Source organism: Podarcis bocagei, assembly GCF_964188305.1.
Source record: "Podarcis bocagei genome assembly, chromosome: 12".
Classification (NCBI taxonomy): domain Eukaryota; kingdom Metazoa; phylum Chordata; class Lepidosauria; order Squamata; family Lacertidae; genus Podarcis; species Podarcis bocagei.
The window spans coordinates 9772543-9844420 of NC_138137.1; the positions used below are offsets into that span (position 1 = coordinate 9772543).

General features: G+C 45.4%; 1 protein-coding gene across 2 annotated transcripts; it reads left to right on the plus strand.

Annotated features, from left to right (window-relative positions):
- The first annotated feature begins 11686 nt into the window (after nucleotides 1-11686).
- On the plus strand, nucleotides 11687-43148 carry DCLK3 (doublecortin like kinase 3). Of its 2 annotated transcripts, none has more exons than XM_081164523.1 (5): nucleotides 11687-11789; nucleotides 28405-30284; nucleotides 36498-36630; nucleotides 38384-38551; nucleotides 39557-43148. In XM_081164523.1, the coding sequence occupies exons 1-5, from the start codon at nucleotides 11702-11704 to the stop codon at nucleotides 39751-39753; spliced, it is 2466 nt and encodes an 821-aa protein (XP_081020649.1). In that variant the 5' UTR covers nucleotides 11687-11701; the 3' UTR covers nucleotides 39754-43148. The 2 variants fall into 2 exon arrangements, with proteins under 2 accessions (XP_081020649.1, XP_081020650.1); XM_081164524.1 differs by lacking the exon at nucleotides 11687-11789 and adding an exon at nucleotides 22425-22452.
- The last annotated feature ends 28730 nt before the right edge of the window (nucleotides 43149-71878 follow it).

Below are 71878 nucleotides of genomic sequence, written 5' to 3' on the forward strand. Positions count from 1 at the left end.
AACAGCAGCTGGCTGGGAAAAGGGAGTTGTAAACTGAAGAGGCTTCTCTCTGAAGCTGTTTCCTTTTTACTTTGAAACTGTTCCTTTTCTTCTAAAAATCTATCTATGTTATGTATGAAATTTATTGGCTTAATGTAGTTATGCAAAGGATTTAGAAAGTAAGAAATGTTAGATTCTTCTGTTAGATTATTATTTCATTGATGGTGTGTGAGAAGGTGAACCCAAGATCTCTGTTTAGACAAAATTTAATACCATGAGCCATCTGTTTTAGCCATTTGTTTTGGAGTGAAGGGGCAATACGGCAATAGGGCAAAAGGTTATCTGGTAATTAAGGTGCCTGGTCGAGGCAAATGTAAGATATATGGCTACTTGTCTGCCATTTATGGATAGAAGAAAATATAGCTCTTTGTCTCCCATAAAAGGTAATAGGAAATGGGTGTATCTTTTATGATTGGTTCTAGCAAACAGCCAATAGGAATTTCAAACAGGCTGATTGGACAGAGGCAGCCAAAGGAGGAGCAAGGGGGCTGGGCTGAGGAAATATAAGTGCTGGCCATCAGGGCTGGAGTGGGCAGAGCTTTGGTAACCATATACCACTGTGTCTCTCATTTATTTGTCTGATAAATAAATTATTATTTTAATTTCTCTATTGCTGCGTTGAATATTTCATTCCAGCTAAGCGTTAACCACAAGCAGGGTGCTACAATTTTAGTAGTAGCCCATAAATCTAGACTATAAAGGGAGGAAACATCAGGTATTCACCCGGGCCAGCTATCCATGCTGGTCCTACATGGGCCAGCAAAAAATCCAAGGGAAAATGTATATACCAAATCCCATATAAGGGGTCAGAGTGAGTCTAAGCCGAAGGCCAGGTGGAACAGCTCCGTCTTGCAGGCCCTGCGGAAATATGTCAAATCCCACAAGGCCCTAGTCTCTTGTGACAGAGCGTTCCACCACGTTGGGGCCAGTGCTGATAATTTATCTCACCTGGATGAATATTAAATGTGCAAGAGTCTTGCCCTCTGCTACATCTGGCCAGGTTAGGGTAGATAGCTCAGTTGGTTAAAGCATGGTGCTGATAATGCCAAGGTTGCAGGTTTGATCCCCGTAAAGGACAACTACATATTCCTGCATTTCAGGGGATTGGACTAGAACGATTCTCAGGGTCCCTTCCAACTCTTTGTATCTATAATCTGAGCCAAGGAGTCTTATTTTTCAGAGCTAGCATTCAGTTGAGGAAGACATGCGTTGGTCTTTAAGGTGCTACAGGAAGGAATTTTTTTATTTTGACTATGGCAGACCAACACGGCTACCTATCTGTAACAAGCACAATGGTTTCTGGATAGGTATCTCCTGCTAAGGAAGTACAGTGATACCTCAGATTAAGAACTTAATTCGTTCTGGAGGTCTGTTCTTAACCTGAAACTGTTCTTAACCTGAAGCACCACTTTAGCTAATGGGGCCTCCTGCTGCCGCTGCTGCACGATTTCTGTTCTCATCCTGAAGCAAAGTTCTTAACCCGAGGTAATATTTCTGGGTTAGCAGAGTCTGTAACCTGAAGCATATGTAACCTGAAGCGTATGTAACCCGAGGTGCCACTGTACGAAGACCTGGAACCTGAAGTCACTTGGCCTATACAATACCGCTCCTGTTCCCTCACAGACCACAGGAAATGTTGTTGACTAAACATGCAACCACCCAGTTCACACATTCCATTTGCCAATGTGTGTCCACTCTGGGATTTGATCATGAGAAGAAACACCTTCTATGCATTATCCCTACTGAGTCTGGTGAGTTGGGTCTGAATGCTAGGATGAAGGCAACATATCGATTTCCATAGTTCCTCTCCCCCACACCTGTTGTACAACTGATGCTTCTATTGGGGTGCATCAGTGCATGTTGCACACTTCTGATGAGTGTGTATTTTTTGTTGGTCCATGTGACAGAGATTGTACTCTGAACATACAGTGGTACCTCTGGTTAAGAACTTAATTAATTCTGGAGGTCCGTTCTTAACCTGAAACTCTTCTTAACCTGAGGTACCACTTTAGCTAATGGGGTCTCCCACTGCTGCCACGTGATTTCTGTTCTCATCCTGAGGTAAAGTTCTTAACCCAAGGTACTACTTCCAGGTTAGCGGAGTCTGTAACCTAAAGCGTCTGTAACCTGAGGTACCAGTGTATTGTAACCCACGACTTCTCAGAGTAGTGAGAAGTTCCAGGCATGTTTATTCCTGTTTGGCTTCCTTTGGAAGGAAGCCACTGGAAGCTTCTGGCATTTTAAAGCATTTGTAAAGTGTAACTATTTAGTAATATTTTACAAATATACAGGGTGAACATAAATGGAAGCACACAGCTTAAATATGCCAGCAGAAAATTCTCAGCTCTCCAGAGAGGGTCATCCCCTCCAAAAAAGTGTTGTTGTTTTCCCCAGCATTTGCTTCCTCTTTGCATTTTCTCTCCAAAAACGTAGTCTGCCTCTGAATATGCTGTTATTAATTTTCCCACACATGCCTAGCTTGCCCCTTACTTAGGTGGAAAGGGGAGGGGAAAAGAAGAACGACTTACTTTCTTTTCCAATTTTCTAGCCTTTTTGGACCCTAACTTACAATCTGGCTGACAGTTTTCCCAGTGATTATCAAGGAAAATTTGCAGTCATTCTGGCACCATTACCCCCCCCCCCCCGATCCCCAACTCTTACAACACAGTTATTTGGGAGCCGTGCTGTTGCTGTGCAACTGTTCTTGCTTTTATGAAGTGTGCTATTGTTGCAATGTATATCAGTGCTGGAAGCATAACATTACTGTACGTATGATATCATTTGAGTGTTCTTCTGGCATTGTTTCTGATGCTAGGGCAATTATTTTGTCACACCCTCTCTTTTATGCAAGCAGAGTAAAGAACCATTGCCCTTTTCAAACCACCCAACAGCTGCTGTCTCCCTTAGGCCATTGCTCTGGAACTGTATATCTGGAATAAGTACAGTCGTGCCCCGCAAGACGAATGCCTCGCAAGATGGAAAACTCGCTAGACGAAAGAGTTTTCCGTTTTGGAGGTGCTTCGCAAAATGAATTTCCTATGGGCTTGCTTCGCAAGACGACAATGTCTTGCGAGTTCCTGCTGGTTTTTTTTCCTCCCCCCCTTTTTCTAAGCCACTAAGCCGCTTATCAGCTGATCCGATCAGCAGATAAGCCGCTAAAAGCCGCTAATAGCGCTAATACGCTAATCCGTCAATGGGCTTGCTTTGCAAGCCGGAAAAAACCGCTAGACGAAGAGAATCACAGAACGGATTCTTTTCGTCTTGCGAGGCACCACTGTAGTTAACTTCCATCACACTCCACGTTTGACTGATGGCAAACTGGGAGACGTAGCCATGGGGGCTGATAGGAGCAGTGGCGTAGCGTGGGGGGTGCAGGGGGGGGCCGTCCGCACCGGGCGCAACATGGGGGGGGGACGCGCTCGTACTTGCAGCTCTCTGCCCCCTGCTAAAATCCATGGGTTAGGGGGCGCAAATTACTTGCCTTGCCCCGGGTGCTGACAACCCACGCTACGCCACTGGATAGGAGAACACAGCCTCCACATACTGCCCCCTGCCAAACGCCTATCTTGTTGCAGAGGCGCCGGTCCTGTTTCACCACAGAATATTGTTTCATGGTTAGGTCTTTTGAAACCAGGGGCAGGGAACCTCCAGGCCACAAACCAGCTGTTTAGTCCTTTGGCCAAGTGGCAAAGCATGGGGGGGGGCACAGGGGCGGTTGCCCCAAGAGCAAAATTGTTAGAGGCACAAAATTTCAACACCCGGTGCTCCCCCCGTACAGCTGCATGCTTCTATTCCTGGGCTCCATTCAAAACGGCTTCTCCATGCGCACCAGGAAGTGCTCTCTCCAGACAACAGAACGACTCTTCTTTCCTTATCTCTGTGGCTACAATCTTTTGAGTGATACAGATTTTCCAGGGACACTCCCAGATTTACGAAAGCTGTCCTGGTTTCTGATTTGATCCCAGAATGTCCTGCTTTTCCTTAAAGTAAAGGTAAAGGGACCTCTGACCATTAGGTCCAGTCGTGATCGACTCTGGGGTTGCGGCACTCATCTCACTTTATTGGCTGAGGGAGCCAGCATACAGCTTCCGGGTCATGTGGCCAGCAAGACTAAGCCGCTTCTGGCGAACCAGAGCAGCGCATGTTAACACTGTTTACCTTCCTGCCGGAGCAGTACCTATTTATCTACTTGCACTTTGGCGTGCTTTTGAACTGCTAGGTTGGCAGGAGCAGGGACCGAGCAACGGAAGCTCACCCCATCACGGGGATTCGAACCGCCAACCTTCTGATTAGCAAGTCCTAGGCTCTGTGGTTTAACCCACAGCACCACCTGCGTCCCTTTTCCTTAGGACGTCCCTATTTTCATTGGAGAAGTGTTGGAGGGTATGGAGTTATGTGACACCCCCCCCCCCGAGCCAAGGAGATAAGTAACTGTACAACCTTTAGGGGGCAGCTCTGTACAGGGATGGTTTTTAAAAATGTTTTATTATGTTTTTATATATGTCGGAGGACGCGGGTGGCGCTGTGGGTAAAACCTCAGTGCCTAGGACCTGCCGATCGTATGGTTGGCGGTTCGAATCCCCGCGGCGGGGTGAGCTCCCGTCTTCGGTCCCAGCTCCTGCCCACCTAGCAGTTCGAAAGCACAATTAAGTGCAAGTAGATAAATAGGTACCGCTTTATAGCGGGAAGGTAAACGGCGTTTCCGTGTGCTGCGCTGGTGCCGGCTCGCCAGAGCAGCTTCGTCACGCTGGCCACGTGACCCGGAAGTGTCTCTGGACAGCGCTGGCCCCCGGCCTCTTAAGTGAGATGGGCGCACAACCCTAGAGTCGGACACGACTGGCCCGTACGGGCAGGGGTACCTTTACCTTTACCTTTATATATGTTGGAAGCTGCCCTGGGTGGCTGGGGCAACCCAGTCAGATGATGATGATGATTATTATTATTATTGAAGAGGATGTCCCTATTTACACTGGAGAAATGTTGGAGGGTATGCTTTGCCCTTAAGCTCTCCTCTGGCAGGAGGCTGCCAGCTGCACAATATGCACTTTCAAAGCTCTCATTTACCCAGTGGGAAATTTATCAGGCCAGGTCAGGCCAGCTAACAGCCTACTTGATCCATGTTTTCAAAAACATCCCCCAGGCCACTCACTCACAAAAAGAAAACAGTTGGTGCTTTGCACCACCAGTGGCCCGTCAGATAAGAAATAAGATCCCCCATTCTTGTTAACATTTTATATAAATGTCCCTTTGCCCCTATGGTATAATGTATATATGTTTGGGTATATATCTGGGGTCCCTTTAGGTAACAAGCGGCGACGACAACATTGGATGTGTCACGCTGCATTCCTAGACGCTCTCACTTAAGAGTACACCTCACTGAACACAGTGGGACTTAATTCTGAGCAAACGTGACGCAGATTGTATTATAAGAGATTTCGTTTTGCCAGAGAATGTCTGGTTTTGGTCTGGTTCTTAATTTGTCACCAGGCAAGGGCTGCACAACGCGGCAACTGAATTGTACTCCGTCAGCCAGGAGGAAGAGGCGGCTTAACCCTTCTCACGAACACAACCTCTCACTGGAAAATGCCCTCCCTGGGCCATGTTTAATAAGCCTTTTCAGCACCCAGGCTCTAAAATGAGAAGAAGGTTGGCAGAGAAGCAGCAGCCTAGGTGGAGGAGGGTGTATTTACAGAGCAGGACTGGTGGGTACCAGAGGGATCCTTTTTCCCTATTCTTCCGTATAAAGGTTCCTTTTGCCTCCTCACCTGTGTTTACCTTTACAAACATGAGCTTGGGAATACATGTTTGCTCAGGTAATGTGTGCTTCCACTCTAATTATCAGATCAAGCTGCTAGTCCCTTGTGAGTTTCCGATTGTTGGCTGCAGTTTAATTAAAAAGCTTTCCCATGCACTACTTCAAAATTACATGTACGACTTACCAAACAGTCAACGCAGGGGAATTTAGGACCCCACCCCTCATGCTATGAACGCATCGAAATTGGTTTCTGCCATATATGGTACTTGTTGGTATCCATCTGTCTCGGGAAACAACGGAGGAGTGCGCCTTTGGGAGTGAATCACACTGTTGGAAGGTCGCAGCGTCTGCTGTGGCTGTAGATATGGAAGAGACATGTTTTGTTGCAGCTGGGGCAGATGAAGGCATCCAGTCGTGCTGCTTCAGATGAACCAGGGTGTTTCTTCTCTCCATGCTTCTCCCAGGGGTCGTCGTTCCTCCCCTGGTCCCTGTTGTGGATGCACAACGCGACTGTCTGTCTCTGCAAGGGATTCTCTCATGGCAGGGTTTTGCTGCTGCCTAGTCTGCAAACACCCACAACTCTATTCAAGCATTATTTTATCTTTAAAGGACAAAGGAATGTCATGAGCCAGCCCTGGCTGCTCTACTGCTGACTCCTATGTTTAATGCCATTATTGTTGTTGTTGTTGTTGTTGTTGTTGTTGTTTGGTCGTTTAGTTGTGTCCGACTCTTCGTGACCCCATGGACCAGAGCACGCCAGGCACTCCTGTCTACCACTGCCTCCCACAGTTTGGTCAAACTCATGCTGGCAGCTTCGAGAACACTGTCCAACCATCTCGTCCTCTGTCGTCCCCTTCTCCTTGTGCCCTCCATCTTTCCCAATATCAGGGTCTTTTCCAGGGAGTCTTCCCATGAGGTGGCCAAAGTATTAGAGCCTCAGCTTCAGGATCTGTCCTTCCAGTGAGCACTCAGGGCTGATTTCCTTAAGAATGGATAGGTTTGATCTTCTTGCTGTCCATGGGACTCTCAAGAGTCTCCTCCAGCATCGTAATTCAAAAGCATCAATTCTTCAGCCATCAGCCTTCTTTTTGGTCCAGCTCTCACCCTTCATCTTTAGATCCCAGGGTCATTCACCTGCTGTAGAGCAGGTGCCGATGGGGCAGACTGAGGTGGGGGAGGGCAACATTTTTCAAGTTGTTTAAACAGTATAATATCTGAATAGGTGTTAGATTGATCCTTTTCAGCTGGTGGTATTTCAGGACCTGTGAGGTGATTGAAGTACAGGACAGCTTGTTGAAAAGCAGCAGAGTCAATGCACTCTGAACAAGATTATATGATTCATAAAATGTCTATAGTGCCCAGTGTGTCATCGCTGCCAGGCACCTTGCTATTGGTAGGATCAATATCATAGTACCAAGGTGGATTAGAGCTGGCAGGCACTGATATCACATTGCACCTCTGGTGCAAAAATATTGCACCAGAAGAATTTGTATAGCAATGAAATTCCCTTCTGTGTTTTTTTTAATGCCATAACTGCGTATAAATTGGTTTACTACTGAAGCTAATATAACAGACAAAACAACCACTTTTATTTTTATATTGTATTATGTGTCAGGTGTCTGCTGATCAGCAGGGCAGATGGTAGCTCCCAGGAGCTGCAAAAATTAAATGGGCTAGCTTTAAAGTCGCATCTTGCACACATAGACAGCGGTATTGTATTTTGTAAACAAATCAAACAAACCAAACCATTTGGCCCGTGCTGAGTCTGTAGGCTTGATCTCTGCAAGCTGCTTTCCCCGCTCTGTTTTGGAACAACTATTTGCAATAGGCAAGCTGAAAACAGAGTGGAGGAGGGATTACGGTGGCTCTCCAGAGCACAGGTTCATTTGTTCAGCTCAGTTCTGTTGCCACATTTCGGTCTTCCTGGGTGAGCCTCTTCAGCATTGAGGTTATGGCTCAGTAACAGCATTGACAAAGGGCTTGCCCTATCCTGTGCCATTCTGTCTGAACCCTTCAACTTTTTGTGGCCATTCTACAGCAGGGCTGGGGAACTTGTGGTTGCTCAGATGTTGCGGGTCTCCAACTTCCATCACCCCAAGCCGGCACAGCCTAAGCTCAGGAATGATGGGAGCTGAGCTCTAGCAACATCTGCAGGCCACATGTTCCCTGTTATGTACTAAGTTGAATAGCATCCAAAATGCAGCAGTCTGATTGGTCCTAGAACAATAGGATCCAGAATGCAGCAGTTTTATTGTTCCTAGAACAATAGGATTCAGAATGCAGCAGTCTGATTGGTCGTAGAACAATAGGATCCAGAATGCAGCAGTCTGATTGGTCCTAGAACAATAGGATCCAGAATGCAGCAGTCTGATTGGTCCTAGAACAATAGGATCCAGAATGCAGCAGTCTGATTGGTCTGCAGGAGCCACCCAATCCAGCTCCAAGTGGAAGTGAATCCGCAACCTGATTCGCCTACAGGAGAATCCTGGAATTAGCCAATCACGTGGGGCCCACTGTGTAAATAATGTATATAAGGCAGACATTCTGGGGGAACTTCCATTCCTCCTCACCACTATGAGCTGAATACAGAGCATGAAATCCATGCTCGATTCCGAGTATATTTCATTCCCCATCTCCATCTTAGTGGGAGATGAAATTACTGCCTTCCCCGCATCCCTGTCCCCTCCAAAAGTAGCCAGACCAACAAAAATACCGGGTACAGTATTTTCATTCTGGTGGCAATTTCATTCTGCATGGCAATACAGTGCAACACTCCTTGTTTGACTGTATTGTACAGAATGGGGGGGGGGGGAGTAACAGTGTTATCATTAGTCATCCTTAGAAGGAGAGCAATGAAGTGACCGTGAGATGCTGCATAGAGAAACAGAGGCAGACGATTGCTATAGTAACTATGTAGGTCAAACAACACCAGGGCCAGCCTTGCCATTAGGCAGGAGGGGCAACCCACCACAGGGAGCAGATTCTTTTTGAAGTATCAAATAGAAACAGTTTAATCTATTTACCACTATGGATTGTGCAATTTAGCTACCCTAGAAACCCTTTTGTGGTTGCAGAAGAGTGTTTATAATATTCCTTTAAAGCACATTCAAAACACATTCTTACCCTCAAAGAATCCTGGGCACTGTAGTTTGTTAAGGGTTGCTGGGAATCGTAATTCGGTGAGAGGTAAAAGACAGATAATTCTCCAAGGAGCAGAATTTCAAATGCTTTAAAGGTATATCATGTACACAGGCTAAATAAAAGCTGGATTTTCTACTTCAGTCTCCAAAATGTCTCCGGCTGCCTCTTGATAGCAACATGAAACAGGGCCTTTATGTACACAGATGGGTATTTATTAAAGTTCTAATTAACTGCTGGGTAAATTACAAAGTAAATTTTAAAAAAATGTTAATGCATGGCCTTCATTGCTAACCAGCCTCAGCTTATTAGAAAATGGACAGGTCTCTCAGTGCTGCAGGAAAATGCCCACATTTTACAAGTGGCAATTGAAAATGCTTTTAAAAAAATTAAAAAAACTTTTCTCCATTTAAAATTGTGAAGAAGTGAACAGTTTTGAAAACGTGGAACTTTGGAAACGTGGACAGACTCAGTCCCTGAGTCTGTTATTTATGGAGCTCCACCTTCCTCCAGTTATGTTCCCCAGTCCTGGATTGTGGCTTCAGAAAGGGGTGAGATCTAAGTGGGGGAGAAACAGCAGGGTGATGGCGAACAGGAAAGGCTTGAACTCCCCTTCCCATCGTCTGCCACTCAGGCTGTACAATCTCACAGATTTTTCGCCAGATTAAACTGATGGACGGGCGAAGTTTAAGGTCCTTTCATCACCCAAGCCGGGTCAAGCCATTTTGCCGCTTCTTGAGACGGAACAGCACAACACCCATGCGAGACCCTGGGCCTAGTACTTGTCAGCAGTGGCGTAGCGTGGGTTGTCAGCACCCGGGGCAAGGCAAGTAATTTGCGCCCCCTAACCCGTGGATTTGCGCCCCCTAACCCTAACCCCCAGATGTTGCGCCCGGTGCGGCCGGCCCCCCCTGCGCCCCCCACGCTACGCCACTGCTTGTCAGTCCAGTCATTTTGATATTTGAGGGGAGGAAACAACAACCTTACACATAGTAGTCAAAACAAAGCAACAGGAAATTAAATAACTAACCATTTGCTGCCCATTCGTGACACCCAAAATCCAGTACCTGAGGCAGCTGCTTGACTCTGCCTACTAGGAGGTCCGGCCCTGAAGTGCTTGCCCATAGGTCAAATGCAAGCAACTACTTTTCATCAGCAAAATGATTATTTTATTCACTCATATTCACCATAGAGGATTCATGAGGTGTTCTGTGAGTCTTTGAGTCTGGCATTTCAAAATAGCAGGGCAGCAACAGAAAAATAAGAGGGCAAGGGGGAAGAAAGAGCACTGGGTCTTCCCTCTCTGCTGTGTCTGCCATGTTGGCAACACGACAGGCAGACAACCAAGAAGTTAAGTTCGCAGCATCTTAATAGTAAGTTGCACAATGGTGGGGACACTGGACTGACCTGCCCATGTCTGAAGCTATGCCACTGAAGTCCTGCTGCTTCAAGCGCCGCTCAACTGAGACGTGTGTCATGATGCGATCATAAAGGAGTGGACTTTTCGGTGGTGGCACCCCAGCTTTGGAATGCTTTCCTCCAAGGAGTAACGTACATCTGGCATTTATATCACACTCATTTCAGTACCAGGATCTTTTGTTGGCATCCGCCTGTCTCAGTCGACTGTGCAGTTTTTACCAGCTGCCTTTTATTATGTTGCTAATGTTAAGTGTTTTATTGTTAACTGTTAGTTAATGCATCATCTATATTATTACACACTGCCCTGAAGTATGTTTTGTTGAAGGGCAGGTGAGAGATGTTTCAAATTAAGTATTGGCCGGTCGCACAATGAAAAGGTGGAAATGCTGTAAGGTGAACTGTGTCCCAGGAGCTAGGTGGTTTTGAGTCTTGGCATTAAAATAAGACTGCATGGCTGAGCAGTGGCTCAAAACACAGGGTTGTCATAGCGCTACTCCCATGAAAGGGAATAAGGGAAACAGGAACAGTTGCTCGTGAAAGCAAACAGCTCAGTTGCTCAGGCACTGGGAAAAGCTGTGCTTCAGACCTGTTGAATTTCTGCCTGCCACACAAGCTGTTGAGGACCCAAACGACAGGAACGGGAAGGAAACGGCAGCAACCCGACTGCTCGAAATTATTCATCACTGGTTACATTCACAGTCTAACTTGGGCACATTCATAGAATTGTAGAGTTGGAAGGAACCACCCGAGTCATCAGGGCTTCCCAAACTTGGGTCTCCTGCTGTCAATTCCCATCATGCTTCTGCTAGCTGGGGATGATGGGAGTTGTAGTCCCCAAGCAGCCGGAGACCCAAGTTTGGGAAACACCGACCTCCTGCGTCGGAATTTATTGTCCAGCGTGGGACTCGAACCCACGACCTGGAGATTAAGAGTCTCCTGCTCTGCCGACGGGGCTATGCTGAGTGCCTTGGAGCGCTGCCGCAATCTGTGTGTGTAGGCAGGCAGACATTCAACAGGTTCAGAAGGGCAGCTTTTCCTGGCAATGCCGGAGGAGGAAAGCTTCACCTGTTGGAATTCCGGCAGGGTGGCGCCGGCAGCCTGCGCAAAGAACCCCAGCGAGAGGCTGGGTGAGATTTCGGAGCCGGGCGTCGAAGGCAGAGCGGCAGGAGGCAGCCAGGCAGCCTCCCGGGAAACCGACGCCGCCGGGCGGGGCGCCGCCTCCGCGGGGAACGGCGCAGCCCTCTGGGCGGAAGAGGCGCCGCCTCGCCATCTCGTGCCCGCGTCTGCCGCCAGAGCGCGAGGAGACGGAGGAGGAGGAGAGCGACGGAGGGACCCAGCGCAGCGGGGACCATGCCTGCCGCCGCGCCGCCGCCCCCCTTGCGCCCCGCCGCCGGGCCGGCGCCCTCCTGCGGCTGCCCCTGCGCCCGACACCATCCCGGTGAGTGGTGCCCGCCTCGCGCCGCGGGGAAAAAAGCCCCGCGCCCCGTTTCCTCAGCAGGGCAGCGGGGGCGACCCCTTTGCCTCCCCGCCCCTATGGGACCCCCCCCCCCGCGCCCCGTTTCCTCTGCCAGCCTCCCCCTCTCCCGGTTTTATATCTGCTGCGTGAGTTTTTCGCGCGCTCCCCTCGGCGGGAGTTTGGCTGTCCCAACTTGAGACGGGAGAGGGAAACGTGACGAGGGGAAACGTGTGAAAGCCTCGCCCGCCCGCGCAGGATCCCTTGGAGACCCCACTCTGCCCCCCCCCTACTCTCTACCCAGACTACCCCCCGCTTCTTCCCTCTACCCGCACCCTATCCCTTACCCCACCCCTCTTCCTACCCCCATCCTACCCTCTACCCCCATTCTACCCCCACCCCCTATCCTACCCCTCCACCCCTACCTACCTCCACCCTCTCTTACCTTCTACCCTCACCCTACTCCACCCCTCCGCCTACCCCCCTACCCACCCCTCCTCCTAACCCTACCCCACCCTCCTCCTCCCCTCTACCCAGTGGCGTAGCGTGGGGGGTGCAGGGGGGGCTGGCCGCACCGGGTGCAACATCTGGGGGTTAGGGTTAGGGGGCGCAAATCCACGGGTTAGGGGCGCAAATCCACGGGTTAGGGGGCACAAATTACTTGCCTTGCCCCGGGTGCTGACAACCCACGCTATGCCACTGCCTCTACCCCCTCCCCTCCTCCTCGTCCCCTCTTCTCCCTACCCCACCGCACCCCTCCTCCTACTCCCACCTCCTACCCTTTACCCCCTACCCCCCCTTATCAGCCTCCTTATTGACACCCCCACATTTATCTGCCCTCATTCTGTGTTACCTCAGGTGGTTAACCTGGGGGGGGAGGTGCGTGGTGGAGGATTTTTTTTTTTAAAAAAAGAGGATCCTTGGCTTCAGCAGGTGGGGGAATACCCGGTAGATCCCTTGTTGAGAAAAGATCCAGTATGTAAGGCTGTCTTCTGAGTCACTGGGAGAATCTTCTCCTGAAAAGGCAATGCCTTAGCTGGGTATCGACTGATCTCTATCCTGGGCAGAGCTTGTTTCAATGCAGGAGGTACCACAATACAGTGGTACCTCGGGTTAAGAACTTAATTCGTTCCGGAGGTCCATTCTTAACCTGAAACTGTTCTTAACCTGAGGTAACACTTTAGCTAATGGGGCCTCCCGCTTCCGCTGTGCCGCTGCTGCGTGATTTCTGTTCTCATCCTGAAGCAAAGTTCTTAACCCGAGGTACTATTTCTAGGTTAGTGGAGTCTGTAACCTGAAGTGTCTGCAACCCGAGGTACCACTGTAGTTAACAGAATCAGAGAATTGTAGAGTTGGAAGGACCCACGAGGGTCATCTAGTCCAACCCCCTCCAGTGGACGAATATTTTTGCCCAACGTGGGATAGCTAGCTAGCAGGAGTGTCAGCTTGAATAGAGTATTGGGGGTTGGGGCATAATCGATTGCAGCACACACACACTATTTGAATGGCAATGCCTATCAACTTGGGGGGGGGTAGCCCCCTCCTGTGCTAGCAAGAAGTGAGCACGCTGTCCTGCTGTCATTTCTCCATTTATTGCCCGTGAAAAGTATGGTGCAGTTGCAAAACAGCAGCAACAACAGCAAACTAAATGTCCGCTTCCTTTCATTGGCTGGGATGGGTGTTGGAAAAAAGTTTTGTATCTTTTTGGTCTTGGGATCTCTAGTATCCTGGGATAGGAGGAACAAAAGAACCCTCCCAGTGTTCCCTGCTTCTTGAAAGCATGTCGGTTCATAACTCTGACTTTCTTCCCCAGGTGGCTGTGAGTGGTGATGAGATACAGTAGTTGTCAAAATTAGGAGAGTAAGTAAGCATGGGCAGAAGATGGACTTAATGGCCGATAGGGGTAGCGCCACCTGTTGGGATTTTTGCAAAAGGATGCCAGACCAGATGAGTCTTGGCCAGTTCCAGAAAGCCACATTTCTTGTTGTGCCAGATTCCACTCTCAGGAGTCGCTTTACACAAATTAAGTGTTATGGAGATCCTTTATATGTTTTCCTGCTTTATAAAAATTTAAAACGCATCAGTAGACTATGTGGCTGCTTTTTTTTGGGGTCACTGTTTCTCTACCTGCTGCTTATTCTGCTTCCAGGTGATAGGCACAGGATAAGGTAAAATTTCTAAGACTTGTTGAAGCCAGGAAGCTCTTCCCCTCCAAACTATGCTACTTGCCCAATCTTGATAAGAAGCTGCCTTGATCTACCTAGCGACACTGGCAGGCCCTTTCTACAATGACTGACCTTCTACATGCCAAGCAGATGCTCTGTTACTAAGCGATGGCCCTTCTGCAAAGTGTGAATCAATGAGGACCCTTTGCTTGGGAATATTCAACCTTACTAACTACCGGTAGGTGTAGGCTGGGAGAGGCACGAATCAGAGCTTGCTGCAGGATCCTGCTCTGTCCTAGAGTTTATTTCTCATTAGAGGGTCATTGCCTGAAAGCCATCGCCTTGGTGGCAAAGTTGTTCTCATGTTGTGAAGGGGACTGTTTCTGTCAGAAATGCAGGCCTAGGTCTCCATCGTGGCAGGATAGTGAATGTAGTTTGTGTGTGTGGGATGGATATATCTCATGGATCTATCAGCAAAGTGGTCCTTTTTATGTTGCCTCCAGCTGCTTGCATGTTAAAATGGATATTAATGATGGTGGTTGTGTTCAGCTTTGTGCTTCTTAATGAGTTACTTTTTCCAAACGTTTGTATATCATCCTTTTCAAAACTTGGAAAATATTTAATTAGAGAATCTTTAAGTTGGCTATAGCTGTGGAGGGTGAAATAATTGTGGTAGGAGAATGAGGTGAATATTATTTCAGAGACTTTTTTTTTAGTTAAGTTTGCATTCAATGAAAAGCATCACAGTATTCTCATTTGCCTAGTTTTGAATTCAACAGCTGTATTAAAACTCCTTTTTGTGTGTGGCAAATCTGAGCCAGGGACGCTTGGCCCAGTTCACATGTCACATTAAACTACAGTTTAAAATTATTATTTTAATATGAATGTGCCTAGTGCTAGTAAATGCTGCTCAGAAGCTCTCACTCTAGTCCTCCCTTCTTGCTGTGTCACCAAGAAACAGCCACTCTGACTTCTTGTGATATCTAAACCTTGACTCATGGTTTGTTTCTCTATAAGCAAACCAGGACTGGTAACCAGCAGTTTGTTCTTGGTTTACTGCTTGTAGCTTGAAGAGAAACAAACCATGAGCCAGGGTTCAGACATCACAAGCCAGGTTTTGGGAGAAGAGCAGAGTGAGAACTTTTTAGCAGGGTGGGCGAACACATAGTTTTTAAATACCTTTTAATGTGAATTTGCAAACGACTGTATGTTTTATTGTGATGTGAGAATTGGACCACTGTATTGATGTGTTCTACAAAAAAAACACTTATGAAAAACAACTTTTTTAAAAAGTTGTTTTGGCTTGTCTTCATGGTACACATTCCCATGGCCTGTGATGGGAATTCATTGGAGTTCATGTTAACAACCCTTTCAGTAAATGAGCAAATAATTTATTGCAGGAAAAATAGAATCTGGTTTGTGTATACTGCTATCCATCCTTTTTTGTTAAGAAAGAACAAAGCGAAGACTTTTGATAAAACTCAGACAGGTGTCATTCAATTTGCAGGAATTTGGTGGATTGGAAAAATAACCAAACCTTTCAAAAATCCAAGTTGTTTTAGCGTTATAGGGAAAATCAAGGCTATGTTGATGTTTCAATCAGTGTTTGAAACTCCCATTGTTCTAGGTGCATTTTGCGACAGAGAATTAGCACAAGCAGTTTCTGAGTTCTGGGCGCAGCACTGCGGCTAAGATTTCAGATTAAAACTGCAGAGTGGAAGGAAAGGAGGAACTTTTTCTGCCTCCCCACTTCTAGCTACTCTCTGAAGACTGGAGAAGAGACCCTCTTAAGAATATTAAGGGCGTGGGCAGGGGAAGGACTAGACTACGTGGAAAATGAACATAATATTTTAGCTGCAGTTCATTCATTTTCAGATTTATATTTTTGATATTAAAAAGTGTGCCTAGACATTCCCTTGTTATGCCTATAACCTAGGTTTAAGGTGCCATTTAGCTCCTAGCTTTCATATTTCTAACACTGGTTTCAATTCTGCTGAAAATAATCATTTTTATGTTTTTAAAGCATGACTTCTAAAATTCAGTAGTTTCAAAGGAGAACAGAAAATGCCATAGTGTACTTAAATGAGAACAGGTTTGGGACTCTACAGTCATTTTTGGAGGGGAAGGAGGGGGCATATTTCCACTCTGCATAAAATGAATGTGTTCTAGTTGCTTGAGAAACAAGCAAACAGCAGACTTTGTGAAGGTGCTAGGGCTCCAGCTGTGTATTTTGTCAGTCATGCATATCTGCCTTTGGAAGAAGCTTAGGTTGTTAGTTTTGGCTTTTGCTTTCAGGTTGCCTAGGTTTTAAATGTTGAATGACTGGAAAGGAGTACACAGGGACCAACGGGAAATCATTCCACGAAGAAGGGAAGGCGGCTACGATGTGCAGTCTGGGAGCGAGCAGCCTTAGCCTGCAGAACTTCTGCCTGGATCTCTCAACACTGACAGCGTTGTGTTTTAGTTTCTGCCATAGTCCTCCAAAAGTCGAAAAGGAATCTCTCTTTTGGAGCCAGTTGCCCCTTAGCAACTTGTGCGTATGATGTATACATGCTAAGCTCGATACTGTGACGTAGGGAGAGGGTGGAAGCTTAAAATATTATAAATAGATGCCTGAACATTAAAGAATCAAGCTGCATGGATTGTGTTAGTGCAGTGGGCGGATAGTTAACATGAGTCTTTTATTTCTGTCGAACACTTCATAAAGAAATGCATAACTTTTTCATTATTCGATAGATGTCACCATGAAAGAACCAATGTGAACAGTTAATGTGCTTCCTTTTAATATGGTGTTTATGCTGTGCGAATATTTTTGCTCTTGACTTCAGAGCTATGAGTTAAAGGGGGAAAATGCTCCCTTTTTAGAAAGATATCTCCTTTCTAAAAGCTATCCACTTCTCTTTCAGTTCATTACAAGAAATGTGTACTTAATAATAAGAGGCACTATGGAAATTTACTTTGGTATCATGTTAAAATTTAAGTATAGTGCCAATTAGCAAGGGATGGGTTCCTCACCACAAGACAGAGATGTGGCTGTATTCAGGGTCTATGTTATGATCCATCAAGCTAATAATGGTTTGGTGCTTTCCCCTTCTGAGTTTTCTTTTAACAATGCCATAATAGCTGAATTGGGCAAACAGTAATTAGTGTTAGTCTTCAAAATGCAATTTGAAACCATGGTTTGAAATAGCATTGTAAACCAAGGCTTGGACTTGGGAGCTCACCATAGCTGCCTTATCAATCACCACTTGAAACTATGGTTAGAACAAATGGAAGAAGAAATTGGCATGTGGGACAGGAAGAAGGATTCTGGTTCAGTCAGATGGAGTCTATGTAGACTCCTTTCTCTTGAGACAGTTCAATTAACAACAAAGAAGAACTGTTGTATGGCATAAGTTTTTTTGTGGATTAGAGTCCACAAACTTATCAGAATCTTAGAATGATCCACTTTTGCGAATGTATAATGAGCTTCAGTTGTAGCTTGAAGGGGTGGAAAGCTTTGGGGTTTCACCCCTAGACTCCAAGCTTAGAGGTGGTCCAGGCCTCTTCCTTTTGATTTCAGGGGGGGGGGGGGAGTGTCTTGTTCTTATGTTTCTGGAAGAACAAATGACCGGACACTCAAGGCAGTTGGCCACCCCATTGTTCCTGGCGGTTTCTGATGCATGTGAAAAGACTGGGATGATTAGCAGTGGTTTAAAGTGGTTTTGAATTAAAATGTTTTATTACCTTAAAATATAAAAAAAATACCCTTGCTGTTTTGCACTGAAGTAAGATGACCCAGTCAACTCAATTTCTAGCTACAAGCCTGAATATTTACTTTGTGTCCTGCTTTTGTTGGTGGAAGTTGCCACTATTTTCACCTCTCTCTCTCTCTCTCTCTCTCTCTCTCTCTCTCTCTCTCTCAGCAAGGTACTTGCCTTTTCAAATATACCAACACATTCCTTTTTTTGTTCTCGGAAAAAGCTATGCAAGGAATGGCAATTCACTCATAATGGATTGAGTAGGAGGGTGCTTGAGATTTGTTGAGGCAGACAGGGAAATCTGAAGAAAAAGAAGTTGTAGTAGATCAGTTTGCAGATGGTTTTTTACATGATCTGTTATTCCAAAATTTGTTGGTGGCATCTGTCTGTGTTGGGACGCGGGTGGCGCTGTGGGTTAAATCACAGAGCCTAGGACTTGCTGATCAGAAGGTTGGCAGTTTGAATCCCCGTGATGGGGTGAGCTCCCATTGCTCGGTCCCTTCTCCTGCCAACCTAGCAGTTTGAAAGCACGTCAAAGTGCAAGTAGATAAATAGGTATCGCTCCGGCAGGAAGGTAAACGGTGTTTCTATGTGCTGCTCTGGTTTTGCCTGAAGTGGCTTAGTCATGCTGGCCACATGACCCGGAAGCTGTACACCGGCTCCCTCGGCCAATAAAGCGAGATGAGCACCGCAACCCCAGAGTCGGTCACGACTGGACCTAATGGTCAGGGGTCCCTTTACTTTCACCTTAGCCTCTTCTTCTCCTCCCAAATATATCCCACAAGGCAGCGGAGGCTTAGGATCAGAGTTTTCCTTCTCCTAGATGGACTCCCTTCCCAGGTTGATGAGCCCCACCTGCCCCTCACTTCCCTCTACAACATGCAGAAACCACCTTCTTGACCATTGAACCCACTTGGTCTATTCATTCTCCAGAGCCTGTCTTTGCATGCAGGGAAAGTCCCTGACTCACCAAGGGTTTGAGACCCATCGGCTACGCTCACCTGGTTTAGCTGGCCAGTGGAAGCCGTTCCCAGGATGTGACCATTGTTGCATGCTGACAGCTTCTAAGAGCCACAGGTGAGAGCTGAGTGCAGATTGAATGACCAAAATAATTGTGCCTTAACTAGCATCTGACCTTGTTTACAAGGGGTGATAAAAAAGTGGAGGAAAGCTTTCAGAATAAATAGTGGTGGCTTGGCCATTACCTTAGATGTGCAGAGATAAGCCAAACAGGTGCTAGGTTTTTAGAATGATGCCTAGTACCGACTCCAGCATCTTGTCTTTCTCCACCCTACCTGGAGATGACAGAAACCAAATGTATTGCATGTACAATAAGTTCTCTGTTATGGGGTCTTTCCCCACACCTTATGATTAAAGGTATAAATAAATATGAAGAAAGGGCTTGTGCCTTTCTGCATATGCATATGTAGCCATATTCTGCAAACACCAAAGAATGAATGTGATTGCTAGAATGTGCTGTTGGCACAGCAATTGGGGTCTGTTGGTTCTCTGCATTTTGCTTAACCTGGGCATTTTAACTCAACAGACTTTGTGCTTGTTTCTTGCTAACTGCCACCAACGTAATAGAAAATTATGGAAGTCAGTAAAATAAAATAAAAATAAAATTACAACCTGACTGCCTCTGGCGTCACAAGAGCAAGATTATGCCACTTAGCGCCCCCCCCCCCATCTCTCACTTAACATTTGTGATCTCTGAATAATTTTTGTATCCCTTGAGGGGTGGTCTATATCAGTGTTTCCCAACCTTTTTTGGGCAAAGGCACACTTGTTTCATGAAAAAAATCTCGAGGCAAGCCACGCCCCCTCCAGCCAGCCGATTGGCTGGCCAGGAGGCGTGGCCGGATGGGATTCCCCTGCTCTCGCGGGGGCTGAGATGGGATTCCCCGCTCACGTGGGGAAGGGCGTGATGCCCGCAACCCCACCTCCTGGGGCAGGCCCAGTAGCGAGCGGATGCGCAGGCCAAGTAGCGAGCGGCGATGGGATGTGGGAGCTCGCTCGCTCACCGCCTCGCGTGTGCTCGCCGCCGCCGCCCCGCCTCTCACCGCCCGACTCGCCCGCCTCCACGGAACACAAGGCAAAGTTCCACGGCACACTACTGTGCCGCGGAACACCGGTTGGGAAACACTGGTCTATATCACCCTTTAAATGTAATTAGCCATAGAACAATGCAGGGTGTTGAACAGACTCACTTAGAACCTGCTCCTGTTTTAACAAAAAAAACCCAAAGCCCCAAAGCCAGAGAGGCAGTCTGACTCAAGGCAGGCTTCCTGTGTTCCCTTTACATCAATAGTTTATTGAATTATATACAGTCTATGGTGTCTGAAAGTTGTTTATCTTACCTAGGAATAATTTGCTTCACTGTAAATTAAAATAGAACATTTCCTGACTTCCTTCTGTTCCTAGTATAATTTTATTTAGTCCAATTATGGCGCTAATGTGAGCAATTACCTATACGCATAAAGGAGGCTTTCAGTAATCCTTGTGAAAATGATCTGTCACTCAAGCAGCTTATTTGCAGAATTCTGAGGTCTAGCAACGATAAAACCACAAAGTTAAGAGAGAGATACAAACGCAGCACAATAAAACAAGCTCAGTATTATACTGTGCACAGCACAGAACTGAAAACACCTGCAGGGACAGACTTTGGTAATATGGCGTCCTGAGAAGACAAAAATTTGGCGTGTCCTGCCTCCCCTACCAATATTTCTTATTTTCACAATAATTCCTTTGGGTTCAGTTGCTTTTAAAAAGGATCATATTAATAGGTACCCAGATAAATATAGGTGTTGTTTATTTTATTTTATTTTATTTTGCTTTGCTTTGCTTTGCTTTGCACCCCCTTGACTGTGTGCGAACCACTTTCACTATCCTAAATCTGGTGAAGAACAACCATGAAATGTGTACATCAAAACTGCCAGCTGTATCATGGGGACATCAGAATCCAGTTCTTAAAAGACCCTGGAGAACAGAAGAGTCTTAGCTTAGTGCTAAGAAGGCAACAGTTGGGGAACTTTGCTGTGGGACGCATTCCATCGTTGAGGGGCTGCCACTGAAAAGGCCTTAAAACTGGGAAACGTCATCTGTTTGGGTAGAAGGCACAATCTATAGTTTTCTTATAATATGAATATTCCTGTTTTAACAAATGCGTTCTTTTTGTGTACAAATATGTTAACGTTAAAGCCTGTTTTCAATATTGGCAGATGTTTTTATTCAGGCTGTCCCTTGAGATAAAATCTGTTCCCCCTGCAGAAATGATCAATTACTTGCCCTGTCGTATAAAATTAAGTCGGTCTTGTTCAGTGCATAAGGAGCTGATAGATCTGGGGGAGTATTAAGACCGCTTTGCAAGTTAATGCATAACATTGATTTCCCTTTGTAATCTGCCTTGTTAGCAGTGTTTGATCTGTATCTCCTGTATTTAACCACTTAGTCCACTTAGAAACAAAATTATTTTGGGAGTTACACTTCAGTTCTCAGCAGGTATTACAAGAATGCCTTGCTTTGGTCTCTTAAGGGTGATGTAGTTGGGACTCTCTTAACAAGAAATCTTGAATAGGCCGCAGAATCACATGCTCACTACCTGTGCAGATCAAATTTCCATCCTAAGATTCTTAAACAAGGATTTTGAGCTATACTGGTTACGCAGCAAGCTTGTGGCCAAAATACAGTGGTACCTCGGGTTAAGTACTTAATTCGTTCCGGAGGTCCGTACTTAACGTGAAAGCGTTCTTAACCTGAAGCGCCACTTTAGCTAATGGGGCCTCCTGCTGCTGCTACACCGCTGGAGCACGATTTCTGTTCTCATCCTGAAGCAAAGTTCTTAACCTGAAGCACTATTTCTGGGTTAGCGGAGTGTGTAACCTGAAGCGTATGTAACCTGAAGCGTATGTAACCCGAGGTACCACTGTAAGCAGTCTGGCAACCATGGAATTTGCTTGGTCACTTGAATTTTTTCCCTGCCTCACTTGCATTCTGAACAGTGCTCAAGGCTTGGGGGTTAACCACTTGTAAACTGGTCATCTGCATTAGCGATCCAGGACACATGATAAAAGAGCAGAGGAGGTATATTCCCTGAACTATAGAGTCTTGTGAGTAGAGTTGTCTTTAAAGAACCAGGTTTTCAGATTAGAAGTTTAATAATATTTCAGATTAGTGTTGCACATGGTGTGTGTGTGTGTATTGAAAGGTTTAAATATTTGCTTATGTCTAGCATTTGTAATATTCAGTTATGCTTTCCTGTTTCAATAATAACATAAAATGTAAATGTAGTCTAGACTTTATTGCAGACCGAGGAGATGTCTGCTGAAATATACAGGACAGAGAGGAAGGCTAAAGATGGGATTTTGCTCTCCAGCATCAGGCATGTGGCAAATTGGTACATCTGCATTTGCCCTTGGGCAGCCTTAACCACAGTTAGAGCAGATGCGCTTCCACCTTCTGCTTTAATCACAGTTAAGGAAGTGGATGCAACTCTCTGGTCTGCTCCGGTTTCTTAAATTTGATTGACACCCAGCATTAAATTGGTACAGAGCTACAAGAGACAAGACTGAAGAAGTGAATTGAACTGTTTTGGCAGGGTCAGGTTACATTGAACTCTTCTTCAGACAGGAGTTAGTCTCAGGTTATACTAGCAACCTCTCAAGCTCTCAACACAGATGGTTTCCCCCTCCTTCCAGACCCTGGACAAATCTGGATTTATCCATTGCAGAATGGTTAGCTTAGGTAAGTAAATACATGCAGGGAAGTCTCTATCTTAAATTTGATCTTGGAAAACTGTGGGTTAGGTGGGAAGCCCCACATTGCGTGAAATCTTGATGTCTTGGTTGTGTTCACAAGCCACTGCAAAGCCAGCTGTACTAATTCTGTATCTGCATACTAAATAGGGCATTCTAAAAATTTAAAACTTAATTTTTGCCCCTTAAATCCCTCATTGCTGGCTTTTATTTCTGCTTGCTGACCTGGGGTAAGAAGGCAGGATTCCATTTCTAAGTTGCCGGTAAACAATGCCAGTGTGAAATTCACGTGCTGTAAAAGGATGCCTGTGGTCACATTTTGTTTCCACCTGACTAATTCAATACACTTGCTGTGTAGTGTCTTGCCTTCTTAGCTCCCCCTTCCTGTACAGTCTCGTGCACACACAGTGTACATTGGCCTTGCAAGTTGCCGTTGTGAATAATTTACTTTAAGGAACAAGAGATCGAAGTCAGTACCGTTCTAAAAGACTCAAGTTACACCTTACAGATAATGGCTACTTGCGCATTGCAAACCTGTGTACGTTTACGCAAGGGAGCCATGTCGTACAAAGGGCTGTTCTGAACTGTGCTCAGCTGAGGCATACATATGCCAGTGTTTCCTTCCTTTAGCCTGCTTTTACACATACTTGTATGCAGTGATTTGAGGGTCTGTCACAGTGCATACCTTTGTGTACTATAATTTTAGTATCCTTGGGATTAATGCACTGACTTTAGTTGGGGAAGGGGCAAGAATCAAAGGCATTTGCAATTGAGTCACCAGCCTCGTAAATTAGCCAATGAAAGGTCTTTTGCATGATAATGAAATAAATAATGGACCACTGGTGATATAAATTCAAACGTCGTTTTTTTGGTAGCTATGCTCTTTCAAAGGCCTTCTGCGTAATAAGAATGTGTTTTGAAGGGTTTTTCTACTTGAGAAACTATTAGTAATAGAAATTCCCCCTCCCCACCTCTAAATCTAACAAAGCCTCTCTTCCCCTGACCCCACCTTCAATGAATTGGAGCAGGAATATAAAGGACTGGCTTCACTGTTTTAAAAACAAAATGGCATGTCTGGCTCAAAATAGTTATCCTTGTGGCCCAGCACACGTGCTGGGTTCCACCCAACTTTTGGGGGGCTTGTTGCACATGTGTGATGTCATGTGTTGGAAGGGGGACCAGCAGGGTCCGTTGTGGCCACAAGGAAGGCCCGATGGGGACCGCTGTGGGAGGGCCCAGCAGAGACTACTGCAGCTATGCGGGACCTGTCCCCCTGCTTGAATTTTTTGGGGTGCCTCGATCTCCCCGGTCCCCCTGATGGCACCCCAGTACCTGGTAGAATTTTTGCATGTATTTGAGCAGGAGTCTCAAGTGATTCAAGAAAGTCATGCAAGCAAGTGTATTCCTGTTTGTAAGGCTTCCTCTGTCTGTTGGGTATGTCTTTCAAACTTTTATACTCTTTGTGAGAAACGTTGGCAAGCCTAGTGAACTGATATATTTGGCCTCAATTTAAGGCCCTCTTTGGGACCTTTTAACATACGTACAATGAACATGCGGGATGAAGAAGTTTCACCCCTAAGACTGTACATTCGGACTTCTCTGCGTAATTGGGAACTTGGTGAAAGTCAAAGCTCCCGATTGTGTATAGAGGTCCCTACTTGCATTTATTTGTGTGCTCACAGGTTCTCTTCAGATTTTTAAATGTACATGCTTAGGTGCGAGGTGGAGTCTTGCCGCCATATTCCTCTTCTCCAACCCATGCACATTGGTCAGACTACACTGAAAATCTGAAGAGGGTTCATGTATTGACTTAGCACATATTAAAGTTGGGGTATGTAATTCAAATATGGGCGTTATGCCTAGGCTGTGAGGGATAAAGTATTTCTCTTTTGAGAACCATGTTTATGAATTCTTATTACAGATAGGTAGCCGTGTTGGTCTGCCATAGTCAAAATAAAAAAATTCCTTCCAGTAGCACCTTAAAGACCAACTAAGTTAGTTCTTGGTATGATTCATGCACACGAAAGCCCATACCAAGAACTAACTTAGTTGGTCTTTAAGGTGCTACTGGAAGGAATTTTTTAATTTTGACTATGAATTCTTAGTTTTTTTGCACGTATCCCCCTCAACAAAAATCATATACACTACACTACATTTGAGAAGAGAAGCCAAATTCTGCAGCCAGTATAAAACGTACACATGGATTTGCTTGAATTTTCTGATTTTGCATTGTCTATTCCATAGTTTTTGCTGCTTGGCACCATTTATTCTTTTGGTCATGTGTAGGAGCAATAATTTATAAGAGACAGTAAAACCTCACCCTCCCTGTAGAGAAGTGTGTTCAACAACTTACATTAAATTAATTTATTAAACCAGTCAATGTATCTCTCAAGCAGAGTTACACAGACTTCCCTGGCTTCAAACGTCTCCAGGCATTACAGAAACTCTCTCAGATATAACTTCACAAACAAAGAGGCTACTGGTTTTTGTGTGTGTGCTATTGTGAAAACGTAGCATTACCTACATGGGCAATGTTCTTAAACCTTTGTCATTAGCCCTTTTAAATAGGAGTGTGTTCTGATCAGGACTAATGCTGACATACCAGTGTACAGCTGGGTTCATAATATTTTACATGTGTCCCAGTTCTCCAAATGATGAGAACTCAAGGGGCACAGTGTACGCAGGTCCTATTCCCTTGGAACGAGGTCACTGGAGGAAACTTTCTAGTGTTGTGGCGTTTGTGTTGGTGATTTATATACACATATATACAGGCTGAGCATAGGGGAATATATACCACTTAACACAAGCAAATGCCCTAAATTCACTGCTCCCTCTTCAAATTCCAGGTGAAACCACAAACTCCTGTCGGATCATTGCATAAAGCAGTCCACCTTTTTCTCTCATCTTAATTTAACTAAACTGCTTCTTTCAAACAGACACTGAGTTTGCACATTCTACAGCCAATTTCCAAATTGTTCTCCCTGCCAGAAGGGTCTCCAACAAGTCTCTTGTACTTGGCCACTCTTTTAAAAAAATAATAAAGAAAGACCTGTTTGGCAGGTTTGACCAATTACATAGTCCTTCACAGCATCACTTTTTAGAATTTACATTTTTAATATACTGAAATAAGAGGTTTGGAGATCCTCAGTTGGCAATCACAATTCAACAGAACACCTTTTATACAACCTTATGTAAACATAGCATATATCTAAGAATTTCCCTTCCTGTTTCCATTTTTGAAAAGTTACTTTCTTTTATGGAGCTAGGGTGGTCATATTCTCTGATCACTGCGCAATTGAAGAGGATGATTGATTTTTTACAGTACCGGAATGCTTATCCACCATAATGGCCTTTTGTCCCTCCATCAGGTTCCATAGGGTTGGAATATAATTTCACAAGATATTGATGTCCTTGAACCTCAGATATTTATCTGAGATATATTAAAATGGCTGACAGTCTCTGCCCCAAAGTCTGTAATTTTAGGGCAGGACCACATGTGATCTCTGAGTGGGTAGCACATGGGCAACATTGCCTGTGCTTCATATCTTTTTGGGAAAGCTATTGTGGGGTTTAGTAAGCTCTGAATATGACTCTTCACTGTATAAGGCCCAGCCTGATACCCAGAGAGATCAATCTCATGGATGCCAGCATTGCTTTCCAGGTACCTGATATTCCATTTGACCAATCCTGTCTCTTTTCATTGAGGTCAAGTTGTCTTGTCCATTAAGGTTCAATGTAAAGATGTTATTGACTTAGGACGTTGTCAAAGGTTATTAAAGACTGGGGTTTCAGAGGCACTCGGTGCTTCCAGCTCAAATAATGGGTGTTTCAGTTGTATATGCAGCTAGCCTGTTGACTGTTGGAGGGGAAGAGATTCCACTAGATTAGGAAAGGAGAGAAATGACTGGAAGCAATCAGTTAGTCCAGGTTCAGCTCCTAACTTTACAACTATAGTATCTCTGGAGTTGGAAGAACTACTCTATATGCTTATAGCCGGGGCTTTTTTTCAGCCAGAACTTGCTGAAACTCAGTTCCGGCCCCTCTCAGGTGGGTGCCATTGCCATTATAAAAGAACAAGCGATTTCCAGCACCTCTTTTTCTAGAAAAATAGCACTGCTTATAACTATATAAATCATAGGCCAGAATGACTAAGTTGTATTTTTATTGCAGCACTAAAGTCATGCTGTGGTAGAAAAATGACTTTATCACTTTTCTTTGCATTGTTTCCATAGAGGGGATTGTGATATTTGCAGTGACCTTGCCTCTAAGAACTTCTGAGTTAGAGATGTGCATGACGTTCTTTGAAATCCAAAAACATGCTGGTTTCTATTTTAGAAGAGTTTGAATTCCCTTCCTGCCTTTTATTTTGGGAGCGGATGCTTTGTTTGAATTGACTCCTTTTCTTGGGAGAAATATCTTTTCTATATTGATGTAGGCTGCTGGGGAAAAATCAGCAGGTCTCAAGGGCTGCCTCCCACCAATAGCCTTAAAAGTAGAACAGGGTACTGAAATGTGTGTTTACTTGTTTTGTTTCCCTAAACTTCCAATTGCCGTGTTGTGGCCACTGGGTTTTAACTTACAAGTGTTCCAAAAGTCCTCTGTGGACAACTTTTGTTTGTTCAGATCTATGGTACTTGGTTTTATAGTGTGTTTTTCTCCACCAGAAAATATTCCAATGAAAGTTAGCCAAAAAACCCACCAAGCTCAACATGGCACAAACACTTGGAAACAGACTTTAAATTCACACCATTGGCTTTCTAATACATATTTTGGATCTCTCTGTGCCATTCAAATGCCTCACAGTCTATTTTGGGTGCGAGACAACACATGTCAATATCTCCCTTGAAAATTGGGGTTCCAAACTGGACAAACGTATTCCTGATATAAAGGGACCTGTTAAGTGATATGAATATGCTAATAGGGATCAGTTAACAGCAGCTCTTTGGTCTGAGTGTCTTAGTTTTTGTGTATTAGGCCCACCCAACTTGCAGAAAATGTTCACTAGAAGTTCGTGGAGAACAAAAGTTAGAATCATAGAAACATAGAATCATAGAGTTGGAAGAGACCACAAGGGCCATCGAGTCCAACCCCCTGCCAAGCAGGAAACACCATCAGAGCACTCCTGACATATGGTTGTCAAGCCTCTGCTTAAAGACCTCCAAAGTAGGAGACTCCACCACACTCCTTGGCAGCAAATTCCACTGTCGAACAGCTCTTGCTGTCAGGAAGTTCTTCCTAATGTTTAGGTGGAATCTTCTTTCTTGTAGTTTGGATCCATTGCTCCGTGTCCGCTTCTCTGGAGCAGCAGAAAACAACCTTTCTCCCTCCTCTATGTGACATCCTTTTATATATTTGAACATGGCTATCATATCACCCCTTAACCTCCTCTTCTCCAGGCTAAACATGCCCAGCTCCCTTAGCCATTCCTCATAAGGCATCGTTTCCAGGCCTTTGACCATTTTGGTTGCCCTCCTCTGGACACGTTCCAGTTTGTCAGTGTCCTTCTTGAACTGTGGTGCCCAGAACTGGACACAGTACTCCAGGTGAGGTCTGACCAGAGCAGAATACAGTGGCACTATTACTTCCCTTGATCTAGATGCTATACTCCTATTGATGCAGCCCAGAATTGCATTGGCTTTTTTAGCTGCCGCGTCACACTGTTGGCTCATGTCAAGTTTGTGGTCAACCAAGACTCCTAGATCCTTTTCACATGTACTGCTCTCAAGCCAGGTGTCACCCATCTTGTATTTGTGCCTCTCATTTTTTTGCCCAAGTGCAATACTTTACATTTCTCCCTGTTAAAATTCATCTTGTTTGTTTTTGCCCAGTTCTCTAATCTGTCAAGGTCGTTTTGAAGTGTGATCCTGTCCTCTGGGGTGTTAGCCACCCCTCCCAGTTTGGTGCCATCTGCAAATTTGAATGGCTATCTTTTCTTTTGCAGAACGTCGAGGATTTTTTGACCACTCTTTAAACTGCATAACGGAGAGAAGACTACAAGGCACTTGCCCACCAATTGGCCGTGGAAGTTTTGGGAAGCCGTTCTTTGGTACAAACTGTTTCAGTTCCCCATTTATTAATTCCCGGACTGGTTTCCACACAATTCATTCCGAGAACAGCCCAGTGAAGCCGAGGATTGTCACTGTCGTAAAACCTTGTGGGCACACAGTGAGGAAGATAACGCTGCTCCTAAATCGCCGATCTGTCCAGACATTTGAACAACTGATCGCTGACATCTCAGAAGCCCTTGGGTTTCCACGCTGGAAGAATGACCGCGTGAGAAAACTGTATAATTTGAAGGGAAGGGAAATCCGAAGTGTTTCCGACTTCTTTAGAGAAGGCGATGCCTTTATAGCTATGGGAAAGGAGCAGCTAACCCCGAAGAACCTCGAGGCGGCAATACAAGAGCTTTTCCCTGACAACCCCTATGCACCCCGCACTGGAGCCACACAAAACTGGGAACAAACTCAGAAACCCAAAAACAGGCTGTATGAAAAGTCTTCCAAACTGGAAAAGAGCCTTGAGCCCATAGCTGCCAAGAACTGTCTGGATGCCATATCTCCTAAACTAATTAATAGGCATGAAGTGAAAGTTCAGACCAAGGTCAGGCAAGAGGAGAAGGTGAGGACCAAAAAGAGGTGGGTCAGAGATAACTGGAATGAAGAGCAAGATGCAAAGCCATCTAGAAAAGCGAGAGAATGCGAGAGATATTTTAATCAAGAGAAATGCCTTGAAAGTGAAGCAGAAAAGAGTTCGGACATGATAGTGAGGTGTGAGAAGTGCCAAAGAGAAAGGGAACTCAGGCAAAAATTGCAGAAGGAAAGACAGACTGATCTTCCATTTGAGAGCAGGGACTTGAGTATGAGAACGTGTCAGAGATATCATGTAGAAAGGCCAGTGAAATTGAGAAATTGCAGGAAATTGTCAGAAAGCTCAGCGGAAGAGGGCAAAATTACATGGAACGACGCTGCTTGTCAAAGTACCTGGACAGCCCCTCTCAGCCATGCCAAAAAAGACTCGGAGAAGCAAAAAAGGAGCGTTGACAGAGAGCAAGCTCTGGAAAGCCATAAGAATCATGATGAAGAACTGGGAAAGATGAAGCCCATCGAAAGTCAGCGTACCATAGTAGGAGATGCCTATGAATTGAAGAAGGAGCACCGAAAATGTTCTAGAGTGAACCAAAGCTGTTGGTTGATCAAGGGTTCTCGGACAGATACTGAAAAACCATTGAAAATTCAGGGGAATAAGGAAGAGGTACGGAAACCGAAGGAGGAAGCTAATGGAGGAGAAGAGAAAGTAGGTCATAGTGAGGGTGAACTGATTAGGCATGAAAGGGAGGAAGAACATAAAGTCGTCAAAGAGATTAACAAGACGCGTAGGGCCAGTGACGCGAAGCTGAGACATGATGTCTCAAGCAGAGCAGATGTGGAGAAGAGCTATGAGATTGGCAGAACCATTGGAGACGGGAACTTTGCTGTTGTGATGGAGTGTCATCACCGCAGCACTAATCAGAACTATGCTATGAAAATCATTGATAAGTCCAAGCTGAAAGGGAAGGAAGACATGCTTGAAAATGAAATACTGATCATAAAGAGCCTTTCCCACCCAAACATTGTCAGTTTGATTGAAGTATTTGAAACCGATGCAGAAATATACCTAATCTTGGAGTACGTTCCCGGTGGGGACCTGTTTGATGCCATAATCGAGAGTGTGAAATTCACAGAACGTGATGCTGCTCTCATGATAACTGATCTGTGCGAAGCTCTCGTCTATATTCACGGCAAGAACATTGTCCACAGAGATCTTAAGCCAGAAAATCTTCTGGTAAGTATTGGGAAATGTGCGGGGGGGGGGGGCGGCATTTATAGGGTTTTTTATTTTTATTATATATTTTGTGGTATTATATTCTGATTTAGTTCTGTGAACGGCCCTGAGACCTCTGGGTCTAGGGTGGTATATAAATTCAATCAAGCAATCAATAATAATAATAATAATAATAATAATAATAATAATAATAATAATAATAATAATAATAAATATACAACTGAGGGGTTGTACTTGTTGGGTATGTCTTTTTGGACAAAAATACTAATTTTCAGGAAATGGAAGATACACTGTAGGGTGTGAACGTTGGGATGCTATTTCTGGAATGAGAGCCGCAGAATAACTTCTAATATCCTTGCTTGGGACACAACTGGCACCATTTTGCACTCAGAGTTATACGTTGATGGTACTAAAAATGCAACGTGCAGTGCTTATAAACCACCCTTGCAAATAAGTCCACAAAAACTACTATCCCACAAAACCATTACTGGCTTGCCTATCCATGCTTCTGTTGCTAATTAGTGTCAGCTATAGTGACACCTTGAAAATTAACAATAATCAACCCTCTTTCAGTATACAAAACTTCCTCTGTGCCCTCTCATCGGTAGGTAACTTGTGCCTTTCTCTGTTATTCAGGCAAGTGGCTTTTTACAAGCTTGCTATAAATACAGTGGTACCCCGCAAGACGAATGCCTCGCAAGACGGAAAACCCGCAAGACGAAAGGGTTTTCTGTTTTGGAGGCGCTTCGCAAGATGAATTTCCCTATGGGCTTGCATCGCAAGACGAAAGCCCATAGGGAAATGCTGGCGGTCGGGAGCAAAGACTTTCGCCCACAGCCGGCCTTCAGAAGAGGACCTCTTCTGAAGGCCGGCGGGGGGGCAAAAGTCTTTGCTCCCCCCGCCTGCCTTCCCCCCCCGCCTGCCCCGGGCGATCTTAAAATGCTGGCGGGCGGGAGCGAAGCGTTCGCTGCCGACCCCCAGCATTTTAAAATCTCCAAGGGACAGCAGAGAAGTCTCTGTCCCGGGGAGATTTTAAAATGCTGGGGGTCGGGAGCGAAGCGTTAGCTGCCGACCCCCAGCATTTTAAAATCTCCCCGTGTCCCGGGGAGGTTTTAAAATGCTGGGGGTCGGGAGCGAAGCGTTAGCTGCCGACCCCCAGCATTTTAAAATCTCCCCCTGTCCCGGGGAGATTTTAAAATGCTGGGGGTCGGGAGCGAAGCGCTGCCGACCCCCAGCATTTTAAAATCTCCCCGTGTCCCGGGAAGGTTTTAAAATGCTGGGGGTCGGGAGCGAAGCGCTGCCGACCCCCAGCATTTTAAAATCTCCCCGTGTCCCGGGGAGGTTTTAAAATGCTGGGGGTCGGGAGCGAAGCGCTGCCGACCCCCAGCATTTTAAAATCTCCCCATGTCCTGCCTTCCCCCCCCCCGCCTGCCCCGGGCGATCTTAAAATGCTGGCGGGCGGGAGCGAAGCGTTAGCTGCCGACCCCCAGCATTTTAAAATCTCCCCGTGTCCCGGGGAGGTTTTAAAATGCTGGGGGTCGGGAGCGAAGCGCTGCCGAACCCCAGCATTTTAAAACGCTGTTCCGAAGGGGGGGCGGGGACACCTGCCCCCGCCGCCCCACTTCGGAAAGCTGTTCCGAAGTGGGGAGGGGGGCGGGGACACCTGCCCCAGCCGCCCCACTTCGGAAAGCTGTTCCGAAGTGGGGAGGGGGGGCGGGGACACCTGCCCCAGCCGCCCCACTTCGGAAAGCTGTTCCGAAGTGGGGAGGGGGGCGGGAACACCTTCTGAAGGCGGGCAGGGGGCGAAAGTCTTTGTCCCCCCTGCCTGCCTTCCCAGGGGCTTTTAAATCGCCCCGGACAGCGGAGAAGTCCTCCGCTGTTCCAGGGTTTTTTAAAATGCTGGGGGTGGGAAGAAAAGCCCTTGTCCCCCCCCCCAGCCTTCAGAAGAGGTCCGGGGGCAGACTGTCCCCGGACCTGGTCTGAAGGCGGTTTCCCTAGGAACGCATTAATTGATTTTCAATGCATTCCTATGGGAAACCGTGCATCGCAAGATGAAAAAACCGCAAGACGAAGAGACTTGCGGAACGAATTAATTTCGTCTTGCGAGGCACCACTGTACCTGTTTGATATGGGTATATGCTGCATGGAGCTTCTGACCGGCTGTGGTTCTCTCTAGTTTGTGCACATATGGAGAGATTCTTAAGTCTTCAGGTCCTATAATGTGAAGACTCCCTCAGAGCACATTATTCTAGGTCTTGCCTAGCTATACTAGATGCTGGGGGTACAGTTTTTGTTTGTTACCATATTACATATATTTGTGTTCTTATATTGTAAATCACCCTGCCATCCTCTGATGAAGGGCAACATAGAAATTTAAATAACAACAACATCAACAACAACAACGATTTTATTGTTTGTACCTTGCCCATCTGACTGGGTTGCCCTGGTCACGCTGGGCGGCTTCCAACATACAGTAGAACCTCTACTTACGACTGCCTCTACTTGGGCCCGATCCAAGTCGTGAACTGTGGCAAACCCGGAAGTAAATACCAGGTTTGCCACAATACACGCACACGCAGAAGCAGCTGCCGCCATCTGCTCATGCGCATAACGGCGCTTCTACCAGCGACCCATTTCACCTAAAGGACGGGCCGCTGGTACGGATTATGGTGGTAAGTAGAGGTTCCACTGTATATAGAAACATAAAACATACATTAAAAAGCTTCCCTATACAGGGCTGCCATCAGATGTCTTCTAAAAGTTATGCAGTTATTCATCTCCTTGACATCTGATGGGTGGGCGTTCCACAAGGTGGGTGCCACTACCGAGAAGGCCCTCCCTGTAGTGACACTTCTTGCAGTGAGGGTACCACTAGAAGGCCCTTGGTGGTGTTTAAAGGTTTAACTTAAAGGTAAATAGGCACACTAAACAGCTTTTGTGTGGCTCCCTGGCTTTGCTTTTGTTCTTTAACGAAAAATTCACAGGTTTCATAAGAGAATAACTCGTACTTGCAAGGAAAAATATACCGACTAGAACAGATACCTTATGTACTGGCACCTCATTTGTTTTTGTCTTTCTTTTTAGTCTGTGATACTGAAGTTCAGTGATTACATCTCTTTTCCTCCCACATATCTCCTCTCAAACTCGCAGCCGTACTTCTTCTTCCACCCCCTTTCTCTGAGATTGATTTTCTATACCCAGGGCTTGAAAATTCAAGGAAGCTAAAACAATAAATAGCAGATTTATAGCCTCCCTCGGACAGAAAGCCTTCCTAGAGAACCAGAAACCTGAACGTCCCCCATCCAAAACACATGCTTGATGCATCTGAGAAAGAAGTGTTGATTTAACTGTTTGTTGTGACAGAGGAGGCAGATTCTGGTAGTCTGCAGCTCTCGTCTAGGCTGGCTTCCCCCTCCCCTCTGCTGAAAACAGCCACATAGGTAAATTGAGGTGGTGGGGCCTTTCTAGTGATTAGCAGCGAAGATGGATGTGCGGTTGGGGACCAGGAAGACAGGAGGCAAGGACCACCACCAGCAGCCTGCCTCATCCCAGTAAAAGCACCCTTGGTGTAGAACTGGGAAGGCCAAGGTGTTTGAGGTCCATCCGTGATGGGAGTGGGTATGGATATGTGGGTAGATGGGCAGAGGCTGACAAGTGGAACCAGTTGCTTCTGATGAGGCATTTGCCTGTAGTTCTGCTCTCCATTATATGAATATCTTTGCTAGTTAAAGTCCCTCCTTCCGTCTAGTTTGCCTGATTCTTCCTTTGAATTTGAATCACCCGACACCACCTGCTTAATAAACGTTCTGATAATGCTTTTGCACAGCATTTCAGCCCCTCGCCCAAGCAAAATTGTGCAAAAGAGAATGCAAAGGATGAAACACATTGCCAGTTATAGAATCATAGAAATGTAGAGTTGGAAGGGAACCCTGAGGGTCATCTAGACCAGTGTTTCCCAACCTTTTTTGGGCAAAGGCACACTTGTTTCATGAAAAAAATCTCGAGGCACACCACCATGCCAGATGGGGAAAGGTCACTTTTTACTTATGTAAAAAAAAATAAAAAAAATAGTAACAGCATAGAAGGTAATGGTTAGGCTAGCATCCCTCTTCCAAATATGCTAGGTTTTTATTTGCAGGGACTGTTCTACATGGGAAAGCATTCAGCACTGTCATTCTCCCATCTGCCATCTGAATTGGTACTATTCTGGGTCAACTTACTCTGCTGCATGTGTAGATGAAAATGGCACCAAGTGTGGGGGAGGGGGCAGAACAGGTTTCAGATACAGGATATTAAGCATACACATACTTCAGATTGAACTGGTTGCTTGCTTTGCAAGTTTTCATTTCCCAAATGACTGCCTTGGCAAGCGCAATACCTACCAGGCTCAACGCCGGTCTCGCGCTGCCGCTTCCCGCGCTCTCAAGGACCCGGGAGGAGGAAGGCGTGAAGGGAATCCTGAAGGCGCGAAAACCTCGTGCATGCGCAGGCCTTCCGCCTGCGACAGCCCAGTAGGCCGGCCGAAGCGAGCGGCGATGGGATGTGGGAGGGAGCTCGCTCGCCGCCCCGCGTGTGCCTATGTGGGGCACGTTACAGCCCCGTGACGTCAGCGCCACGCAGGCAGCCAGGCAGGCAGACGGCGAGAGCCCCGCGCTGGGCGGCCTCTCCTCGCCGCCGCCGCCCCGCCTCTCGCCGCCCGACTCGCCCGCCTCCCTCCCACGGCACACCAGGCAACGTCTCGCGGCACACTAGTGTGCCGCGGAACACCGGTTGGGAAACACTGATCTAGACCCACCCCCTGCATTGCAGGAATCTCAACTAAAGCATCCAGGACAGATGGCCACCTCTGCTTAAAATCCTCCAAGGAAGGAGAATCCACCACTTTCCACACTTGATATTAATTTGCATTACACAAGCACACTTCAGTTTCTTTGACAATAGCAAGCTTGGAAATGGAGATTACACCTAGGTGCTAATAGAAGCTTAAGCGGTTATAGAGAAAAGAATACAGTGGTACCTCAAAATAAAAAAATTCCTTCCAGTAGCACCTTAAAGACCAACTAAGTTAGTTCTTGGTATGAGCTTTCGTGTGCATGCACACTTCTTCAGATACACTCAGAAGTGTGCATGCACACGAAAGCTCATACCAAGAACTAACTTAGTTGGTCTTTAAGGTGCTACTGGAAGGATTTTTTTTTATTTTGACTATGGCAGACCAACACGGCTACCTATCTACTAGTGGTACCTCAGGTTAAGAACTTAATTCGTTCTGGAGGTCTGTTCTTAACCTGAAACTCTTCTTAACCTGAAGCACCACTTTAGCTAATGGGGCCTCCCGCTGCTGCCGCGCCGCCAGAGCACGATTTCTGTTCTCATCTTGAAGCAAAGTTCTTAACCCGAGGTACTATTTCTGGGTTAGCGGAGTCTGTAACCTGAAGCGTATGTAACCCGAGGTACTGTATTGACAAGGCTTTGTGCTGTTCCATTGGTTTTATGCAGGCCTGGGAATATAGAGGGAGTCTAGTTCCTGCAAATGTTTTGAAATAATAATGTAGTATTGCCATCTTGTGTTGTAAAGAGATACAGCATAGAGAAATGCAAAGATTTGAAGCGTGCAGCTGTGGGCACTTGTTCTTTCCCTGAAATCACTAGTGACCTGCTAACCAGGTAACTGTAAGGACTCACACATAAATTCATACTGTAATTTGGAATATAATTCTGTCATTTGAGATATAGTTATGATATAAGTTAAAAAAACCTGCTCCTTTTCCCTTATGGGGTACCCAAGAGCCCATATAGAGTCCTTTTTGTAGGTTCTCTATCGGTAGGAAAAAATAACACGAGACCAACCAGAGAATATTGAGAAGCAAAGCAGCAAGTAAGCCTGATCTTTATTAACAGTTGCAACAGGGTGCTTCCCCATGCGCAGGAGAGTCCTTACAGGACTTACAACAACCCCAAGCCATGCGCGCAAGCCCTTATATAGACATTTTTAATTGCCCGGCCTGGAGTCCAACACCACCCCCAGAAACATCATACCTACATCACAGAAAAGGCGGTCTACAACAGAAATCTGAGTGCAATGTTTGTCTACTGTCTGGCAAGTTACCTGATTGCATTATCTGGGTTTTGGCCACTCTTTTGTTACCCAGTTCTGAATTAAAGTCACAGGACCACACCAGCTTGTTCTGAATTTTTTTTGTTCCTGCACAGGTCCAGCGTAATCCAGACAAAACTACCACATTGAAACTAGCAGATTTTGGCCTTGCAAAACAGGTGACCAAACCCATATTCACCGTGTGTGGAACTCCAACTTACGTTGCTCCTGAAATACTGGCTGAGACTGGTGAATATAAAGTTTAACTCTTTTAATATGCTCCAAGTAACCTAGTGCATTGTCCTATTATCCAAATATTTGTTAGATGCAGTATTGAACAAGAAATATAATTGGGCTTCTCATTCTTTTTTCCAACAGTTTGCTGTCTTCTGGATGAGAGCTTGTACAGGGCAGATAAACATACTCTGGGATATTGGGATCACCACTAGCTTATTTTTACCTTCTTATGTATCCCACTTCTCCATATTCAGTTCCTTAATAGTGTTAGAATTGATGGACAGGCCATACTGGGTTTCTTTTGAAAATCTGCTTGAAAACCACTGCTCTGTAAGCTGTAGGGCAATCTTCCCTCTTGGCTTTGTAGCATGAAAGCTTAGGTTGTGATGTTCTAAGAAAGGGTAGATACCTGAAGCAAGTCGTATCTTCCTTGCTTTCTAGCAAAGTCCAGGGTGGATTGCATCTTGGAAGAATGCAGTCACTGAATACCCGCCCCCCCTCCACCGGAAGTGACAGCACCCTCACTGCTCCATCATCCTAATGTGATTTGGAAAAAAGAGAGTTTTAAAAACTGCTGCTTATTCTTATGATGATTCCCTGCACATCCTATTTCTTTGCTAAAGGTGGTGTTGGTATTAGTAAATCTTTCAATATAGCATCAGCAGATTCTTTGCACACAACTTTTGTGTATGTTTACTTATAGAACAGTTTATTGTGTGGTATGGTAGTGTAGTGGTTAAGAGCGGTGGACTCGTAATCTGGTGAACCGGGTTCGCATCCCTGCTCCTCCACGTGCAGCTGCTGGGTGACCTTGAGCTAGTCACACATCTCTGAAGTCTCTCACAGAGTGTTTGTTGTGGGGGATTGCTAGCCGCTTTGAGACTCCTTCGGGTAGTGATAAAGTGGGATATCAAATCCAAACTCCTCCTCTTCTTCTTCTTATTGGTGCTGTCCCGGGAATGGGAGATGAGAGAAAAGCTAGAGAAAGTTTAATGGGGATTCCCAAGTTTAAAAAGATTAAGAAGCACACAGACTGCACTACTATTGTCAGGATGCTGTCATCGGCTCCCGGCTGGTTGCCCAGGAAAGTATAAAGACAAGGAAAAGTTTCTTACTGTCCTTTTTTATTTCAGTCTTTGCAGGGAGAGGCTGTAGAACCCAGCCTCTTGGATAATGGCGTTGTCCCAAGTGAATCTCCACCCCCCTTCTCTTCCATTTCCTCATTCCTCATTATTATTACTATTATTATTCGTCATCATCCTCATCACCTCCTCTACAGGTGCTGCTATATTCCCTCTGTCTTTGAGCTCTTTGCTCTCCTACTTTTAAGGCTTGCCGGGTTCTGGGAGATGGAGGGCCTGGAATGCTTTCTAATGACAACGTGTCAGCTGGGTGTTGCTCTGGCTCTCCCATGATTTCCCAACTTTCCCCCTCATCTGCCTCTGAGCTGCACCCTCCCTCAAACCCCTGTTGAAAATCTATCTGTCTTCCTCTTCCTCCTCCCTGCCCTGCTCCACCACTCCTCCTTTGCCCAGTCCTTGACAACTATGCACCTTTCCATTTGAGTAAGTCCCATTGAAGACCAATGTAGCTTACATCTAACTAGGCATGTATGTGCACTGCATGAGTATAATCTCAGTGCCATTTGAAAGGAGATTTTTCATTTTACTCCAATATTTCATTTACATTTTTAATGAAAGCGGCTGTTCCTTATAAACTGGTTGCATATGTTAAAGATTCTGGATTTATCTTTCTGCTCCCATAGGCTATGGACTAGAGGTGGACATGTGGGCTACTGGCATTATACTCTATATTTTGCTTTGTGGATTCCCCCCCTTCCGGAGTCACGAAAGAGATCAAGAGGAGCTGTTTCGAATCATACAACTTGGGCATTATGAATTTCTCTCACCATACTGGGACAACATTTCGGCTGGTAAGTTTCCTAAAAGCAGACCGGGGAGTTGATAGCCAGGACTGTGTGTGTTGGACAGTTCTGTGATTTATGTTGTTGGCATCCGTCTTTCTTGAGAAGTGCAGAATTTAGTTGCATTGGTCTTTTTGGCACATACCATTAAACTTTAGCGTTATGAGTTTGGTTAGATCTGATAAGAAAATGCTGTATTTAAAATTGCCTTGAGAACTACTCTTAACATTGCCACGGGCAGCAAAAACCTCTCCCATTATCTGCCTACAAGTCTCACTCGGTGTGGTAGAGTTTGCAGCCACCGTATCTGTTGAATGATGAATTAGATCAGCCATCCCCAAACTCGGCCCTCCATCTGTTTTGCGACTACAACTGCCATCATCCCTGACCACTGGTCCTGTTAGCTAGGGGTAATGGGAGTTGTCATGTCATCCCAAAACATCTGGAGGGCCGAGTTTGGGGATGCCTGAATTAGACCTGCTAGTCTCCATCCCCATTGTTCTGCCCGGACACTGAGGTCCAGCGCTGAGGGCCTTCTGGCTGTTCCCTCACTGCGAGAAGCAAAGCTACAGGGAACCAGGCAGAGGGCCTTCTTGGTAGTGGCGCCCGCCTTGTGGAACGCCCTCCCATCAGATGTTAAAGAGATAAACAACTACCTGACATTTAGAAGACATCTGAAGGCAGCCCTGTTCAGGGAAGTTTTTAATGTGTGACATTTTAGTGTATTTTTAATCTTTGTTGGAAGCTGCCCAGAGTAGCTGGGGAGACCCAGCCAGATGGGCGGGGTACAAATAATAAATTATTATTATTTATTATTATTATTATTATATACTGACTGTTAACTGTCACCCCATTTCTCCATAATAAAAAAATTCCTTCCAGTAGCACCTTAAAGACCAACTAAGTTAGTTCTTGGTATGAGCTTTCGTGTGCATGCACACTTCTTCAGATACCCATTTCTCCAGTTTGTTCCAAACAACCTCACGCTCACTGCTTTGTTCTTGCCCCCAACAGCTGCAAAGGACCTGATCAGCAGACTCCTTGTGATTGACCCCCAGAAGCGCTACACCGCCCAGCAAGTTCTTCAGCACCTGTGGATCCACACAGTGGGGAAAAACAGCAGCAGGAACCTCCAGAGGGAGGTGACCATCAATCTTGAGCGCCACTTTCTGAGCCAGCGCAAGGCTGAAGCTAGCAACAAAGACTCGTAAAAGGTGCATCCAGGTGTACTTAATGAGCCCACTGTAAAAGCACACTTATCATATACTCTTAAGGACTGAGCTCAGGGGAAATCCATTATTCCTGTATGAAGACAAAGCCTGCTGTGCCCCCAAACTGATTGGCTAGTTTCCTGTGATGTTATGTGCCCCATTTCCTTCTTTCTACAGTTGTTTTTTTTTAAAAAAAAATACTTGGGGCAGGGGTGGTGGTGAACAGCCTGTTTGAGCAACCTTGGGAACCCAGCCTTGAAATATTTTGGTGGAGGACTGAATTGGCCTTCAGTTTTCTGGTTAGCACGTTTGTCACTGGCTCTCCAGATGCAGAAGGAAGCTGGGCTGGTCATAGCTTCATGGCAGAACATCTACTTTGGACGCAGGAGGTACCAGATTCAACCCAGAGCATCTCCTGGTAGGACTTCAAGCCCCAGAGAGATGTTGCCAGTCATTGTGTTCAGTACTGAAGTAGATCCACTGTGGGTCTGACTTTGGATGAGGCAACTTCTTCGGTTTCTGGCCCATGAAATATGCGATTTTTGTTCTTGTTTTCTTTTTGGTACGTCTGTGTGCACCAAAAGGCTGCCTTAATGTTCATCTAGTTCTCTGAATGCTTCCAACTTTTACACCTGCACCTTTTCTTTGAAGTGAAGACACCACGTCGTGGTGGTGGAGGCATATTTTAAATAGAACTCACTTGGAAAATGCTACCTGCAAAGTCCTTGTTGAACTGTTAACTTAAATGGATAAGATTGATTCTGTTTGTAATCCGTCCACATGTTTTAATAAGTTTACATACTGGTCAGGATCCTAAGAACTACTTTTAAGTGTGCATGAGGACTTTTGAATGTGTGCGCCCAATGGCATTTTTTTTACTTAAAAGAGTAAATGTTCATACAGTTGTGCCCTGGCTGACGAATGCCTTGCAAATTGAACGTTTTGGCTCCCGAACATTGCAAACCCGGAAGTGACTGTTCTGGTTTGCAAACATTCTTTGGAACCCAAATGGCCAATGTGGCTTCTGAAGCTTCTGATTGGCTGCAGGAGCTTTCTGCAGCCAATCATAAGCCCTGCCTTGATTTCTGAACATTTTGGAAGTCGAATGGACTTTGTTCAACTTCCAAGGTACCACTGTATTTCCTTTTGGAAAGTGTCCTCAATTTACAAAGGCAGCTTGCCAAGGGGCAGTGATAGGGAACTTCCGACTTTCTGGTCTAGTTAGATCTGCCAGGCTTCAGAGCTTAACCTACCAGGGTTTTTGGAGCAAAACCACGACCACCTTCCCCTGGTCTGATGTTGTATATGATGTCAGGCAAGGGCAAGTTCAAGCAGCAACTAGAATAATACAATTGTAAGATTTGGAGTTTTTAGGGAGTCCACTCCCCTGCAATGCAGGAAACTCGGCTAAAGCAGAAGCTATGGTGAAAAGGAAGACAAATAAGGGGAGTGTGCTCTCAATTCTTCCTTTGCAGGGACATTGTTCCTTTGTATCTCTGGCCTGAATTCAAACCAGGCTATAAATGAAGCATTGGGAGCTCACGTAGAGAGCACTCTTGGTTCCTATCTTTGAAATTCCCTGCCCACCTGCCAGTGACTTGGTTATTAAGGACCCTGCTCCCCGCTGGATACAGTTTCCCAGGCCTGCCATGGGGCACAATTGGCTGTTTGAGAATCATAAGCAAAAAGCTTCCTTGGAATCTAGAATGAGCTGCGTGTTCTTTGGATCCTGGCTATTGAATTCAGCCTTGGTGTTATATTTTTCTTTGTAGATTTAAAGCATTTTTATCCTTTATTGTTGAAGAAATGGGACAGTTCTCCCTGTACGTGTTGTGTATGGGGGAACCTTGTTTCAGGTGTATTTAGATATATATATATAGATATACACAAATACACATAAAAATATAATATTCTGGACAGGTAATAGGAAATATGAGTAAAGTTAATAGGATATTGTGCTAATAGGATGTGAATTATCTTCATAGCCTAAGAAATTTTATCCCCTTATAAATAGTGAAGAGTTGGAACATATAAGAACCAGATTCCTTTTCTTTTAGATATGGTATCAAACACAGTCAGTCCACAAATCTATGCTGCAACAGATATTTATATTTCCAATATTATGCAAGTCAAATCTTTAATTACTCATACTTTCTTTGGAACATCATATTTAAGTTGTTGCTCTGTACATCCCATGAGAGAAAAAAACAATATGAGTGTTTCTTGCTTCAACATAAACTTTAGCAGTGAGTCTGGCACTTCAACCAGGAAATTTTAAATTCTGAGGTTGCTTATATTCCAGCCCTGGGGGTTTGCAACATCAGCATCTAACGCCACTGGGGTTGCTGGATCCGGTAAAAACGCTTTGCCATCTGCCCTGCCCTGCTCACTCACTTCTGTCTCCTTCAAGTCAGGCTCCAGCTTCTACCTTTAACTGAATTATGACCAGGGCCAGCCCACCTATGAGGCAAGGGGAAGCGACTGCCTCAGATGGCAGTATCTGCAGGGCAGCAGATCCAGCCTCCAAGGAATGCATCGCTTACAGCGATGGCTGCAGCATGGTCTTTGGAGGCCGGATCTGATGAATAGAAGTGGCCTCAGCAAATAGGTCTCTTCCCACCGCTATGGAGGAAATACCAGGGGCTGCCTTCTGGGGTCTCCTGGGGGTGTGTGTGTCTGTACCTGCCTGGTGTGATTAAGAGCAGGCCCCCTTCTCCCCCATTATAGCCTTTGATTCCCACTTTGAGTATGGTTGACTTGATTCCCTCGCTTTTCCCCAATACAGATCTTCCCTCCCCCTTTTGTTCCTGATGTAGATATTTATTCCCCACTTGTTCCCGGTGTAGATCTTTGCTCACCTTTTCCTCCCAGGTGGGCAGGTTGACGCCATTTTGTTTTTCGCCTCAGGTGCCAAAATGTCTTGAGCCGTCCCTGGTTTTGACTGTCTGTATCCCTGATAATGTTGTGAGAAGCTAGTGATATGCAGGGAGAAATAAGACGACTGATCAATCAATCAATCAAATCAATCAATCAAATTGATGTTCACTCTAGAGAAACCAATTTTTCATGTTTCCAGAACAAAGTTCCAATTTCCCCAGCAACTCTGGTTACTACTTACAAAGGAAACAGGTCCACGTGTGTAGATTTAGCTAGAGCATGGAAATGGGTGGTAATTCATATGGAGCATGGAAGTGGCTGATTGCGACACAACTCATCCAGAGCTTCGCCTTTGTTCCTTCTCCATCTTCAGTTTTACGGGGTGGGAGGAATCAAAGCCTGTTGCCAGGTCTCCGCTGCAAATTTGCCAGCACTCTTTTTGTCTCTTTAACTTTTCATCCCTTGTTTTTACTGTTCTAGATTGTAACACTGAAAAATTAAACAAAAACTCAGGAATATCTTCCTTGGTGGTGTCTGTTTGTTAAATAGTCCCCCCCTCCCTCCCTCCCTCCCTCCCTCCCTCCCTCCCTCTCTCTCTTTATGGAATAGCCTCCGGTGGGGAAAGCTTGTTTTGGGAACTTTGCGGAAGGAAGCTGTGTATAGTAAATGCTATGGGCCTTAATCAAGCCAACATGGATTTACATTCCTGATTACTTATAGCAATGGGATTAAAAACACGAATGATAGTTAATAATATAAATACTTTCCACTAGATTTTGATGTTTGAACTTTGAGAATGGGACAGTTCACACTTCTCACAAACAAGCTAGATCAGTGGTTCCCAGGGATTTCTCTCCATGGACCACCTGAAAAATGCTTAGAGTTTTGGCAGACCACTTAATATTTCATTCCTCTCTGTTGTATTTTTAGAGACACACCGTGGACCACCTGAATCGAGTTTATGGACTACTGGTGATGTGCAGACCACAGTTTGGGAAGCCCTGACCTGGAGAGCTAGGCTCGTTCTTCATGTGCCTGACGTAGTCATGTCCAAAATAGAGTACATGGGGAGTTTACTGTAGTGCATTGAAAAGCGTGTGTGGGTGAATATTTACCCCTGCCAGATTTTAGTTACCGTATTTTTCGCCCTATAGGACGCACTTTTCCCCCTCCAAATATGAAGGGGAAATGTGTGTGCGTCCTATGGGGCGAATGCAGGCTTTCGCTGAAGCCTGGAGAGCGAGAGGGGTCGGTGTGCACCGACCCCTCTCGCTCTCCAGGCTTCAGGAAGCTATCTGCAAGTCTTGCAAGCCTGGCGGGATTTCCCGCGGGCTCGCAAGGCTTGCGGGCAGCAGCCTGCAGCCCAAAAGCTGGGGGACAGCGGGGAGGCGCAGCGCCGCCACCCTGCTATTCCCCGACCTGATCTGGAGGCTGGGGGGGGGGGGGGAGAAGCAAGCTTGCTTCTCCCCCTGCCAGCCCCACAAACTCGGGGGACAGCGGGGCAAGCTGTCCCTGAAGGCAGAAGAGGGAGACAGAGCGCTCCATCTCCCTCTTCTAGCTTGGGGATGGCTGCGCAAACCTGGGGGGGAATAAAAATTTTCCCCTTGATTTCCCCCCCAAAAAACTAGGTGCGTCCTATGGGCCGGTGCGTCCTATAGGGCGAAAAATACGGCACCTGCTCCATCTTTCCAGGAACTTTCCAGCCCAGCTCAATGCTTGTACCAGCTCAACCTGGAAGAAATATGAAGTGATAACTTAAAGCAGAGGAGAGATAGCTCCATACACTGAGTGTTCCTTTTGGTGTCAAAATTGAACTCTACCCCTCATCTTAGTTAAGAATGAAAAACAACTGTTTTCCATCGTGAAACAGCCATATTTGCTTAACTTGAAAACATAGAGACAATGATCTATTCGGCCCACAAGTGGCAATCTGTGTCAGTTTATCTAGACTAATCCTGCTTCTAAGCTTTTGTTTCAGAAAGCTATTAATGGGGCTTCACCTGTTTGACTGTTTGGACTGTTTGAAAAGTAACTTTTTTCCATCGAGAAGTGTAAGTTTTGTCCTTCATGCAAAAACTTTTAAGTGTGGCCCCTGAAGTTCTGCACAAAGTATCAGCATTTTGCACAACTATAATGAGCACTCACACTTTACATTGTGGGTGCCCTTTGCGGGATCACACGCGGTGCTACAGTTCCCAGGGAACTTAATGGCAAACGGGCTGGCCTGCCTCTCAGTGTTATTATTTGGAGGTTCACGTGTCTCACAGGGCACCCCCATATCCCATTTACCCTGATGTTCCCCAGTTCCCCCAGCTGTGGGGCTGGGAGGGATACACGCCCAAGGCCTAAGCCAAGGTCTTCCTACATTTGGAAGTTTAATAAAGTTGTGGCCTAATTTTAATTCCATAACACGTTGCCAGAGTCTTTATTCCTTTTTTTATGATCCCTGGGGACTGGGGCTGTCGCTTCCTGGTCACGCAAAGAGAAAGGACTGGGAGGAGTGGGAATTATTCACCCTAGGTTATGAAAGTGGAACAACTAAACGAGATAATTTACTGCTGATAACGGCCCCATCTTCGTACAGCAAGAATATAAAGAACGAGATTTTTGTGATGGTGTATTTTCTAGGCCTGCTCTGTGGGGGAATAAAGCTTTGAAAGCTAGGATGGACCTGAAATGGAAATTCTGCCTCCAGTATTAAGAGAGGATTCCTAGCTGCCTTGCCTTAATTAAGTGTGGATTAGATGTCTGCGGCAGAGTTCAGCTGCTTCTCAACGTTCTCAGACCTGTGAATGATCCAAGGATGTGGGCGGCTTTGTGCCATGGTAATTTTGAAAGGTCATAGTTAGGCAAGACGAAGGCACGTTTTCAAGTCTGCCAGTCTGGAGCTCAGGCGGCATTCTGTTGTCCTTTAAGAAGCACCCTATTGAGATTTTTCATAGCGCAGAGGAGGAAAAGACTTTTCGTATAATCAATTATTGACTAATGTGCCTTGTATCACCGGCAGCCCAGAAAGTACCCGGCCATTCTCTTGGGCTGCTTAACTCCTGGCGGAACTAGGTAGACAAAAGACTTAAGGAACCAGAGCTAAACCTGACACTTGCACAGCTCTTCGTTCTCCTTGCCTACGTGCTCATTCTGTGTCTGATTTGGATGTGATCCTGCCCTCTTTAACAGGTTTGAGACTCTTAATTTAAGGCAGGCAACAGAGATGAGTTTCTGGTAGCTACCTTCATTATTGGCTGTAACAAGTGGGCATGGTATAGCTGGCAGTGGGAATGCCATACACATGAATAGATCTGCTATTCACGTACTTTGAAAAATAGTAAGACTTTTTGATCCAAATTGAACGCTGCTAAGCTGGAATAGGGACGCGGGTGGCGCTGTGAGTTAAACCACAGAGCCTAGGACTTGCCGATCAGAAGGTCGGCAGTTCGAATCCCTGCAACGGGGTGAGCTCCCATTGCTCAGTCCCAGCTCCTGCCAACCTAGCAGTTCGAAAGCACATCAAAGTGCAAGGTAAACGGTGTTTCCATGCGTTGCTCTGGTTCGCCAGAAGCGGCTTAGTCATGCTGGCCACATGACCCGGAAGCTGTACGCCGGCTCCCTCGGCCAATAAAGCGAGATGAGCGCTGCAACCCCAGAGTTGGCCACGACTGGACCTAATGGTCAGGGATCCCTTTACCTTTAAGCTGGAATGATACCATCTGCTGAAGGGCCAGGGCAACTGAATATTATTGTAATATATTTATTTATATCCTGCCTTTTACCTTGGCAGGACTCAAGGTGGCTTACAGATAAAAATAAAGCCCACTTAAAACGTATAATTTTTATTTTTTTTAAATGAATTAACTATACATACGTAAAATCTGTTAAAACAGATGAACCCTTAGCTCTGGGAAGTGAGTGAGGTGATAGCGGGGCTTTCATGTTTTACTATATATTGCATCAGATTAGCATAGAAAATGTGACTTGATCCTGATAAATATATATTATGCCGCACACTGTTTTCTCTTTCCGTGGGATCCTATATCCAACCATTTAGGACTTCGGAGTATATTAGTGGGTTCTGTTACAGCAGGCTTCTGCTCCTCAAAAATTACGACTACGCCACTGCGTGCAGTTCCAAGTTGTCTGCGCCTCTCATTTTTGCTGATCCTGATAAATATATATTATATATATATATTATGCCGCACACTGTTTTCTCTTTCCGTGGGATCCTATATCCAACCATTTAGGACTTCGGAGTATATTAGTGGGTTCTGTTACAGCAGGCTTCTGCTCCTCAAAAATTACGACTACGCCACTGCGTGCAGTTCCAAGTTGTCTGCGCCTCTCATTTTTGCTGGCACCTGCTCTTGTGATTCGCTGGTCCCTGCATTCAGGGAGAGCTGAGCTGGTTTCCCCCACATTGTGATGTGTGTGTGTGAACGCTAAGCAAAAATCACGGGGAGAAAACCGTGAAGCCAGCCAGCCAGTGCTTCCCTTGATTCCTTCAGCCCCTGCTAACTCTGCCTAGCTAGTGAGCTCATTGTTTAAGTTTAGCAAAAAGGTCATTTATGCACAACAGAGTAGTGGCAGTCTTGGGAGAACCCTGAAATTTGTAGAAGTACAAAAACCTGGGGGGACGACCCCTAATTTGTAGGGAGGGGTTTCTAGACTGTCACAATGAGGCCACAGAATGTGGACTGCCAGGTGGGGAAGGTGCTGGCTGTTATGTACTGAAGTTCTCACCCTGGGCCAGCAGGGGGATACTGTAGATAGTTTTCACTCAGGTCCACATATGCAAATAAGGGATTGAAAGTGACATTCAGTGATTGGATAGTTACAGAAAGTGGTTACTGTTGCATTGTAGTGGAGCTCTATATAAGCAGGCTGGCTGAACCCTTCAGTTCAGTTCAGTTCTGGCCTGTGAATAAACAAGAGCTGTTTGAAGAATCGCTGTGTCGTCTGATATGTTCACCCACAACTTAACACTGGTGGAACAGACTATCTTGGAAAATAGTGTGGCTGTCTAGAACCCTGAGCAGGGTGATTTCACAATGCAATGTGTTGTTTTTGCTCCCACTTCTCAAACGCACAGAACAGTGCAACAATTTGGATGTTAAGACTGGGTCTAAATATGTATGAGCTGGTGGCGACCACCATAAATGAAATGAGGATTCAGCTAAACAGGAGGTTAGCAAGCTTGCTTTGGTGAAGACAGAAGCTTTAGACACTTCTGAACCATTGAAGCAATTTATGAAACTTAGTCTTTTGCTGTGAAAAATAATTTCTACAGGGTCAGTTTCGACACCTCTCAAAGAAGGGTTTCAGATCAGATGGGATGATTTCTCAGTAACACTGTCGACGTCATAGTAAGTATAGCCACTCTTATCAACAAAGACTGCCAGTCAATAACGGTTCTTAAAATACACTCTTTTTTTAGGGTGCAATTCTCTGCACATTTACTTGAGCGTAAGTGGGTGGCGCTGTGGGTTAAACCACAGAGCCTAGGACTTGCTAATCAGAAGGTCGGTGGTTCGAATCCCCACGACGGGGTGAGCTCCCGTTGCTCGGTCCCTACTCCTGCCAACCTACCAGTTCGAAAGCACGTCAAAGTGCAAGTAGCTAAATAGGTACCGCTCCGGCGGGAAGGTAAATGGCGTTTCCGTGCACTGCTCTGTTTCGCCAGAAGCGGCTTAGTCATGCTGGCCACATGACCTGGAAGCTGTATGCCGACTCCCTCGGCCAATAAAGCGAGATGAGCGCTGCGACCCCAGAGTCGGTCACGACTGGACATAATGGTCAGGGGTCCCTTTACCTTTACCTTTAAACTCCAGTGAACACAATATTTTGCTTAAACACATATAGCAGGGCTGTAGTCTTGGATCTGGTAAGTCGGACAGGCTGCTATGTCCACCACCCTTCCACTAGCCAGGTTCAAAAAGGTTCACTAGCTTGTCCTTTCCAAAGGGGTTACGGCCTTTGTGAGCCCTTCCCAAAGTGGTATCTTATGGCACCACTGTTTGGTGATCTCTGCAAACCTGCTTTTGGCCGAGCCCCACACCTGGTGCCAAATAATACCAGTTGCTCAGCCTCTTTTTCTTTTTTAGGAACACCCCAAAATTGTTGAGCATTTTCTAAGGAAACCACCGAAATTGTAGAGGTGTTTTCTTTTTTGAAAAAATGCCAACCCCCCTCCCCTACAAAACCTGTGATTTTTCATTTGACTTGCCTAAAATCCTGGACAAAGCACCACCTTTTGGACCCCCCCCCCCGAGATGTCAGTTCCACTTTTGAAATCCTGTTAATGTCCGGGAAGATCCAGATGTATGGCAGCCCTAGAGTTACTGAAAATAACAGGAGTGGGGAGTGCTCCTGTGTTGAGAGCCAGTGTGGCGCAGTGGTTAAGAGTGGTGGACTCGTAATCTGGTGAATCAGGTTCGCTTCCCCGCTCCTCCACATGCAGCTGCTGGGTGACCTTGGGCCAGTCACACTTCTTTGAAGTCTCTCAGCCCCACTCACCTCACAGAGTGTTTGTTGTGGGGGAGGAAGGGAAAGGAGAATGTTAGCTGCTTTGAGACCCCTTAAAGTGAGGTAAAGTGACCCCTGACTGTTGGGTCCAGTCGTGGCCGACTCTGGGGTTGTGGCGCTCATCTCGCTTTACTGGCCGAAGGAGCCGGCGTACAGCTTCCGGGTCATGTGGCCAGCGTGACTAAGCCGCTTCTGGCGAATCAGAGTAGCAAGGACTGAGACTCCTTAGGGTAGTGATAAAGCGGGATATCAAATCCAAACTTTTCTTCTCTTGTGGGGTTCCCACTGGCACCTGGTTGGCCAGTGTGAGAACAGGAGGCTGGCCTAGATGGGCCATTGGCCTGATCCTGTTCATATGACATCAGGTGTAAAACACGTGGGTGTGATCTGGATGAAATGGCTTGGTGGGCCAAATGGAGAGGTCTTGCGGGTCTAATTTTGTGCTTTTTTTGTTTTTGTGAACCTCCCCAAGATCTACAGATGAAGTGTGGCATACAGATTTAACAAACAAACAAACAAACAAACAAACAAACAGGACAGCAATCCTGCAGTTTTTTGCCCTGATTTATAGGACTGCACTAACAATCTTGACTGTGTACTCAAGAGTGGGGTTTTGAACCTTGATATAAAGCTGTCCCACCAGTCTCTTTGCTCCCTGCAAAGAGAAAGTAGTATAATCATTAATGCTGACGGTTATAGAAGCTCCACTTTTGATTAAAAGAAACAGGAGGGAAGCAAACAAGCCCTTGGTTAATGAAACTCAGCAGCCACACTGGGGTGGACACATCAGTCTGTTTTCAGACTGTGTCAATTTTGCATATGCTCCTTTATAAATCTATTCTGTCCTGTTTCTGCATCTTTTGGGCTAAACTTGTTTTCTAACGACAAAACATGAATTCTAAAAGTATATAGTCTCATAATGCATTTCTAAAAATAAGCATTTTGATGTGCATTTTTGGTATTCTATTTTCAGCTGACAACCGCACCTCAATCTTTGGAGAGGTGCAAAATCTCAAGGATGAACCATGCACTAGTCTGTAAATTACCGGTAGGTGGCGTGGGTTAGCATCTACCGGCTCTGCTCCTGTGCCTTTAACAACACCCTGCTACACATAAGATAACCAGGTCAAGCTTTTCTTGCTTAATTTCTGTGCGCTAGGTTTCTGTAAAAGGCAGAAGAGGAAGCCACAGACACAGTGATGGTGATCCCAGTTAATCCTGCATTTCCCCCCAATCTTTCTCAGTTTGTCTGCATGTGTGAATGTTGGGCAGCCAAAGCTTCTTCCCACCCAACATGCTGCTCCCTGACATTCCTAGAGTTACTCTATGACATGTGATACAACAGGATTGATCCAGGGATGTTTCCACCAACCTGGCTGAAGCCCAGATTCCCCCAAATTGGCCTGGTTCTGGATTCAGCATTCAGCCAAATCTGATGTGCGCACATCCCTAGTTAACCCCCCCCCCCACGTTCTCATCTTTTAATGTGTCGCACTGTGCTCAAAAATGGTACCTACAGACTGAAATAACAGGGGCCATTTTTCTACCACATTTGGATCTGAATGGTGGAGGGGAGAGTGGTAGATTCATTCCTTCACCAGTATGCAAAGATGCCCCCCTGCTCTAGCAAATATATGAACCATGGCAGACATTCACAAGTAAGCACTTTGGTATGATGTATGATGTATGATTACTGCGCTTTAAAATATAAATTTGAAGAGGCATCTTAAGACAATTGACAACACCAAGCGGAAGAGATCAAAGTCTAAGTAATTAGGCAAGTGGCCTTTTCTTTTCCCCATGATGCCATTAATTTCTTGCGTTAATCGATGCTGTAAACAACTGCAGCGAGTCTTCAGCGGGTGAGATAAAAGAATGTTTTCTTTTGCACAGTTAAGATTCCAGTTGCCATTTGCCAGTTCTTGCTGTGCGGGCTTTGGGGAAAAGGGTGGTTCTGCGTAAACAGTCTTAATAACCCTGGCATTACTCCTTGGAGATTATTGCTTCCTAAATGTGAGGTAGGGAGAGGGGAAGACAACCCCGCTTTATAAAAAATAAAACTGCCACTGCCCTACCACATAAATAAATGAATAAAGATTCAGCCGAGCAATAATTCCATTGACATTTATTTCTAAGTGCCTGCAAGATTGTCACTTTTAATTCTCAAAGGGCTGGTATGCCAGACAAAAGGAGCAGAATGTGATATAGAAGTTCCTCTGGCTCTGAAAATGGGGGCGGGGAATGTATAATTTGCTGGATGCTGTATTTGGATGTTTGGTGATGGATAGAAAAGGAACACTTGGGAGAATGGACCAAAGCTAGAAAGAGAACAGCTAGAAAATGAGAGAGGCTTCAGTGTTGCTTTGATTAAAAAGGGTAAAGGGACCCCTGACCATTAGGTCCAGTCATGACCGACTCTGGGGTTGCGGTGCTCATCTTGCTTAATTGGCTGAGGGAGCTTCTGTGGCCAGCATGACTAAGCTGCTTCTGGCCAACCAGAGCAATGCACGGAAATGCCGTTTACCTTCCCGCTGGAGTGGTACCTATTTATCTACTTGCACTTTGACGTGCTTTTGAACTGCTAGGTTGGCAGGAGCAGGGACCGAGCAACGGGAGCTCACCCTGTCACGGGGATTCAAACCCCGACCTTCTGATTGGCAAGTCCTAGGCTCTGTGGTTTAACCCACAGTGCCACCCGCATCCCCGTTGCTTTGATTACTGTCCTGTTAATGAAGGATAGCTCTGAAGGTAGAGGATGTGTCTCTTAATCACAGGGTCGTGGGCAAAAGATTCCTGCCTTGCAGGGGGTTGAAACTAGATGATCCTGTTGTCCCTTCCAACTACAATTCTATGATTCTAGATAAATGCTTCTGAATACCAAGGTCTAGAACAAAGGGGGCCAGATCCAGGAAGCCAGATCCTGAACCTTGTTGTAAACAAAAATCTTCCCTTTTCCCTTATGGGGTATCCAAGAGCCCATATAGAGTCCTTACATAAGTTCCCTATTGGTAGGAGAGAATAACAGAGGCCAACTAGAGACTATTGAGAAGCAAAGCAGCTAGTAAGCTTGATCTTTATTGATCTGTTGCAACAGGGTGCTCCCCTCACCTGCAGGAAAGGAGAAGGACCCAGAAAAATGCTGTGCAGGGGCTTATAAAGACTTTTCAAATTACCACCCTGTAGATCAAGACCACCCCCAGAAACTGTTAGTTTGCAAGCCCCCTCCATAGAGGCTGGCCCCTCTCACTGTCCTCGGAGCTTGCTTACCGGTAACCTCCTCTGGCTGATATCCAGACAGACCAGGGAGATTTTGATAGGTGACATTTTCCCAAGAGTGGGTAAAATGCACAACCCCTCCCTCCTGCTTCCGCAGGGGAAAGAAAATAAGTCAGAAATCTATTTATTTCTGACATTACAGCACTAGAGAAAAACACGTCCTTTCAGTTCAGTTCTTCTAGCAAGTCTGACAAACTTCCGGAACATGCGCAAATGGAAGGTTTCAGATTACACTCTTCACAGAGACTTATCCACCCTGTGCACGTCCTGGGAAATTCTTCTTTCCCACAGATAGGCGCATCATTTGATGTCAACAATCTGTGTGTCCGCAGCGGTGATGTTTCCATATACTGACAGAAACATCATACATACATCATAGAAGGGGTGTAACCTAAGACCACCCCTCAGATACATCATACCTACGTCACAGAAAAGGCAGTCTTAGAACAGAAATTTGAATGTTGTTTTTCTCCTGTCGTTTATCTCCTGTCTGGCAGGTTACTTGATTGGATTGCCTGGGTAGCCTGGCTAGTCTTCTGTAATTATAAATACTTAGTTCCTGGGCCATGTCACAGGCTCACACCCTATTCATATCTTAAATGTGCCCTTAAGACAGGATTTGTGAGGAAAGAGACAATGGGGAGGTTTTCCACTTTGACCTTGCAGAGAAAACATTGGCTCAGTTTAGGAATCAAAATGGTTCCAGGTTGGTCTTCCTGTGCTGATCTATGTCCGTGCTTGGTTGGTACGCTTATGAACATTACCATATATCTAAGACCTCAAAATTCCTATCACAACGTCCCCTCTGCCCACTTCATGCACACTTGCCATTTTCTCCCATTTATTCTGTACCAGTTGTCAAGGACTGACTGGATGCAGGAATGGTGTCAGGCACTAGCCGGGGAGAAGAGGAGGTTAAGGGGTGATATGATAGCCATGTTCAAATATATAAAAGGATGTCACATAGAGGAGGGAGAAAGGTTGTTTTCTGCTGCTCCAGAACGGAGCAATGGATCCAAACTACAAGAAAGAAGATTCCACCTAAACATTAGGAAGAACTTCCTGACAGTAAGAGCTGTTCGACAGTGGAATTTGCTGCCAAGGAGTGTGGTGGAGTCTCCTTCTTTGGAGGTCTTTAAGCAGAGGCTTGACAACCATATGTCAGGAGTGCTCTGATGGTGTTTCCTGCTTGGCAAGGGGTTGGACTCGGTGGCCCTTGTGGTCTCTTCCAACTCTATGATTCTATGATTCTAACCCCCAAGGGAAGATGGCTCAGAGTCCAGGGACTGGTGGTGGGACAAGGATAAGCGGTCAGAGTAGGAGTTGTAGCAGAGCGATTGCCCTTGCTATTGGGGAAGGCTTTCACCCTCTCTCGATTTATCTGATGGTTTCTTGCTGGTGCAGCTCACTCTCAGTTCTCAGTTATGTCCGGCAGATGGAGCCGTTGGCAAAGGAAAAGAAAACTTGCCTTTCTAGCTGGGTATTTCTGAGAACAAAATTGCTTTTCTATCGTAGGCTTAGTGTTTATGAATGCGGCTCCCATTTTGATTTCTGGGGAGAAAACTGTACTTTCTCTCTAGCATTCAGTATGTCATTGAAACTCTCCGAATGGTTATCATGTTCACTTTCTCCCAAAGGCTATTCACTGCCGTTTCCCTCCCAGTCTGCTACTGCTTGGCACAATTACTCACCAACCCCTCTACCTTATATTTACTGAATCCACATTGGGGGGGATATTCCCAAGATTCATTCTGAATACCCCTGCACTGCATGATCCTTATCTAGGGACATTGTGGACTACAAATCACATCATCCATGACTCTTGGCTGCCTCATATGTAGTGAACAGCCTGATGCTCCTCCTACTCCAGCAAGCAATATGGAGAAAAACTGATTGACCCCCCCCCCAAAAGGGGGGAAGACAGACGTTTTCCTCTTTCAGATTTGAAAATAAGGGATCAGCAGCCTCACCTGTCCCGGGGACAGTCTACGCCAGGGGTCTGCAACCCGCGGTTCCGGAGCCGCATGTGGCTCTTTTACACCTTTGTCGCGGCTCCGGGGCGGATACTAGCGAGGGGAGGAGGCGCATTGTGCGCCCCGACACTCCCCACTGTGGCGGGCGCTGTACTGGCTGTGACGTCGCATGGGGGCGGTGCGTGCGTTAGTCACGCACCGTCCCGACGTCACCTTCCCGCCCGCTACATTGTAAGGGGCATGTACGCTGGCCACTGCATTGAAAGGGGGCATGTACGCTGGTCACTGTTTTGAAGGGGAGTGAAGAACACACACACACAAAAAGGTAACTTGTTAATTTAACGTTTATTTCTATGAGGAGGAGTAATTCTGAGGGGTCAAACAAAGAAATAATAAAAAGTGACAAAAAAGTTATTTTTATAATGATGAGTTTTGCGGCTCCCAGTTTTTTTTTATTCGGAAACGGGTCCAAGTGGCTCTTTTTGTCTTAAAGGTTGCAGACCCCTGGTCTACGCGATATCTAACAATCTGGGATAACAGCGGGAAGCAGCGGGAAACGGCGCTGGAATAAGGGAATTTCCCGCAAAAAAAGGGAAGGTTGACAGCTATGGGTTAAGAACAGTTTCAGGTTAGGAACAGACCCCCAGAACGAATTAAGTTCTTAACCCGAGGTACCACTGTACATTTAACTGTATTCTTTTACCACTTCGTTGTTGGCCACACTGGACTCCTGTGGGATGAGGGGAAGCATAGAAATTTAATAAAAAGTAATATAACAGGAACGTGGGTGGGACGCGGGTGGCGCTGTGGTTAAAACCTCAGCGCCTAGGACTTGCCGATCACATGGTCGGCGGTTCAAATCCCCGCGGCGGGGTGCGCTCCCGTCGTTCGGTCCCAGTGCCTGCCAACCTAGCAGTTCGAAAGCACCCCCGGGTGCAAGTAGATAAATAGGGACCGCTTACCAGCGGGAAGGTAAACGGCGTTTCCGTGTGCTGCGCTGGCTCGCCAGATGCAGCCTGCCATGCTGGCCACGTGACCCGGAAGTGTCTCCGGACAGCGCTGGCTCCCGGCCTATAGAGTGAGATGAGCGCACAACCCTAGAGTCGGACACGACTGGCCCGTACAGGCAGGGGTACCTTTACCTTTACCACTGTACAATGCAAGTTGCATTTTCTCCAAAAAATGCTGTCCTTTACTGAACCAGTTGGTTGCTGTTGGAGAAAACATTCAGTTGCTTTTCAAATAGGTAGAACGTTTCTATGTCGGTTTTGTAGCCATGTAATCAGCTGGTTGTTGCTTCTCTGCAAAACGCTGGCTGCAGCCGGCAGGCCTCCCCCGAATACAATTCAGGAGAAAGCAAAGTGGACCTGGTAGACGCAGGCAAGCAAACAGGTTCGCATATCTTTTGGCCAGGTGAGAATGTTACTTTAGGATTATGGTGCCAAGTGTCGGCAAATGCTCTGAGACGTCAGCTGGCAAACCGGTGCAAAGGCTTAGCAATGCTGACCGAAAGCCTGTTTTGAGCACGCTTTCCCCAACATTCGCTCCGCCTTCAGTTCTAACCCCTTGACGTCCCCTGCTGTCGGTTTGTTGCCGAGAATGCCTTAGGCCAGCAGCCATACCTTGAATGGACATTCATGCCAATGCCTGTGAAATGAATGAGGCTAGAATAAGGAGACAGCCAGCACTGCGAGAACACCGCGCTGCCTATATGGCTTTTGTCTGAAGCAGGCTCTGTTGTCCTCCAAATAAATACTCAGCTGCCAGCGCCTGACAGGCCTGGACAATAGCACTTTGCTGTAATGGATTCGAGGCCTTCACCTTCTAACAATGTACATGTGTTGCAAGTACTTATCTTTTCGTGGCAGTAGCATCGTATTGTTGTCCTGCATGGGTTTTAGACAGCCCTCAGGCATGAATTCATATAGAAGTAAGTGTGTGTGTGTGTGTGTGTGTGTGTGTGTGTGTGTGTGTGAAAGAGAGAGAGAGACTCCAAAATGTCTTTCCTGCTTTCTGTCACATATTGCCTAGGTTATTCATTTATCTATGTTACTTGCCTCCTAATGTTAGGGTTCTTTCAAAATAATAGCATTTTATTCTTTTTTCTATATAGAAAGCTACATGTGTTACTCAACGGTTATATTCCAGTTCAGCAAAACTCATGATTTTCCGCTCACCCGACACCCATGTTTATAACCCAAATTACATACAATTGAGCTTTAAGGTTCCGTCTTACCTAATTTCTTTTCTTTTTTTAATTTTTAATTTTCGATGCAAAATTACCACAAAAATTACAAACATTGAATCCAAAATAAAACAGTCAGTACAAACAACAAAAAACACACAAAAGAAAACAACAACAAAAAAACAACAAAAAACAAAAACACACATCTACAAATAAAATCATATCATCATTCTAATTGTCCTATCTAATTTCATCCTCTTGAACACGTTTCTTAATATATTCTGCTACAGTGTTTTCTTACATTTCCAACCCCACTGTGGTCTTCGCATAAGGGACATAACTCTTTATATAGACAAGAAAGGGTTTTCAGTCTTCTTTAAAAGGTTCTACATTTGTATTTTTTCATCAGTGCTGTCAGTTTTGCCATCTCTGCTTATGCCAAGATTTCCATCTACCATTCTTCTTCCTTTGAGGGTGTTCTCTTCCCCTTCCATTTCTGTGCATCCCTTTTTAGTCACATACAGAAATACCGTTGAGGATTCTTTTGGGATTTTGCTGTCCAGTATCCCCAGCAGGAAAGATTCTGGACTCTTGGGGAAAGTCACTTTTAATTCTCCCCCCCCCTTAATTTCATTATAGATCATGTCCCCAAAGGCCTTTGCCTTCCTGCAGGTCCACCACATATAATAAAACGACCCCTTACAGTCCTCACATTTCCAACATTTGTTTGACACATTTTTGTACATTTGTGCTAGCTTCTTCGGGGTGTCTTTGGGCCAGTCATTATTATCTCTCAACCTCACAGGGCTGTTGTCACGACAAAATGGAGTAATGAATGCATGCCACATCTAAATCCTTTATTTCATTTATGAACTTATAATACACTTTCATTAAAAAAATATAGCAAGGTGGAGTATAGCATATAAGGATAAAATCGAGAAAAGATCCAGAAAAACGCCTCTAAAAATGTCAATAAAACACCAATATCAATAAATAGTGATACATTTAAAGAGAAGAAACCATGTTGTAAAGGAAGGCCTGTCTGAACACATAAAGTTTTCAAAAGACATCTGAAGGGAGGGAGAGGTGGTTGCTGCCGAACTTCTAGTGGCAGGGAGTTCCACAGGGCAGAGACTGCCACAGTAAAGTCTTGGTCCCTAGTGGTGGATGACTGAACCTTAGGGGGATGCGGGAAAGGTGAGGAGATAAAAATATAACCAATAAATTAATATCAAAAATTGCCAATTCCTATTAATTTAATTTTATTTGGCTGTAACGGGAAAACAAATATAACCATGAAGGGGGATTCTTTGGGCTGCATAATGGGTGTATCCATGCGGTTCTTTTTAATTAAAACCGCCTTTTTATTTTGGGGGGCAGGGGGCTGGTGCCTGAGAAGCTTGAATGCGATGTGGATGAGTTGGAAGATCACAAAATAGTTTTTAAAACAAAGAAATGTCTTGGTCGATGAGGCTGCATCCCTGAGAATGTTTCCTGGTCTTAGAAGAGAGGCCTTTGTGAATACATGCATACAATAGGGATGAAAACTACATGTAAAATTTAATTTGCTTTACAAGCCTCGGGAATTAAAAGGCCGGAACATGTTGAAATCCAGATGGAGACTCTCAGAGGCAGGTCACTGCCACCTGACAGGAATACTGTTATAATAATTATTTAATTTTTAAAAAGAAGGACCATAACTAACCTGCAAGGGCATCCCATGGCGGCTTTTGGATAGCAGATCTTGCTGCCGCCATATGGTCGTTGATGAGGCTGAACCATATGGGATTCACAAACAGGGAAGTGGCTTTAACTAATACTAGTTTTGCATTTTGGAGTTCAAAATGTGAGGCTGTGGTAAACAGCTCTCCGAACATAATATTCATCAAATCTTCAGAATGCTTATAAAAAGTAAAATAAAACCCTCTCTAGGCAAACAGGGCTAACATTTTACCGGAGTGGGATACCTTTAGTCAGTGGCCAGGGTTTATGGGATTTATAATCCAGGAAGATCTGTAGGTACATAGATGCCCCACCCCTTTCTAAGACAAAGAAGTCCTGTTAACTTAGTGTCGGCTTCCAGCATGGTGTAGTGGTTAAGAGCAGGGGACTCGTAATCTGGTGAACCGGGTTCGCTTCCCCGCTCCTCCACATGCAACTGCTGGGTGACCTTGGGCTAGTCACACTTCTCTGAAGTCTCTCAGCCTCACTCACCTCACAGAGTGTTTGTTGTGGGGGATTGTTAGCCGCTTTGAGACTCCTTTGTTGTTGCTGTTTAGTCGTTTAGTCGTGTCCGACTCTTGGTGACCCCCTGGACCAGAGCACGCCAGACACTTCTGTCTTCCACTGCCTCCCGCAGTTTGGTCAGACTCGTGCTGGTAGCTTCGAGAACACTGTCCAACCATCTCGTCCTCTGTCGTCCTCTTCTCCTTGTGCCCTCCATCTTTCCCAACATCAGAGTCTTTTCCAGGGAGTCTTCTCTTCTCATGAGGTGGCCAAAGTATTGGAACCTCAGCTTCACGTTCTGTCCTTCCAGTGAGCCTTCAGGGCTAATTTCCTTAAGAATGGAGAGGTTTGATCTTCTTGCAGTCCATGGGACTCTCAAGAGTCTCCTCCAGCACCATAATTCAAAAGCATCAATTCTTCGGCGATCAGCCTTCTTTATGGTCCAGCTTCTTCTTCTTCCTCTTCTTCTTCCATCCATCTATCCAGTCTGGACGCTGCTTTTCCCTTTACCACTTCAGGAAGATTTTTCTGTATTCCTGTTTTTCTGCTCCCCATGGCTTAACGTTGCTGGAGCCTTCAGCCAGCCTGGGGGTGAGCGGTTTGCGATTTAAGTGGCCTCGATGGTGCAGTGAGCTTTCCATCAGCTTAGGCTGGAGCTCCTTATCTGCACAGGGATAACACTGGTATCCTTGCTGCAATGCGCTTTACCGGGGCTGCCTTTGTTCTGTTTTATGCTGCGTGCGTGTGTTTAACAGTGTTGTAAGACACCTGAAGACTTTTGGGTAACAAGCAACTAATCTAAGGAACAGCAACAACAAGCCTCATGTTCTTTTCCCAACTCCCCTGGGATCCTGACGAATAAATTGAAGAAATTCTGCTCAAATCCATTGTGGATTTGACTTGGATTATTTCCGTTGACAAAAAATGTTTGCAATGAATGTGATGTTTGAGAATGAGCCTGAAGTTTGGGAATCTGGATTGCTTACTAAAAAGGCTTAAAAATGCTGCAGATGTTATATAACACCTCGTTTGTCGAGTAGCATGATGGGATACTCACTTGGACTCTGATGTATCTGCTCTAGTAGATGATGCTCAGTTGCTCGGACCCAATGGGTGGTCTGACTCAACCACCCTACATTATTGCTTGGCAAGATGAAGCAGTGTGTTTCCTTTATGAGATGGGGCAACAAACATAGGAAACATCCTTTCACAATAACTTACTTTTCAAAATAAAAAAATTCCTTCCAGTAGCACCTTAAAGACCAACTAAGTTAGTTCTTGGTATGAGCTTTCGTGTGCATGCACACTTCTTCAGATACTGAAGAAGTGTCTGAAGAAGTGTGCATGCACACGAAAGCTCATACCAAGAACAAACTTAGTTGGTCTTTAAGGTGCTACTGGAAGGAATTTTTTTATTTTGACTATGGCAGACCAACACGGCTACCTATCTGTTACTTTTCAAAAGATACTTCTGACTATGGAATGGATTACAGTGGTACCTCAGGTTAAGTACTTAAGTCGTTCCGGAGGTCCGTACTTAACCTGAAACTGTTCTTAACCTGAAGCACCACTTTAGCTAATGGGGCCTCCTGCTGCCGCCGCGCCGCCGGAGCCCGATTTCTGTTCTTATCCTGAAGCAAAGGTCTTAACCTGAAGCACTATTTCTGGCTTAGTGGAGTGTGTAACCTGAAGCGTATTTAACCTGAAGTGTATGTAACCCGAGGTACCACTGTGGTTATTTTTTTTGAAGTTGCTGGGTGGAAGAAGAAGAAGAAGAAGAAGAAGAAGAAGAAGAAGAAGAAGAAGAAGAAGAAGAAGAAGAAGAAGAAGAAGAAGAAGAGAGCATACACAAGGGATGCTCTCTCTCTTCACCAAATTGGCCTTTGAACCATCAGCTGAGTGACTGTTGAGGTACAGAAGTGTGTGCAGAATTCGGTGTGTGCCTTTTTAGCTCTCAAGAGCCTTCTCTGAATGATCTACGCACAGAAGCCTGTAAAGAGTTCATTTTATCTCAGAAGGGTAAAAGGCTGAGTCAGTTCCACTGGGAGATGACCTTGTGTGGCCCTAGCTACTTAGTCTGAATCTCCCATCTGTTCTGCTAATTAATTGCTTCTCTCTATGGAGTGTGTTGCTAAAGCTGTTGCTCTTGCAGAACAGGGACTGGTCTTTCTGGTGCCAGAGGTCATGAGTTTGATTCCTCCTGAGGGGTGGGGGGCATACAGATACTGGTGCCTGTACATTAGGTCACCCTAAATCTGGAGGCTCGGGAAGAGGGAAATGCTATAAAAACGAACAACAAAGCTAGTGAGAATTCTTCTTTTGTTTCAAGTGCTTGCGGCCTTTCATTTTGGGATTCACGGATCCAGGTTCAAGTCTCGACTGGGATAGACTCTGGTGGCCAATTAGTGGGCAGTGTTGTTTGACACCGATTCTGTCCTAATTGAAGTTGTACGGTTTTCTCACAATGCTGCAATTACACAGGTTTCAGTTAACCAGAGAGCAAAGGACTTGATGGGATTCACTTCATTTCTCTGTGTGTGAAGTTTTAAAACTCAAGTTTTCCAAAATTTCACACAGGCATTTCGATAAATAACAAAAACCTTTTCCCGACTTCCCACCCCCTTTTCCATGGTGTTTTTGTTTCTTTCCCAGTGCTGCTCCCCATCTTCTATCTCTTAAACCAATCAGTCAATCAATCAATCAATCAATCAATATCCTTTATTCGACCGATAGTCAGAAATAAAAAACAATAATTATAAACTATAACATCAAAGGGGTACATAGATAATATCTCTTAAACCTTAACAAAACTATTAGAATCTTTAATCCATTATGTTGCTCATAGCTCAAATCATGATTAGTCCTATAATATTTCTTTAAATAATCTGAAAAGGGTTTCATTCTTCCACAAAACTTTCATTATTAGTTCTCTCTTATTTTAGCAATTAATTCTTCCAATTCTGCATAATCCATCACCTTACTTATCCATTCTTCTTTAGGAATTTCCGCTTCTTTCCATTTTTGTGCATAGAGTCCTAGCTGCAGTTGTAACACACATAAACAACTTAGGGTAGATCTACACACAGGAAAACCCCCCACTATAAATAAGTCAGAAATTAAATCATTATAACTAAAGGGAAAAAACGCTATGAAAAATTGCTTACTTTTGTGTGTGCTCTCCAGGGCCATCTGGTGTTACATGTTTATAACTCATTCCAAACACTGTTTTTTGACTAATGCAGCTGAGTCCTTAATCATCTTGTTTGGAACTTCTGTCCCTATAATCCCTGAAAGAAAAGCTTCAGGTTTCTGATGGGATTCACTTCATCTGTGGTCATCTAATCAAGTGGGGAGGGGGAAACCTTGTCAGATACAGCTCCTGTTTTATCAAGAGCACAGAAACAATCACAATGAGTTATAGCAATGCTCTGTCAAGGCCAGCATCTCTTTTGCAGCAGCAGCTTCTGCCAGATGGTCATGAGGGCATTTGCTAAGAAACAGGCTCCTGTATTGCTTAGTTCAAGCATCTGGATTGTGTCCCAAATCTTATATAAATCACCTGCCATGGAGTGTTCTGTACTGGGTACCTGGTAAATACGAACAGTTTATTGGCACTCCTGAAGACACTTATTCCAGAAACGTGTTATTAATTTTATTTATTTCATTTATGAACCGCCTCCTATCAAGCATCTCAAAACAATTTCACGACAAAGAGTAAAGACAATAAAAACATCCACAGTGAAGCATGCAAAACCCATTGAAGCAATTTCATAGATCAAAATGATAAATTCAACACAAATACTAACTGTGCTGAAAACCTTCACTTAGAAAGGTATTCAGTAGGCGCCACAAAGACAACACAGATGATGCCTGTCTGATAATCAAGTGGGATGGAGTTCCAAAGGGTAGATGCTGTCACACTAAAGGACGCTTTTCATTTATATACTCCTTTTCCTCAGAAGATAGGGTGGTATCTGCAGGAGGCCCTCCCCTTACAGTACACAGTGGTAGGTTGGCTATATAAAAGGTGACATATCATTTCAGATATGCTGGCACTTGTTGTGAACCGGAAGGGCAACGGGGAGAAGGAAGAGGATCCCGGTGAGGGGTGCAGCCAGGACTGGGGCACACTGGGGCAAGCTGGGGATAGGGAAGGAGAGGTTGGTGTAGGAAGTACTCATGGGGTGATGGAGGATGATGAGGTGGTGGGGGTCAGTGCACAGGAACGAGAGCAGCAGGACCCATCACCAGAGCCAGAGGGACCCCTGCCTCCACAAACGTGGTGGGCTCTGGGGCATAGGCAGCAGTGGGCAGGGTATTCCAGGAGGCTGAGACAGGCAAGGGCCCACAGCCTATCTCCCTAGCCTGCCAGGTGTGGCTCGCTAGCTCTGGGTAGTGATTCCTCAGCTGGAGTAGGCTCACCACAGGTGAGGGTCACCTGCCTCATCAAGCCCAGAAGCTGCAACCAGCAGGAAAAGGACAAAACAGAAGCAGAGCTGAGGGGCTGTGTTGGCTCAACTGCCCATGTTGATGGACCTTGGCTTGGCTGCTTCTAGACCTCCACAAGATTGCTTTGGGTTTGACTCTGGACTGTATCCTGACTGCTGGACTTTGGACTTGGCTACTTGGATTGACCCTGAACCTCCCTTCCTGACCTTCAGGCTTTTTACTTCTCTTGTGTGGATCAACCAGCAGACTTTGAACTTGGCTCCTTGACCTTAGCGTACTTCATAACTACCTATGATTTCTAAGTGTCTAATCACTGGAATAAGAGCCAAGAATTTGAGCTTCGTCGCGGTATACAGTGAGTTTTCTACCCTTTTAACCCCTTACTTGGATTGGTATTACACTTGTTCCCCCTTTCACTACCCTGATCAATATGAAGTACAACAATAATTAAATAAGGAGCTGAGAATTAACCCCCAATACCTAATGGTCATTATGGTCCCTTATCATTCTATATAGTGGTTTTAATTTTATGCACATATAATTTTGAATTGAAAGGCACGGACTGAGCACGTAGGCTGTGTTCTACTTGGCACATCATCCATGTGTAAAATGAAGCCAGATCCTGCTGCTCTCAGGTACCTGTGGCATTAAATGAGGTCACATCACTGGATTTTACAACCAGAGGCATTTGCCAGGGCAGGTGAGGGAAGGATTAGGCCCCTCCTTTCACCTGTAAATAGTTCCCTCAAAATGCTTTCTGGTATGTGCTTTAAGAGATAAAGATGAAATTGGAGCCAAGGTGTTTTCCTTGTAATGTCTCATTTCCCTCTTTCCTCCAAGTTGAGGTGATTTCCAGGGGACATGGTCTATTTCAGGGGTAGGCAACCTAAGGCCTGGGTGCCGGATGTGGCCCAATCACCTTCTCAATCCGGCCTGTGGACGGTCCGGGAATCAGCGTGTTATTACTTGAGTAGAATGTGTCCATTTATTTCAAATGCATCTCTGGGTTATTTGTGGGACATAGGAATTCGTTCATCCCCCCCCCCCATATAGTCCAGCCCACCACATGGTCTAAGGGACGGTGGACTGGACCATGCCTGAAAAAGATTACTGACCCCTGGTCTATTTTGAGTAGTGATGTGTGCTTTAAACACACACACCCCTGAGAGAGCAAGAGCCCTTGTTACATTTAGAAATCTAGTTTGTTGTGATTATTTCTGTGATGATATGGAAGGCATTCTACTTCAGGCAGAGTATGCAGATGGTCTGTGATTAAGCGATCTAGTGAGCTAAAAGCTTTCAAAACAGGCAGATTCCCCGAAGGACTAGGAATGGAGGCAGTTTAATTGAATTCAAATTACCATGACCAATAGATTTTGTGTGTTAACCAAGCTAAGCAGGTGTCCATATTACGCTGTGGTCGTAGCAACAGATTCTGATCTATCTCTTTATCTACAGAGAGAGCGAGAAAGGCCAACGGAGATTGCTTATGGCACTTTCCTCACAAGTCTCTCAGTGGCCGAAATTACTGATTTGAGCTTCTCCATTTCAGGAAGATGCAGGGAGGTGTCTAAAAAACAACAACAAAAAGCATAATTTTGTCTGTCCTGGGAAATACTTGGCAGTTCTTTGGAATGTTGAGTGCAGCTACTGCCCCCCCTTTTGTTATAAATATTTACTGCAAATTCCTTAATTCTGCTACAAGAGAGAGAACACAGCATGGGGTGGCATTCAATGAAGTTTTACTCAGAGTAGACCCATTGAAATTAATGGACATGACTAAGGTAGCCCCATTAATTTCAATAGATCTATTCTGAGTAAAACTTTATTAGATGCCACCCACTATGTGTTAGTTTATCAGAATTTATTCCAAAACATTGTGAACTAAGGCTTATGTTGAATAAAAGGGTCACCAGACATGTAACCCTCGTGAAGCCTTGAATAAGAAGTTGATTTCACTGATATGCCAATCGTTCACATCACATGAAATAATTATTCTGAAGGTGGAGCAATTTCCTTCCTGCAGTAGTAATTTTTGCTGCTGCAAGACAGTTCATTACCATGCTAACAAGTGCAGTTTCCATTTACCATAATATATTTTGGAAGGCAGGTTATATTGCAATGAGTGCAGCTGTGTTATTGTAACCAAAATCTAATCCCTAGATTGGCAGCGTCTCACGAGTAGACCATGGACACACTAAATAACAGTTGGCTGTTCTGAGCACATGGAAAAACAAGTCCCTGCTGCCTGCCAAAGGAGGGGTTTAAAAGCAGCTTTGTCCAGAGAAAGTGTTCCAGATGCAGGTGGGAGCAGGTCTGGAAATTCCAAGACACTCGTGATTGGGGGACTAATACCTTCTGCCTGTGGGCTTGTTTCTGCACATCAGTTAAGCATGTTCAAAATCTTGGGGTGTTTGCACAGTTGTGATTCGAGGACCCACCACCCATTTGAGGATAAGAAAGACACATGGACACGGTATATTAGGTTAATGGGCTTAAAAAGGCCACAACTTTATTGATTACAGCATGTGAGAGGTATTGGCTTAGGCATTGGATAAAACAACAGAGCGTGACTCCCCCCCTTCAGGGAGGGGTGAGTCTATCAAGGGTTAACCATCAGTGGGAGGAGCTTGTTGATGCAAATACAACTGGAAGCTTCCCCTGATGTCACCGGGGGTCGTGCCATGGCCCCAGCCACCAGCAAGGGCGTCGGACAGGATCCAAGACTGTTGGATTCCTTTACCGGAATACCCATAAAGAGGAGGGGTAGGCGATGGCCACACTCTGCCCTCCAATCCACAACCATATTCCAATTCCTAACCGCCAATACCCAAAAGTTGAGAAGATTTGCTACGAGGTAGGCGAAAAACCAAGTGGCCAGTGCCAATTTGCCAGTTGGATAAAAAATCCTGCCAGGCCCCTTGGAAAACCAAGGCGACCAACCACAGGTCCATAGCAATGTCAAGAACCAAGCAATGAACTATGGGAGGGAGGGTGGGTGATCTGACGAGAAGCAGCAGCACAATGGCTGGGAAACGCTGCCACTGCCACAATTGAGCAGCTAAACCCCGCCCCCAAGCCTCCAGCCGATTGGCTGGCCACCTGGGGTGTGGCGCAGCAGCCGGAGCAGCTGGGCAGGGGGCAGAACGCCCTCTGCCAACGCGGGAAATGGCTCCCGCTGACAACTCCTTCCGTCCTTGAGGAGGAGAGGCTTTCCTATTCAACACGCCAGTGGAGTTTGGCAATGGAACAGAAAAACACCAGACAGTTCTAGGTAGGGTTAGTGCCTTTACTGATAGCATAAAGCAGTTCCACAGCTTATAGGTTACATACAGTCCTTCCAGCAGCATACATGCAGGGTTCCAACACAGACTAGACTCTAGCCAAGGGCCGGGATCAAGAGCAGACTTGCTTCAGACTTAAGATTGTGCTGAGACACTCTCACATGTTTGCTGACTCCCTCTCACATGCTTAACTAGTAGCAGGTGCAGGACAAACACACTCAAAATTAACCAGCACACCCCTTTTATCTGCATGCATAAACCCTTATACATCAAAAAAAGTGTTTATGGTATTCAATAACATACGGATGGATGCATGCTTTCTGCTAGGAAACTTTGAACACGCCTGCTTCTTTGCACCTGATCAGCTCGAAGGTTTGCAGATAAACAGTTCAATCAAAAGCGGCAAAAGTCGCCTGGGCACGCTTCCTCCGAAGGCAAAACACTCTGCGAAGGTTGCTCAGAGCTTTCTACCACTGCCTGAGGAATAGGAAGCATGAGAGTTTACACAGAATCGGCACTCTTCATCTTATGGCTGTTGAATTCCCTTTGACTGGTGAGCCCCTGTAAAATATGTAGGAACTGTTTGCATCACCTGGATGCCAACTATAGCTTGGCACTTGGAGAGAGAAACAATAAGGCAACCTGGAGAGTCTATCCATTTTTGTCAGTCTGTTAAAATAAACACAGAGCATTTATTCAGTGGAGTTTACTGTATGTCACAGTTCACTGTTGGCTCCTCTTACTCATGTAAGTGGTAGTTTGCATTTCTTAGTGCAGAAAGTATTGATCTGATGTGCAGTGATCTTTCCTGTTCTGCTTAGATCAAGAGGGTTCTGGAAGGTTTCTTTCTGTGTGAAAGAAACCAGCAGAAGGTTTCTGATGTTTGGGTTATTCTTTCTGGGAAGCTGACTACAGCTGGTCTAAACTGGTTCTGTTATCTCTTTCTATCAAGGTAATGCTGGCTATAATAGTAAGGCCAGAAGGAGCCTGGGTCTTCACACTTGCTCTTTCTATCTCTTTGCTCTGGTGTGATGTTCTGTATTGCTTAGTGTTAAGGTTTTAGTCTTATTATAAGTTACTATAAGTTTAAGTTAGGGACGTGGGTGGCGCAGTGGGTTAAACCACAGAGCCTAGGACTTGCCAATCAGAAGGTCGGTGGTTTGAATCCCCGCGGCGGGGTGAGCTCCTGTTGTTCGGTCCCAGCTCCTGCCAACCTAGCAGTTTGAAAGCACGTCATAGTGCAAGTAGATAAATAGGTACCGCTCCGGCGGGAAGGTAAACAGTGTTTCTGTGCGCTGCTCTGGTTCGCCAGAAGTACCTTAGTCATGCTGGCCACATGACCCGGAAGCTGTCTGCAGACAAACACCGGCTCCCTCAGCCAATAAAGCGAGATGAGCGCCGCAACCCCAGAGTCGGTAACGACTGGACCTAATGGTCAGGGGTCCCTTCACGTTTAAGTTATGTCTACTGCAACTGGATTTCTTATGGACAGTGCCAATCCTGAATGTATTGGATTTGTGACCATTATGCTCATTTGCCTTCAGTAGCACTAAAGCTCTGCTGGATGAAATACAATGGCCTCTGGTCCACTGTTTGGGAATCTTGCAACGTGTTCAAGTTTTTCCTCCGCATGACAATAACACACTTCAGTGGAGCCAGCATTTATTTATTTATTAAATTTCTATACCACCCTTCACACATGAAGCAACAGCGAAATAATCTTTTTGATTACGAGATATCTCTGTTCTAGGTGCTTCGTACTAAAACATGCACCGCCTCAAACTCCTCAGACTGACCCCATGCATTGGTACGCAGGCTGAGACCCTATCTGTCTGCGGACTGCCTCGCCAGAGTGGTGCATGCTCTGGTTATCTCCCGCTTGGACTACTGGAATGCGCTCTACGTGGGGGCACCTTTGAAGGTGACCCAGAAACTACAACTAATCCAGAATGCGGCAGCTAGACTGGTGACTGGGAGTGGCCCGCCGAGACCATATAACACCAGTCTTGAAAAACCTACATTGGCTCCCAGTACGTTTCTGAGCACAATTCAAAGTGTTGGTGCTGACCTTTAAAGCCCTAAATGGCCTCGGTCCAGTATATCTGAAGGAGCGTCTCCACCCCCATCGTTCTACCCGGACACTGAGGTCCAGCGCCGAGGGCCTTCTGGCAGTTCCCTCACTGCGAGAAGCTGAGTTACAGGGAACCAGGCAGAGGGCCTTCTCGGTAGTGGCACCTGCCCTGTGGAACGCCCTCCCACCAGATGTCAAAGAGAACAACTACTACCAGACTTTTAGAAGCTTTTAATGTTTGATGTATTACAGTATTTTAATATTTTTTTGGAAGCCGCCCAGAGTGGCTGGGGAAGCCCAGCCAGATGGGCGGGGTATAAATAATAATAATAATAATAATAAATAAATAAATAAATAAATAAATAAAAAACTAACAAATAAATAACAAAACAATCTTCAATAGAAATACAGATAAAATTGGCAAATGTGAAAAAAATAAGTATATATGTTTCTGGATGGACTTGTTGAAATATAAATATTTTGGCATGCGTAGTGAAGGTGCCTGCCTAATATTAACTTTCCTTTCATGAACCTCCTTGAGTTAGCTTACCTTAAGATCCAAGCCAATGTTCACCATATCAATGTGGAGTATTGGTCATCTTGTGGGCATCTTTATAAGGAATTCAGGGTAGGAATTATACAGAAGTTCACATGAGTGTCACCTGCAAATGGTGTTTTTGATTGCTTTCCTATAAGACCAGAACCTTTTCTTTCTACTGACAGATTCTGAAGAGGTTTCCCCCCCACACCCACAAGTAGTATATAATGCTCTTAACTGTGTTTTCTCATAAGGCTTTTCTCTGCATTGGCTAAGACACACATTGTTCACCACTCTTGTTGTTGTATTTTAAGGCATTAGCTGGGGATTTGTGAAGACAAATAGTGTTGTGCACAAGAAGCTACTTTAAAGATAAGGTCTGGAAAGCCTTCCTTTCTCGAACAGGTGGGATCAAGTCAAGTCAAAGAAGCTTGCTGTGATGTCTCAACAAAAAAAATGTAATGAGTTTCACAGACCTTTGCGATGAAGTATCTACACAGCAAAGGTTAAGAGGTACCGTATATTAGAAACTGAGATTGTTCATAATCCAAAAGAGCAGTTCTCCTCATCTTGAATTACAGTTTTGGCAGAGGACGGTCAGTTTCCCCCAGCACCACCAATCCTATAATTCTAGCCAATGAAATCTTGAAGCTGCTTACATTTATTATGACATACACTTTGCTGGACTAGAGTCTACCTTGTGGGTTTCTTATGCTCCACAAGATCCTCCTGCTAATTCACCGCAACCATCTGAGTTATGTATAAATATACTCTATTATTCTACAATCTATATGAATACATCCTGGGAATTAGTCTCCATTGCTTCTCTTGCACACAGTTCATATAGGAAGGGACATTGCTTGCTGGAAGAGCAGATTATTTTGTATCTTCCAGGTTCAATCCCTATGTCATGGAACACTTAGAGGACACACTAATCAAGAAGCTAGATGAGAACTTTATTGTCTCTCTCCAAAAAGAGCAGAACAAGCACAGGAGACCCCTGACTCAGTCCAGTGCCACCTAGTGACCAAACTATATAATGACACTATCCATCCACCCACCCTCACATGTCTGAGCAAAAGATAGCTGTTAGTGGTTTTTGCACTTGCACTGAGTTCTCTGGGGAATCAATAGTTTGTTTGCTAACCACTCAGTGAACTTGTTTTATTTTTAGTTTGGCTGGGGTTGGAGGATGAGGAAAACCCTACACTCAATAGCTGCTTTATCTTTCAGCCTGCCTCCTTAAGTAGAAGAAGGTGATATGGCTTCTTAGTCAAGCAGATGTCTTGTCAAAAATGGACAGATTTAGCCCCCTGGCCTGGAAAGCTCTTCAGCTTCAGTGGCTCTGAAGTGCTTACGCAAGGAACTCCTTTCCTGCTCACAGAGGCAGAATCCCTTTGAGGGGAAACAGCTTTTGTTTTCTTCTGAGCCATCTCTTCCATGACAAACTGGACTGGACACAAGAATCTGTATGAATAAAGATTGTACTTGTGGCACAGAGTAAGCAGGCGGGATCTGGAAATTGTACCAAAATGGATCCAGACCATGGTCTCTCTTCGTTGGCATCATCATTCCCTGTGTGGGAACTAGGTGGGATTAGATAATTGCTTGGCAGGGAAGGGATGTTCTTCAGGGTGGCAGATGGACCGGGGAGAAGAAAGAGAGCTAGACAGAATAAGGCAGCAGAAAGAGAGTGAGGCAGAGAGAGAAGAGATATCTCCACCAACCACTGACTTCGGCGCCACTCAGTTTGGCTCTGGCACTATTCTGATTCTTGCCTCACCTTTCCCCAATATTTGGCCTCTGACCAATTAAAAGGGAATCAACTGTTCACACAAACTATAAGTGATGCTGGAGTGCCATTTAATAATAAAAATAAATTTTTATTTATACCCTGCCCTCCTGGCCAAGACCGGGCTCAGGGCGGCTAACGCTGGATATAAATACAGTAAAAACATTAAAAACAAAACAAAACCAACAAAACCCAAAAGCACACACCAGTTGATTAAAATATAAGTTAGAATACAGTTTAAAATGCAGCTTAAAATGCAGCCTCGTTTTAGTGGTAGCCTATAGATCAAAGCCATAAGGGGAGAAAATGTCGAATATTCACCGGGGCCAACTATTCATGCTGGTCCAAATGGGCCAGTAAAAAGAGCCAAGGGAAAATTTATATGAATTCTTCCCTGAATAATAACCCTCCAAGTGTCCCTATTTTCCAGGGACAGTCCCAGATTTATGGAAGCCACAATGGTTTCTGATTTGATCCTGGAATGCCCTGCTTTTCCTAAAAGGTACCCCTGCCCGTACGGGCCAGTCTTGACAGACTCTAGGGTTGTGCGCTCATCTCACTCTAGAGGCCGGGAGCCAGCACTGTCCGCAGACAGTTCCGGGTCACGTGGCCAGCGTGACGAAGCTGCTCTGGCGAACCGGCACCAGAGCAACACACGGAAATGCCGTTTACCTTCCCACTATAAAGCGGTACCTATTTATCTACTTGCACTTGGGGGTGCTTTCGAACTGCAAGGTGGGCAGGAGCTGGGACTGAATGACGGGAGCTCACCCCGCCGCGGGGATTCGAACCGCCGACCATGCGATCGGCAAGTCCTTGGTGCTGAGGTTTTACCCACAGCGCCACCCGCGTCCCCCGCGTTTCCTTAGGACGTCCCTATTTTCATTGGATAAATGTCGGAGGGTATGGTAGGATGTTCCCTACCCTTGATTCTCAGT

Excerpts from the sequence above, each read along its gene's own strand:
- DCLK3 (XM_081164523.1), top strand. The coding sequence starts at position 11,702 with ATGCCTGCCGCCGCGCCGCCGCCCCCCTTGCGCCCCGCCGCCGGGCCG. Across the intron at positions 30,285-36,497 it reads TTAAGCCAGAAAATCTTCTG|GTCCAGCGTAATCCAGACAA; the intron begins GTAAGTATTGGG and ends GTTCCTGCACAG. Across the intron at positions 36,631-38,383 it reads TGAAATACTGGCTGAGACTG|GCTATGGACTAGAGGTGGAC; the intron begins GTGAATATAAAG and ends CTGCTCCCATAG.